Consider the following 72,089-nt stretch of genomic DNA (forward strand, 5'->3'; position numbering starts at 1 on the left):
GACGAGAAATTTGTTTAGCTGAAGTGAAAGTTTGAAAGCGAGGAGGCATCTTCTGACAGAGGTAGGGCATGGTCTTAGCACTCCGTCATCAGCCAAAAATGAGTTTAATATTCTAGTCCTGTGATGCAGAACGTAACAGACAAGAAAAGATATTTTTCTACCTGATTAGAGAATATTTAGAGGAAATATAGCCTATGCCAAGGATTTTTACAACAAGTATCGATAATGTAGCGATGTGAAAACGCGTGTATGGTCCGAGTGCTTTCATTTTCGAAAGTAACTCATATAAATGGGGATATCTACATTTCAAGTGAGAAATTCTAGGTGTATTGACAAATATTTTAAACATAGCTGCACAACAGCAACGGTTCCACGTAATAAAATTATAAACAGCCGACCAGTTGCAATGGATAAAGAATTCTTTACCTAGGTTTCGACAAATATAAATTTGTCTTCTTCAGAAGGTGGCCTAAGGACAATGAACATCATTGCTTACATTAGAAAAGCATGAAACTTAATCCAAGAATAAATTTTAACACAAATTAGAGAACTCTTGCATTACAGAAATATGAGAACGACGACTGGTACTTACAATTTTACATTAGTAAAGACTAATGTACCATCGCCGTTTTTACAAATGTCGGCATAGATCCATTTGTCAAAATGAGGTATAGCCCTAGGATTAGGGGTGTCACGTAAATAGAAATTAGTACATGGATCTTGCAGAGCTCAAACCGACTGAGTGTAATCGGCGAGCGTATTTGCTCTGAGACCAGGGCAGGTGGCGCTCATGGCGAGAACCATGTGCCAATTGGCGTGCAAAGGCAACGTGTAAATTATCAGTATTAATAACGTCCTTAGATAAAGTAACAATAAAAAAGAAGGAAGGCGTTTAACACTCCCGTTATAACAGTATGGGAGCATTGGTACAAATAATGTAGTTATACATAAAAAAAGCTGGTGGCGCTTACGCCGAGAGAATTACGCCCAGTGGCATATACAGCCAAAATATAAAAATTACATTACTATATTAGTGACGCCCACAAACGGTATATATGTCAGAACTTTAAAATTGACAATAATGGCTCTTGTCAAGACAGAATTACGAACACTGGTACATAATCCAGTTAATACACATTCGCAGGGAACCAAAGTTTTAGAGCCAGACGAAATCACATAAGGGCCGATGTAGTGGCAAACATACATCGTGACAAAACCACATTACATAAAGGGTAGTGAGCTTAAAGCATTGAAGGTGCATCATAGCTTCCTGAGGAAATAGACCACCAAGGATACCAGCATTAATGTTATACCATAAACAGTACAGGTTCAAAGCCTTCGAAAAATTGTCTTCAAACAAGGTTCTACTGGTCGTTCAGTATATTACCGTCCTTGAGCTCCAGATGTTTGAAAATTTGTAACTCTTCCCATAGATCTAATCTACGCCTTTTGACTTCTCTGTGTAGGATAATAGTGTCTTCTAAATGTTTAGGCGTATGGCCGGCTATCAGGAGGTGTTCATCAAAAGTAGAGCTGTGTATATTCGCTCCTTTTTTACCTAATAGGTGTTCTTTATATCTTGTTTTCACAGCTCTGCCTGTTTGACCAATATAGTATGAAGGGCAGTTATTACAGGTTAGTTTGTAAACCCCTGAATTGGAAAACCAATCGCCGGCAATCTCTACTGAATGTACAATATTTCTTTTTAAACTGATAACTGTAACATCTCCTTCTCTACAGATAAACTTTTTCATTAGAAGACGTTTTATCCTATACGATATATTACCCAAGAAAGGAATAGAAATAAATTTTTTAGCTTCTTTGCTATCAGTGGGGAGGCTGTTGCTCAAAGTCGAACAGTTTTGGGAAGTTTTCTTACTGAACATTTAATCAATCATATTCTGACTGTATCCATTATTAACCGCAATCGCTTTGATGACATGCAATTCTTTTTGTTGATCGGCAGGTGATAAAGGAGTAGTTACCACACGGTGAATGGCAGAATGAAAAAACGCCAGTTTATGAGCTTTTGGATGAGTTGAGTCAGCAGGTCTAGTGTCAGGTGTACATATTACAGTTTGAATATTGTTGATTAATTCCTTGCTGTTTTTAAACGAAAAATTATTTTCAAATATGAAAGCATTTTTAATTTTAAAATGGAGGCGCCTAGCGAGTGTGTGATATGGACTACCTATTCATTCACTACAGGGCGAATCGTGTGATTTTGATTGTGCAGTTTAAACAGACTTCTGAGCACGGGTGGATTCGGGTTCATATTTATGACCTTTCTTTTGGAAGTTATTGAACAAGCTGACAGAACTAGCTAAAATACGCCGGATTTCTTTTTGCAATTCCGCGGTTGGATCTATGGTAACCTCAGTGATGCCATTTTCCTCAACAACTTTACAGTCTTCTCTATATATTCAGTTTTAAAAAGCCACGACAGCAGTGTTCCCTTTGTCACTCTTAGTGGCTAAGGCGTCGTGTTCTCTCAGTTTACGATTAATGCTTTTTACTATACTATATATAACAAGATATAAAGAACACCTATTAGGTAAAAAAGGAGCGAATATACACAGCTCTACTTTTGATGAACACCTCCTGATAGCCGGCCATACGCCTAAACATTTAGAAGACACTATTATCCTACACAGAGAAGTCAAAAGGCGTAGATTAGATCTATGGGAAGAGTTACAAATTTTCAAACATCTGGAGCTCAAGGACGGTAATATACTGAACGACCAGTAGAACCTTGCTTGAAGACAATTTTTCGAAGGCTTTGAACCTGTACTGTTTATGGTATAACATTAATGCTGGTATCCTTGGTGGTCTATTTCCTCAGGAAGCTATGATGCACCTTCAATGCTTTAAGCTCACTACCCTTTATGTAATGTGGTTTTGTCACGATGTATGTTTGCCACTACATCGGCCCTTATGTGATTTCGTCTGGCTCTAAAACTTTGGTTCCCTGCGAATGTGTATTAACTGGATTATGTACCAGTGTTCGTAATTCTGTCTTGACAAGAGCCATTATTGTCAATTTTAAAGTTCTGACATATATACCGTTTGTGGGCTTCACTAATATAGTAATGTAATTTTTATATTTTGGCTGTATATGCGACTGGGCGTAATTCTCTCGGCGTCAGCGCCACCTGCTTTTTTTATGTATAGCTACATTATTTGTACCAATGCTCCCATACTGTTATAACGGGAGTGAAGAGTTCCCAGATAACAGAACGCAGCATGTCATTCTCATTGGAGAGAAGTCTTCCGAAGCAAGAGTGATTTCAGGTGGGCCGCAGGGGAGTGTCATAGGACCGTTGCTATTCACAATATATATAAATGACCTTGTGGATGAGATCGGAAGTTCACTGAGGCTTTTTGCTGATGATGCTGTGATGTATCGAGAGGTTGTAACAATGGAAAATTGTACTGAAATGCAGGAGGATCTGCAGCGAATTGACGTATGGTGCAGGGAATGGCAATTGAATCTCAATGTAGACAAGTGTAATGTGCTGCGAATACAAAGGAAGATAGATCCCTTATCATTTAGCTACAAAATAGCAGGTCAGCAACTGGAAGCAGTTAATTCCATAAATTATCTGGGAGTACGCATTAGGAGTGATTTAAAATGGAATGATCATATAAAGTTGATCGTCGGTAAAGCGAATGCCAGACTGAGATTCATTGGAAGAATCCTAAGGAAATGCAATCCGAAAACAAAGTAAGTAGGTTACAGTACGCTTGTCCGCCCACTGCTTGACTACTGCTCAGCAGTGTGAGATCCGTACCAGACAGGGTTGATAGAAGAGATAGAGAAGATCCAACGGAGAGCAGCGCGCTTCGTTACAGGATCATTTAGTGATCGCGAAAGCGTTACGGAGATGATAGATAAACTCCAGTGGAAGACTCTGCAGGAGAGACGCTCAGTAGCTAGGTACGGGCTTTTGTTAAAGTTTCGAGAACATACCTTCACCGAAGAGTCGAGCAGTATATTGCTCCCTCCTACGTATATCTCGCGAAGAGACCATGAGGATAAAATCAGAGAGATTAGAGCCCACACAGAAGCATACCGACAATCCTTCTTTCCACGAACAATACGAGACTGGAATAGAAGGGAGAACCGATAGAGGTACTCAGGGTACCCTCCGCCACACACTGTCAGATGGCTTGCGGAGTATGGATGTAGATGTAGTTGTTAAACGCCTTCCTTCTTTTTTATTGTTACTTTATCTAAGGACGTTATTAATACTAATAATTTACACGTTGCCTTTGTACGCCAATTGGCACATGGTTCTCGCCATGAGCACCACCTGCCCTGGTCTCAGAGTAAATACGCTCGCCGATTACACTCAAGTCGGTTTGAGCTCTGCATGATCCATGTATTAATTTCTATTTACGTGACAAACCCTAATCCTAGGGCTACACTTCATTTTGACAAATGGATCTATGCCGACATTTGTAAAAACGGCGATGGTACATTAGTCCTTACTAACGTAAAATTGTAAGTACCAGTCGTCGTTCTCATATTTCTGTAATGCAAGAGCTCTCTAATTTGTGTTAAAATTTATTCTTGGATTAAGTTTCATGCTTTTCTAATGTAAGCTATGATGTTCATTGTCCTTAGGCCAGCTTCTGAAGAAGACAAATTTATATTTGTCGAAACCTAGGCAAATAATTCTTTATCCATTGCAACTGGTCGGCTGTTTATAATTTTATTATATTGACAAAGCAACATCCCTATTTTGGATTTTTTTAAACTGAGGAGTCTGTTTAGGGGAGGGGGCTGCAGATAGTGAGGACTCATTGTACAGTGGCTGGCTGCGGAACTGGTACAGGTGGTAGGACGTAGAAGATTAGCCAGGCCTCTGACAAGCTGTGGTTTACTGGCTGCCCAACAGATCTTCAGGTACACAATACATCTGGTAGATGGCGCTGGACTAGACTGGAGGTCAGTCAGTATTATTTTTCACGTTTAGACACTATGTTCTGGTAAGATAATGGACACTGCATTTGTAAAAAATATCATATCATACGATATGAGTGAGTAAACATGGCGGCGAGTGAGTGACGTGCGTTAGCTTGGCTCGCAAGTTTACGTGAAATCTGGAGGTGTTTTAAGCAGTTAGGCTAGTCTACATATACTAAAGCCGTATATCTACTGCCAAGTGTCGAATTTTACATCACATACGGAGCACCAATTACACGGAATCGCACTTAGAATGGAAAATCGCCGAACAACGGGCAGTGCAGCCAACGGCCTGGCCGGCGACAGCGCAGGCGTGGAGTCCACACCGGGAGCTGCGGCCGCTCCGCCCGGCATCGCTGTCGTCGCCGCCCTCGTGAAGGCTGAGGTGAGGTGAGGTGAGGTGAGTGCCGCGCTGCGGGCCAAGGAGACGCTCGGGCTCGTTGTTCAAACCATCACTGGTGCCGCCACTGCAGCAGTGACGGACAAAATACAGAAAACTCTGGAGGCGAGATCCGTGCACTGGACACATCGTTAAAAGCAAGTGAGGAGAAAGCACGACTGCTCGAACAGAAATTGATCGAGAACACGGACGATCTCGAACAATATCAGAGACGCAATAATCTCAGACTGTTCGGCATTCCAGAGAGCAGCAGGGAGAACACAGATGAGCTTGTGATAAACCTTGTCCAAGAAAAGCTAGGCGTGCAGGTGACTCTGAGTGACATTGACAGAAGTCATAGAGTGAGTCGTAGGGCGCCAGGTTCTACAAAACCAAGACCTATACTAGTGAAATTTGTGACCTATAGGAAAAGATCTGAAATCTTCAGAGCAAAGAAGAATCTCGCGAAGTCGGGTCTGACAGTACACGAGGATCTGACCTCTGACCTCTGAAAGACTAAACATTTTGAAGAGCGCGATTTCGAAATTTGGGCTACAGAACGTATGGACAAATGACGGTAGGATAATGGTTAAGACCGAAAACGGAAAGAGAACAATTTACAGTGTTGATGAACTCGAAAGCCTGTGCTTTAGAAGATAAATCATGTCTAAACGCGCTGCTACTAACCTGTATGTTTATATTGTTTACACTGTCAACCATAACTAATGTATTATCAAACTTTCGTTTCTCTACATAACTATTTTTTATCTCTAATTGTTTTCTCATGTAATTTTGTTGTTATTTGTATTATCAACTTCTCGTTTCTCCACATAACTATTTTCATCTCTAATTGTTTTTCTAGTGTAATTTTGTTAATTATTAGATAATGTAATCTCACTTCCATCTTTAATTAGCAACCCGCCATCATACTTTAGTTGTTACCTTCATAAGTGTAATTAATATCACACTCTACCGCTACGTGCAGATAACTCCCGTTGTGTTGTGAGAAATTCCTTCCCCTGCCAGCCCACGGCTACTTCCAGACCTCGCTGACCTTGGCCGCAGATCCCGTTGCCTCCCCGGGGACGCACCCCCTACCGGCTGGTTTCACTGCACAGAACTGGGAGGACACTCCCCCCCCCCCCCCCCCCCCATCACACCACTCCTCCGTCACACGGCTTCCGCATTCCTCATGCCAGACCCTCTTATCACCGCTAACCACGACCCGCAAACATCTGTCGGCAGTCTCCTCGGGCAATCAACACCCGAACGCACCAAGCTGCATATTGCACATGCAAATGTACAATCTCTGCCAGCTCACTTCGACGAGTTCAAATATATATTTCAGACTACTGATATACACGTAATACTTTTGTCAGAGGCTTGGCTCAAACCAAGTATTCCCACAACTTTCGTAAACCTAGATGGCTATATCTTTCTCAGGCACGACAGATGCAACAGGCGAGGGGGCGGAGTAGGGGCATACATACGCTCTGATTTGTCACCTACTGTACTACATACATCCGACAACAATGCAGATAAACAAGAGGAATATGTGTTCATAGAGATCAAATCCCTCAACAGAAAGTGCTTAATGTGTGTCCTTTACAAACCTCCTAAAGTAGGTGGATTCGCCTGCTTCGAAACTGCCCTCTCTAGTCTCGAATCCTCATATGAACATGTAATTATAGCAGGTAACACTAACATTAATTTTCTGCGCAGTAGTCCATCCACTGGGAAATTTAAGACGCTACTTCAGCTGGCACCTACTCATCTACGTCGCACTTTCATAGATATATTCGCAACGAAATCTCCAAACAGAATAATCCGCACCTCTCATCTGCGCCTGGCATGTCCGCCCATGACATCATTTGCATGACGTATTCACTAGAATGTCCTAGACAAAAACTGTCAACATACCGAGACTTCAAACGCATAAGTTTGCCTGAACTCGAAACTGAGGCACAAGAAATAGTTTGTGGGATGACCTCTGCTCCCCTCATAGACATAAACGACAAACTCCAGGATTTCACTAACAAAATTACTCAACTATATGACAAATATGCTCCAATAAAGACCAGAAAAGTAAAAAGGAAACCTGCACCTTGGCTGACTGATGAACTAAAACAGCTCATGAATCTCAGAGACGCTGCACATCGAGCATACAAAGCACGTCACTTGCAATACTGTCAAGAAAGCCAGTAGATCAGCATCTACTGGACATTATGCCATGACTATCCAGATGGTAAAACTTATTATTGACGAACTACTGCCCTCTATAACAGACATTTTCAACGATTCATTAATCACAAGTGTTTTCCCTGAGGCCTGGAAACTGGGACAAATTAAGTCAATGCCTAAAGAGGACATCGCCACAGCACCCTCTGACTACCGCCCCATCTGCCTTCTTCCTGCACTATCAAAGGCCTTAGAATATATAGTTCATGACCAGCTCACTAACTACCTAACTACTAACAACCTACTAGACGAGTACCAATCAGGTTTGCGTAAACATCGAAGCACAACATCCGCACTAATAAAGGTGACAGATGACTTGAAACTTGCCATGGACAGACAAGAAGCGACTATCATTTGCTTCTTAGATTTCAGCAAAGCATTTGATACTGTCGACTTCGACATCTTACTAGCCAAACTTAGCCGTCTAAATTTCTCACCAAGTGCAGTGCAATGGTTTCGCTCATACATGACGTTTCGCCAGCAACGCGTCCTGTCCGGGAATATAAAATCACAATGGCGGCAGGTAGTGTCAGGCGTTCCCCAAGGCTCAGTATTAGGTCCTACACTCTTCTCTCTGTATATCAATGATGTGTCATCGGTTCTGACCTATTGCAAATATCATATGTATGCTGATGACCTTCAGTTGTATCTAAGTGCGAAACCAAGCAATCTTAAGAAAGCTATTGAAAATTTCAATACTGACCTCGATGCACTATCAAAATGGGCACAGGACATAGGACTAAAACTAAACCCATCTAATACGCAAGCGGTACTTGTTGGTCACTCTAAGCTCATTAACCCAAAACATCGGAAATCCGTACCATCTCTTATCCTAAATGGAACAAATATTAACTTCTCTCCCTCAGCAAAGAGTTTGGGAGTAATAATGGATGAAAATCTAAATTGGACGGAGCACGTAACTGCAGTGTTCAAAAAAGCATCAGCATCCCTTCATGTCCTACAAAAATATAAAAAACTCTTCCCTTTCGATCTGAAAAAGAAATTAGTACAAACGCTTATACTCCCAACCATTGACTACAGCGATATTATCCTACAAGGCCTCTCTCAGGAAAAGCATGGAACTTGTTATGAATGCCTGCGTCCGATATATCTGTGACGTTCGATTTTTTGATCACATTTCACCAGCATATGCAAAATTGTCCTGGCTGCGTGCAGACAAACGCAGAGATTTCCATACACTCTGTCTCATCTACTGCCTTATAAATGTACACTGTCTCTCATATCTTTCCTCGTCCTTAACGCTTATGTCGGAACAACATGACAGAAACACACGTTCCCATCATAATAAAATCCTCTCTGTTCCACTGCATCACTCAGTCACCTTCTCAAAGTTCTTTACAGTAGCGGGAACCCGACTCTGGAATAATCTCCCTCGTTATGTTAGAGAACTTGAAAACATGTCCGGCTTCAAAAAACAGTTAATGACGTATCTACTTAAGCAACAGTAATGCCTGCCTATACTAGTAAACATCTACTTTACACACCAAGATATTAATGTACACCTGCACAAATCTCCATTACTATTGCCAATTTTTCTCATGTTTATCATTATTATTTGATTTTTTTACTGTTATGATTATTGCTTTTATCATAATTTGTATGTATAGCACCTGTTGTAAAAATACTGCCAGCATTTACTTTATTAGGTCTTAGTCATTACTCTTTATTCATATTGTCGCTAGAGTAATCTAATTTTCTTATTTAAACTATTGTCATGATGTAACTCTGATGTGTGAAATGCTGCATGTGTGGAACACTGGTCCGATGTAAGAGAGGGCCTGATGGTCCTAATCTGATCATGTTAAATAAACAAATAAATAAATAAATTTCCCATAGTGGGATGCAACTCGTAAAGAAATATAAGTGAGTTTCGTTCTCAAATGATGATGTTACAAGGAGTCCTGTATACAGGGGCAGGCTGTTACAGGCGCAGTCGGACAATGGGTAGCTGTTCTAATATTATTATTTCCCATCCTTATGTTCTACCCAGCAACAGTTATTCACTTGTAGTTCGGCAGTTCACTGTACTTCAGCGAAAGCCTGTTGTTGTACGAGTATTACCATCATTAACCATCCTCCCCATATAGGACTATTGGGTACATTAGGTGGACTGGCTACAGCAACTCTGTAGTGCGGGACTAATAGGGAAAATGTCCACATCTAGTGGTTACTGACAAAGCTGGATGGAGCTACTGTCTAGAGCTTAATCAATTGCAGCTCAAATTGTTTAAATAAACACTATACTGCACTGTGTACAAAATAATGAAGACTTACATCCGCCATATCTGGCAGCGCAGTACACACTGAGTCCTTTCCCTGCCAATTTCCAGATGGAGGAATGTAGGGGATGTGGGATAGTGGGAGAGGGCTAACAGTGCCCTCTGGTGGTGGTGTTGTGAACTAGCTCAAGGTGGACACACACAATTTGATATTCCCGTCAAAAAATGGAATTTCCCGCCATTTTTTCCCAGACCGCCAACTTGTATTATGTCATGGAAGGGGAAGTTCCCTGAGGGGGACCCACGTGCTGACTGGGGAAAGCCCATAACATCATGACGGGATAGGGTAATTAATTAATCAATTAACTAATTTGCATAATTAGTTTGATATCAAAAGTTGGTCAGAACCCACTTTATCCTACTAGTCTCGCAATTTTACAATTATGGACGCTGTAAATTGGATAGAATTTGTATTTCCATACAATTAACGTCTCTAATTCTCCAGGCCGATATCTTCTCGGCGATCTTCTCGGATCATTGTGGTTACTTCTGTACTTTACACATCCCATATGTACGTCCTGAACACAAAGATACGATCTGGATGTTGAACACTAACATTCTAGATGACGAATCCCTTGTCGAACAAGTGCATTCAACGTGGCAGCAACTGCAACATTGGCGTTTGCAGGCGCGTTATGAATTTGAATGGTGGCTCTACCATGGCAAACTTGCCTCCAGTACCTTTTAATTAATTATAAATGTGGCAAAGCCGATTGGAAAGGACGATGGTTGCATTTTATCAAGAACGTTTAAAAGATCTCAAGTGTAAAGTTATCGAACCTCCAGACCTTCTCCCGGCATTAGAACAAATCAAAACAAAAATTTTGGATAATTTGTGTCGGAAATCGAGAGGCTGAGTTAAACGTAGCAGGCCTTACAACCCTACAATGACTGAATCACTATCAATGTACCATTAAAATGGTAACGAATACGGTGTGAGAAACTCTTTATAAAGGAATGGATTACGAATGCCAGCGCCAAAGCATCAAATCAAAAGGACATTCAAACAGAAATTTACGAACTCTTGACGACGCTTTTTCTACACAGGTCTCTGGATGACAATGCCTTTCAGTCCTTTTTGGGGGAAATTCCACGTGTTTTAAAGATAACTGATAGATTACTTTTAAATGAAATGTTTACAATGGAAATGGAGCCGTTGTGATTAAGAGTAGCGCTTAGGGTAAGGCTGCTCACAACGACGGTATTCCCGTGGGACTCTATGTGGAGGTTTAAAGGTAATGCTTGTTGCGATGGCCAAAGAGCTCCGCAATGGCATCGGAGTTCCAGAAGAGCTTCTGGAGGATCTCGTTAGTCTAAGATCAAAACCAACAGCGTAACCTTGCCGATCACCTTATTAAACGCGGACTGTAAAGATGTTGCTCGCTGTTTTTCCAACCGTTTGAAGTTTACTATGAAGACTGCCATTAGTCCTCATCAGATATGTGCTGTTCCTGGAAGGAATATATACGATGCGGTTCTTGCTTACCGCGAGCTTATGGGTGATGCTACCTACCGTCGCGGATCGTTTCAGTTGAGTTCAGGAGTGCTTTTGGCAGGAGCAGCCATGAGAAATTGCGAAAGGTGATGGTGCATATGAGATATGGCATTAAATTTCCAACTTGATTCAGAATATTTTAAAGGCGGCGACCTCTAGAATACTCTTCAATGAGCATCCGGGAGCTAATGTTAAAATTAACAGATATGTCAGGCAACGGTACCCACTGTCTATGAGCCCCTACGCTGTAGCTCTTGATGCACTATTGCAGAAGATCACCAACGTCTGTCATGGCATTACTACTGGTGCGGCTCACTGACTTGCCAGGCTATGTAGATGATTTAGGCTTTATTATGGAAAGACTGGACGGCACTGATGCCCTGCATTCTATTCTCGAACAGTTATAAAAGACGTCAGGGCCACTGGTGGACTCAGGAAAATCTGTTCTGTTACATCCTACCAATAATATGAGGACTGTTTAACGCAACTGGTATATCATGAAAGACAAACACAAAATGCTGGGCGTTTTAATGACGGCAAACGTCCAACGTATGGAAGCCTTAAATTTGCTTGCAGTGTTTTACTCCATTAGGGCGTTGACTCGAGCAAATGCCAAACGCAATCTGGCTTTAACGGAAAAGGTCTCAGTCGCAAATACACAAATTCTGGCGAAGGCGTGGTTCCTGATACAGGCTTTGCCAGTGCCAGAGGAACTCGAAAGGGCTATTCAATACGCCGTCTGTTGGTACACCTGGCGAGGAGAAATCCTTAACGTCGATTTGCGGACGTGCACACTCCCTCTGGAAGGCGGTGGAATATGACCGACATGTTTGCATCCGAAATGATCCGCGCTTTTTCTGCGCCGAATAAACCGCTTGATGGAAAACGATGCAGTGAGTCCAACATTGATACCGTTTACATCGTATCAACCTGAATACCACCGGAAATCAGTTTCAATCTTGTTCGAAAATACTATCTTCATAGCAGTTATCTAGTGGATGCCGACGCGTGTCAAAAAATGCTAGTGTAATCGCAGGTGCTCTCCGCGGTATTTTACCTAAAAAATAAATGGGACAGCGATTGCCGCACTTTGATTGGCAAGCAGTGTGGAATAACATTTCCAGCTCATTGATAACGCAAGATGTCTAAACTGCGTGGTATAAAGTTTTCAGTCGCGCTATACCAACTAATGCGAAAGTATATGCCATAAATCTTATACCACGGAGCCTATACGATGATTGTGTGGCGGAAGACACCACTGAACATCGCTTTGTGTGTCCATGATTCAGGGACGTTTGTATTACTGCCAGGGTATGCTGCTAGCCCCATGAACAGAACTGATATACAGCAGATACAGCCTCTCCATATTTTGGTAACTCAGTAGCGGCCCTATCTAGTAACATACAGGAATGCAAATCTCTAGATTTCTGCTCAAACTGCAAATGCAACTTTCGGCCGGCCGATGTGGCCGAGCGGTTCTAGGCGCTTCAGTCTGGAAACGCGCGACCGCTACGGTCGCAGGTTCGAATCCTCCTCGGGCATGGATGTGTGTGATGTCCTTAGGTTAGTTAGGTTTAAGTAGTTCTAAGTTCTAGGGGACTGATGACCTCAGATGTTAAGTCCCATAGTGCTCAGAGCCATTTGAACCATTTTTTTCGCCCTTCGCTTAACAGATAACCTGAATTTTTAACCTATGTCTGGGATGCTCACGAACGAAACAGCACCCTAACTATCAGAACCTTTATGCCACATTTCTGCTTATCCCGATACGGAAAGCATTTGACAAACTTGGTGTACAGTTTGGACTTTAGCATACGCCTCCAAATTTGCTTTTACAACAATAACAACAGATATGAAGCACTAAGTCTTTCTCGCGTTATTGCGAAGATGTGAACTCATTTCAAGAAGTGACCATTCGTTTCAACACTGACTGTAAAAATTTGAGTGTAAATTTTGAAACTATTTGTGTGCATAAATGCAGTCATTAAGTGAAGTGTGGAGCTACAGTTACTATTGGACGCAACGTGAGTAAAAGTAAGGCATTATTGGAAACTGCTGACATTAATTACGGAGATGATAGTTTCATTTCCCTGGAGACAGGACTTCTGCGTAATCACGTTGTTGGTTGCAGTTTAGTATTTTATGTTTCTTCGAAGAAGATGATTTGTTGCTCTGATTTTGTTTACAGACTTGTTTACCCCGATGGAAACTTCTTTTATTCTTTTTTTCTATGTTTTCATCATGGTGGAACTTCATTTCGCTTTCTACATCAAGGAGATGAATTTGTGTTATCTATTAATTTAAACTGGACATTTGAACAATTGATATCTGTTGGCGAAAATTTTCCATAACTCAGATTTTTTTCCTCCCATTTCCTTAACTGATATGAGTTTTTTTGCACGTGAAAACGGTGCTGTATTCCGAGAACGCGGAAGTTATTTTTTCTACTGCCAGTTTCGTTTCGAATAAAAAAAGGTGCTGCTGGCTCCTTCAATTTTTTCACCCTTCTTACCGCCACCCCCTCTTTTCATGCTACCGTCCTAATGCTTCCAAAAGCATTAAATTAATTTTGTATCATTCGTTTATTACAGTAATGATCTCAGTTTGAGGAATAATATGCGAAGAAAAACTGCCAAAAATGTTAAGAAAATAACGAAACTGTAGGAATCGACAGATATTTTCTCAAACTGCGCAGAGCCATTTTTTACAGCACTGTGATTTTCCAAGTTTATAAATAAAAGCTAATATTTTGTTGTCAAGGAAGAAAGGTGGATTTGGTTACCTTCTTTTGCGTTTTTCGCTGCTTTTCATGGCTGGCGCCTCTCGCAGAAGTTTCCCGTGCCGCTCCGGCCATATGGGCCAAAACCCGAGCGGCAGTCAGGACGGAAGGTGACGGACACGAAAAGTGTGCAGTTTTTGCAAATTTCTGAGATACCTGCAAGTGAAAGCAGCGGCCCTTGCCAGCACCACAGCCTCACGCCTCTCAGGCAGCGCTTACGCCATACGTCCCGCGGCCGTGTGCGAGCCACGCGCCACACAGCGGGAACAAGGTGTGTCCTCCGCCAGTGTCGGAAGCGAATGACAGGCAGTGCATCGAGCATCCGTGTCAGGCATGCATCTCCGGGCGCTCTTTCTGCTTCCGACACCAAGCCTGCCTATAAAAAATTACGTAAACGTGAATATAACAGAGGTCAGACTTTCGTAGGCAACCCAATGAAATAAAAAGTATGTAAAGAGAATAAAATAATGGCTTTGCATTTACTTTTTGTTGGTAGATTAACTTTTATCATAAGAGGTGCGTAAAGAATTTATACATTTTAAGATTCTTTCGTTCATAGTCAAGGCCAAAGCTGCTGTATCTAACTTGGATCTAAAATACTGTAAATACTGACACTGTAATAAAATAAATTCTTTTCTATGCAAGCTATTATTAAATGAAATGCGTTAAACTGCTTTGCGGCTGCTGCTGTGGGGAAACACATGAAATACTTTATAATAATTAAAATTGTCGCGTAATGGCGGCTGACTGTTGCAAACCACCGAAGCGATGTTCTGTTCCTGGCGGCGTGGCAACAATAAATTGCTAAAATTGTTTAAATGTAGAAAACATTGACACGAGGGGTCGGAAGGTAACTTTCAATAACAACAAGGCTAACATTTCATGCATATATTAATAATTGCAACATACACACCTCCTCAACGTAAATGACTTTCTCCAAGAACAACGGAAACAGAAGTTAGAAGTCGTAGCGGCTGTTAGGACCGCTTATTTTTTATAGAACAGAAAAGGTGATATTATCTGTAATTGCAGTTGTCAGGGTTGGTAGGTATATTGTTCAGACTATGTCTCTGTTGAAAAATAATTATTGTAGACTTCAGACATTTTAGTAACAAATTACAAAAATCACAGTGTTTTTAATGTCCAAATTTGGAGACGTTACATTTGGCCCACGGAATACAAGAAACAGTTTCGGCTTTTGTTTTGTGTTGGCAGTTTATTCAAAACGTATTACTATGGACATAAATGTGGCCACTACGTTTTCAAATTAAAGGGTTTTTGTTATTATATGTTTGCCAAAATTCTTATAGTGAAAGACTAATTTTCTCTATGAGCTTCTGCACACCGGTATATTTAAATATTTTCTTGAAAGCCGTCGTCTTGACGAGTCGCCGTAGTCGTCGTACGTCGCCGTAAGTCTACGCTGACTGGAGTGTCGGTGCGTCGGCTGGAAACCGATGTCGCCGGTGAGGTCTACGCCTGGCCGCAACACGCGGTCAGGTCTGGAAGTCGGAGCCCGCGGACAGCTGCTGCTGCTGCTGCTGCCGCTGGCCTGGAAGATGGCCGGTAGGGGTCGTGTCGGCCCACGCCCTCCGCTTCGGTGCTCAACACGACATATCGATCCGGCACGAAAGGGTTCATGAAAATTAATTTTAACACGGTATAGATTTCTGATTACACGCAGATGTTATTTTGCTGCAGGGTAGCATTTGATTAATCTGCTATTTATTGTTCCGTACAGGCCCAGTTTCTGTCACTGCCTCTTACACTACACTCGCGTGAGCACTTAGTGTCTCAGTTTTCCTAAACAAGGTTGCCTTAATTCGTACGACGTAAGTCAGTTCACAAATTGTTTGTGAAACAGTTTTAATTCGTTTGAGGAAAGCTTATTAAGTGCCTACGTAGTGACGTGCATCATAATTTCACAAACCTAAGTTGACAGTTTGTATCCTACACACAGTTCCACAAACATTTCTATCCCCCGGTCGCCGTCTATTTCTGCTCGAGTCCCCGGCGAAACAGAAATTTACATTGTCGATGCGCTGCAACTCGCGTCCATTCGAAACACATTGATTTCAGTGGTTTGGTTCATCCATATCACCGTTTCTATGTGTCGCGTTTTTTCGTGCATACTGATGTCTTGCCACAGTTTGTACATAGTACGGCTGACATTCAATATTACACTCTCTTGTCTTAGCAAGTTTGGTTGCAATGACTTAGCAACGTTATGTTCCTTTATGCGCCATAGTTCGCGTTTTCAGTGCATCTTGTGCGTGAGCATCCAGGCACATATTTATTTACATTTCCCTGTTATTACTTATAGCACCCCATGTCAACGTTTTGTGAGCAATTGATCATTAAGACTGCTAACAATATTCTGGCCTGACTTAACGATATTTCTAGGTAACTTTCAATCCAAGTTATATTTTTATAATTACATTTATCTTTACACGACTGCAAAGCATGCTCTTGTTTTGTATTCAAGTAGCAAATCGTGCATCCTATCGTGAAGTTAAATGTACCGTCTTAGACAGTAAAACTGACCGCCGGCCGGCGGCCACAGGGACTAAGTCCGAGCCATTCACTTAAGGTGGCCAATAAAACTGACCGCCCCTGACAACTCTAAGTCTGGCAATCTGCACAATCTGGCAACACTGTAAGATGCGGAAGTGTCAGGAGGAAGAGTTATCTACTTCCGAGACGTTGTCGGACTACGTGAGCCCGTGGTCTAGTGGCAAGCGTCGTGCGTTCTAAACTTGTAGTCGCCTGTTTTTTTTTACCGCAGTCGGTCTAAAGTTATGAGTCTGACTGAACATCGAAGATAATTCGCTTAACATTCTACCCACCAGCAATAACAAGTATTCCAGAAACAATTCCGCAGGATAGCTCGTGGCTGCGCCGCGATCATACCAGCTTTCTCTCGAGCGTTTCCTCGCGCTGCAGCGGCTACCGGCCACCGGCCAGACGCCACCCGCCGCCTGATATCCGGCGCCGCCCAGTGAACGCGTCGCGACGCTGTCAGTGTGTGTCTCAACTGTCATTTTCGAATTTGAAGTTCTAGTTATCATCTGGCAGCTAAGCAATGGATTTCGCAAACTTGAAAATCATGAACTACAGTTAAGCATTGTAAAACTGAGTCGCAAGTGGAAATAGGCGTAACATCTGCAACACAACGTTTACTTTTGGTATAACAGAGGGGTGAATGCAGAGGAGGCAGCTAGAAAGATTTGAATTGTGTGTGGAGCGACTGCTTTTGGGAAAAATACGCCAGGAAAAGATATTCTTGTTTCAACAAAGATCGTTCTGGCATGAATCATTTTCCACATTAAGGAAGTCTCGACTACTGATATATGTGATAGATTACCATTTTACCATCATGCGACATTTGCATTCAACAGGCAAAGTTCAGAAGTCTGGTGTAGGAGCACTGCATGCTCTAATTCCAAACAACAAAAATCAACGGAGTGACTATTATTGAACGTCATCAGGTCGCTCATTGAGCATTCCTATGCAGTACTGTTACTGGTGACGTGTTATGATGCCTTTATCGTTAACTTCCTAAGAAGAAATGAAAGGCTGAGCCCCTCCAAAAGATACAAACTCGAGCAAAGAGTAGTATGAACATAATATTTTACATCTGATAGCTCCAAAAGTGTGTTTTGGGCTACGAATTCTGCCCCAAGGTCTGTGTGCAACACAGCTGGAATTTGTTGCCAACAACTGAGACACCTTTCGGTCTTAGCGTAAGAAAATCGAGTAATACAACTACATCACATGTGTTACTGTATGATAACGCACTTCTTGATTTGAAAAACAAAACTATCCATGAGATTGAAATTAAAGTCATCTCTCAAGCACTTGTATTGATAGAGAAGTCCTCTCTCAAGCACTTGTCCCTCTCGTCATATATTCGTAAACATTTACCTTTCCCGCTCTTGATCGATCAACCGTCAACGCAATTCATTTCTAGACGAAAATACTCTTAAAACTACTCTGGTATAATGATATCGTTGGAACCAGAAGGTTTCTACTGACGTAGAATTTGTAAACAACTTTAGCATTGTCAGATCGTTTTAGATATCGTGAAAGAAAATTCTTTTGCCGATTAATTTCTCTTTGATGATTACTGTTGCGTTTAGCAAACTAATGGAAAATCCAATTAAAATATTCACTGTACTAATACAAATTAAATTCAGCTTACTACAGAAACATCACGACGGCAGACTATCTTAATAAAGCATTAAGTATCTGTAAGACGATTGAGCCTATTTTAACACGAATTCGTAGGACATTATCGACTTTTGACTTCGAAAAGATCTACATTTACCTCATTTCCTGTATCATCCGCAATTATTATGAAAATGTGGCATTTCATAGATAAAATTATGTATTCACAACAACAAAAAATATGTCGTCATTATGAATTTGGCAGTACCGTAAGGTTTTCGCTCTGACACTAAGGGTTACTGAAAGTAGCAAGGCGCATTTTGCTCGAGCGTTGTCTTACGATTCCCTTATTGCGTTTTTATCTGTCTGCTTGTAGCTCTGCTACAAAAGAATTAAAACTCTGGCTCTCAGCGAGTCTCGAAGGGCGAACGAAAGCAGCTTGCAACTGGTAGCCAAACATGTTTCTTGGGAACAGGCTACTTCCTAAAGCGGGAAGACATTCTTTTGTGGTTGAATTGTTGGCAAATGTCAGTCAGACGTGTGCCGTTCGTCTAAGCGTTTCAGTGTGTTCAAATTGTACCAATTATTTTTCTACAGGTTTTTTCTGCCCAAATAGAGAGTTGAAGTCTCCCATTAGTATTTTCACGTCATCTTGGAGAATTTTGCTCATAGTATTTTCGAGTGTATATCTTTTATAGGGGCTCTGAATGAGCATAGTCATAAGTCGATTGTTGATGGATGCGATATCTTTGACAGAGTTGATGACAGATCTGTATTCGAGAAATGCAGTGCCGAAGATTGGTACGCCTTTCGCTACCTTTTGTTGTATTTTGCTCTTGAAGATGCCATAGTTTCCGTAATGCAAGTTTTAATTGTCAATTAATCGTGGTTCTTGAAGAGCAATGATGAGAATTTTTTGGCGGACGATTTCTTTTGTGAGATTATTGAGGTTTCTTGTTTGGGTCAATGTATCGATGTTTAGTTTTCAAATGAATGTTTTCTGCTTGTAGGGAAATTTACCAGAGATCTTCGATATTCTCTGCCGTGCTAACCTGGACTCCCCAGAGTGCGAAAATCCAACTGTCGCCTATCGGTGGCCAGGTTGTGTACCACCTGGGGTAAAGTTACCTTTGCTTGCATAGTTCATGTTTTCTTGTGTTTCATTGGTTTGGCCTGGGTGATACCGGGACCAGACAGGACCAGAGGGTGTTGAAGCCTTTGGAAGCAAATATTTTCAGCCAAGCTCATTGAAATAATAGACGGTGACCGGAGTAGCGGTGATTTTCACTCAGATGTGTCTGGATTTAGGGTTCAACGGATTGAGTAGCCGTTCAGGATTGTGTTAGTATTTGGTTCACCCCAAGTATTTGATTTCCTCGGTACCACCCATAGGGAGGACGGTTTCCCCTATCGGCCACAGGGGATTATTATTATTATTGTTATTAATATGTCATCAGCAAATCTGATATGGAGTATCTTCCCACCGCTGAAATAGATGTGTATTGTTCGATTCAATATTTCCATCAGATAAATATGGGTTATAATTACGTTACATTGCTGCTAGTCGACATATTTCTCTCTTTTTCTTAGACAGTTGCTAGCTGTTAGTCCATCATAGAAATTTATGTGCGCAGCATTGTTGCAATACAGACGTTCAAATTATCCGATTTCTGTAATTTCATTTCGATACAAGATCGTCCTAATCGGATTCAGCCAGTCAGTCTTAATGTGGATATCCGATTACGACTCTCATCATGTGATAGACTGGGTGAACCACATTCTTAATCGGACTGATGAATCCAGATCACTTATCTATGACAGGGAATGAATTCTTAAACACTGTGGAAAATAATAAGTTATTTAAATATAAATATATGAGTTAACGAGGTAACAATGTATTTACAGGAGCAGGGACCCATCCATCATAGTAGAGCAGTTCGAGATTGGTTTCAGGGTCAAGAGAGGATAAAGCTGACGCCGTTTGTTCCACGATCACCGAACATCAACCAGATGGAGAACATGTGGGCAGAGGTAATAAGGTCATTGCCATGTGTCCCTACAAATGCAAGCGACCTTTGGACGAATATAGAAAACGTATGGTGGGAAGTAAACCATCACGCTACACTGTCGACGACTTAATGAAATCAATTCCACTACGCCCTCGAGAAATCTTACGTAATGATCGTGGGGGGGGGGGGGGGGGGTTGGTTACTAAAAGTATACTCGTCCACAAAGCCCATGTGGACAATTATCTGATAATCGGTCAAGCTTTGCTTTGTCGCAGCTCTTTAGCATACAACAAGTCCATTTACATTCACTCCCCCCCTTACAATTCTTGCAATGCAAAGTAATTGAAAAATCTCATCCACTCGACGCCAACTGAGGAACTGACTGGTGCATGTATTGTTCAACACACAGTAGTTGTCACCCTCACTGGAATCAATGACTGTGTGTGTGTGTGTGTGTGTGTGTGTTTTCGTGTTAACGCACAATCTGAATCAATACTATTAACATTAGAGAGACAACCAACAATAAATATTGCATCTAATATGACTGTAAAGTATTTTAATGCGATGGGAAGTTACAAACTGAATTTTTACCCATCCCACGTCCTGCGTATTACGTTAAGTAAGATGTATTAACTTCATAGTATCGTTAGCAGAGACAGTGCGCTCTTGTTGTCGAGACTCGCGACAAGTGCAGCGATTAGCAGTGCCCAATGCCGCCGCGATTTGTTTATGTTGGCTGAGCGTGGACACTGCAGCAGACGCTTCGCCCTAAACAGAAAGAAATCACCTTTGCTCTGACTGCAGTGAGCGGATATCACTGCCTGCGTGTTCTTATAGTAACCAACCTGAGACTCTACTCACAGGTGCCATGGAGCAATTGCAACGGGTATCATGTCATTAGTCATCAGAATATTAACCAGTGATGAAATGTCCACTCTATTTGAATCCCAAGAAAATAGGAACCTTCTCACAACGGAATGTGAGGTGATATCAAAATATATCCAACATACCAAAATTAATTGGAGGGCTTTCATGTATGCAGTAATAGCACACAAAGAAATATTATGTCTTGGAAGCGTATATTTCATTTCCTCTTCTCATATTAACGCCCTTGTTTTAATATGAAGTGAGAAAATAAACACGAAAAACTAAAGTTCCTGAGAAGCATATAAGTCATTTCCTCTTCTCATATCACAACTTTTGTTTTAGTATGAAGTAAAAAAATGAACAGGTTAGAGTTCTGAAGCATAATATGACACCAGATTCTTATCGTAGGCGCTACTGGAAACGCCAAAAGCAGGGAGCTGTCCATTCTTTTGTCCAACAGTCTGTTTCCTTTCATGTATTACTCCCGCTAGGAGATTCTTATTTAAGGACTTGTGGGCATCAAGTTCTTCAGCAGAACAAGCCTTATGTTATAGTGCTAAATACGGTATGGAAAAAATGCAACAAAGACGAGTTCCGCTAGAGCAGTGAGGATATTTGCACATGTGTGTATTCAGCAATGACTGCCAGCTGCCACAACACTTCACAGAATCCTTGCGGCAGGCAATACAACTGTGCGTGCACTTCAGACTTCATTCGGTGAGACGTCAGGAGATGGATGAAAACGTCAAATTAACGTCGCTTTCCGAGTCGTATTCAATCCAAAATGAGGTGTTACTAAGGTAGTTGAGCATTCTAGCAATTACACTTTTATGATTCCCATATGAATATTTCGAAAGCCAAAAGAACCCGTTAGTGTGAAACTATCGGGAACTGCATTATATCAAACTGCAAGAACTTGAGACAATACGTGGACACTTCTCTTCCCTGGGTTTCCTATTACTGTTATTTAGCATTCTCTCCGTCCTAGTCGTAATGCAAATGGAACTTCAAAGGCGCTTTCCGCTATTCTTGACAAACATCAGCAACCTGTAATCGCTGAGAGTCACAACTGCGTGATGATAATGGTTCAGGTTGTCAGTAGTTGTGGTGGTGTTATGCTGTCAAACTCCTTACAGTAACGTTAATGGTGGCGCACATAATTTAGCGCTGACTACCTACTTAAGTAAAGATAGTGTTGTGGCGTTATCGCTTGTCTTTATTTGGCCTCAGCTTGAGTAATCCGATTCAACTAACATAGTACTCCAATCGCGGGCTCCTAATACAGTATGACAGCAGAGATTATCGTACGGGTATTACATTAATTGTGCAATGAATGCTTAACAAATCTTACCCTCAGCTATGCAGCTGGAATGGCTCATTACACAGGTACTCCATGTTGCACTTGGTTAAGTGATCCGTTCGCTGAAATCCTGCTTGTACTGTTCGTAAATACTCGTATACCTCAGAAACGGTTCAAATGGCTCTGAGCACTATGTGACTTAACTTCTGAGGTTATCAGTCCGCTAGAACTTAGAACTACTTAAACTTAACTAACCTAAGGACATCAGACACATCCATGTCCGAGACAGGATTCGAACCTGCGACCGTAGCGGTCGCGCGGTTCCCGACTATAGCGCCTGGGACCGCTCGGCCACCCCGGCCTGCATACTTGTATACTGACCATTTGTTATTTGACTAATTATGAACTACAATCTGATTCGCATGTATATGACATTGGTTGGCGCCGGGACAAAGGTTAGACTAAGGGTTGGATGCCGTTGAAGTCCTGTTACATTGATGGCAAGACAAATGTTCGCAAATCACCTCTATTGCCTCAAAAAACAATTGCATCTTAAATGTCGAAGGACCGACGTCCTCACTGTCACAGCGCGTTGAAATACAGCAACGACGGCAGATGAAAATTTGTGATCGACTGGGCTTCGAACCCAGACCTCCTGCTTCCTAGACAGACGTTCTGATGACGGGACCAATATTTTTTTTTAATGTTTGAGAAGACTTTCAGCACCAGGTAGGCGGAGGCAAAGAGGGCAGGGGTCGAAGATCCGAGGCCTCTCCACAATGCCTCTCCCATACCTGCACTGAGCAGCTGCATTATTCCCATGTATTCCATGTTTGCACCCGTATATTCTTTTAAATTGTAGAACAAAACTGAAGTAGTAATTTAGGTAAAATAAATTACAGATTGCCGCCTCCAGTGGAGTGCGTTCCTTGTAGAACATAACTTATAACAATGGAAACGGTGACGGAAAAATCCCTAACAAACATTCATTCAGAAATATATTCACATTTTAATTTATTATGCACTGGATGCATGTGAGGACTGTAAGGAAGCCATATATTTTTCAACAAATAAAAGAAATTTCGGAGCCGGTGGGGTTTGCCAAATTAGAACAGTTCTGATTTTAGATCCAACGTAAAAGAATATTCCAGGAATAAAAAAAGTGAAAGAATAGTATTCCTCTTCTAGTGAATAAAAGTGCCCACCTCTTTGTAGATAAAAATTTAAAACCATTCCTTATATTTGTTATTCTTCTTCAGCTTGAAATTTTCTACTGCAATATAGAACATGTATTCTACTAAGTTTTGTTTGTTATGACGTAAAACACAAACTGTCCCAGAAGCCACGAATAACTGTTATTCTTTGCGGACGGGTAACATTTCCAGTCGGATTGTAAAGCTTCAGTTATCGGTATTTGACTTTCTGCGGTTCTATTGACAGTGCTAACTTCTTCGTAGTCCAGTTGTATTTTCACATGAGAAGATGTGCGCTACAGTTTCTACAAGCCGTCATTTGTCGCCGTATGGAGATGGGCTCAATTTAAATTTACATAATCGTTCCGCTGTGGGTATGGTTTCGTTTACAAAGTCGTACCATACGGCACTTACTCTAGTTGGTACAATTTTATTGTTGATTTTTTTCCAGACGTTCCTCCAGTTTTTTGTAGGTTAAGTTACCGGAATTGGTTTGTGAAGACGATGTCTGGTAATATAATCATATACGGTTCTAGTGTTGGTTTGTGCTCGTGGAAGTCTTATACAGCTCCAAACGCCATAGCACTTTCGGACGTAATCTAGGCTGGCGTGCTACATTAACAGGAGCGTTCCTATTCCCAGGATCTAACGAGAGGAACAGAAGTTTCGTGATGCCTGTCTTAGTGGCGTGTATTAGTTTAAAAGCACGTCTTTAATTCCAAGTCCTCCGTTTTGCCTCTGCAAAGTCACCGTGTCGAAGGATACTTTGATGATACACTCCTGGAAATTGAAATAAGAACACCGTGAATTCATTGTCCCAGAAAGGGGAAACTTTATTGACACATTCCTGGGGTCAGATACATCACATGATCACACTGACAGAACCACAGGCACATAGACACAGGCAACAGAGCATGCACAATGTCGGCACTAGTACAGTATATATCCACCTTTCGCAGCAATGCAGGCTGCTATTCTCCCATGGAGACGATCGTAGAGATGCTGGATGTAGTCCTGTGGAACGGCTTGCCATGCCATTTCCACCTGGCGCCTCAGTTGGACCAGCGTTCGTGCTGGGCGTGCAGACCGCGTGAGACGACGCTTCATCCAGTCCCAAACATGCTCAATGGGGGACAGATCCGGAGATCTTGTTGGCCACGGTAGTTGACTTACACCTTCTAGAGCACGTTGGGTGGCACGGGATACATGCGGACGTGCATTGTCCTGTTGGAACAGCAAGTTCCCTTGCCGGTCTAGGAATGGTAGAACGATGGGTTCGATGACGGTTTGGATGTACCGTGCACTATTCAGTGTCCCCTCGACGATCACCAGTGGTGTACGGCCAATGTAGGAGATCGCTCCCCACACCATGATGCCGGGTGTTGGCCCTGTGTGCCTCGGTCGTATGCAGTCCTGATTGTGGCGCTCACCTGCACGGCGCCAAACACGCATACGACCATCATTGGCACCAAGGCAGAAGCGACTCTCATCGCTGAAGACGACACGTCTCCATTCGTCCCTCCATTCACGCCTGTCGCGACACCACTGGAGGCGGGCTGCACGATGTTGGGGCGTGAGCGGAAGACGGCCTAACGGTGTGCGGGACCGTAGCCCAGCTTCATGGAGACGGTTGCGAATGGTCCTCGCCGATACCCCAGGAGCAACAGTGTCCCTAATTTGCTGGGAAGTGGCGGTGCGGTCCCCTACGGCACTGCGTAGGATCCTACGGTCTTGGCGTGCATCCGTGCGTCGCTGCGGTCCGGTCCCAGGTCGACGGGCACGTGCACCTTCCGCCGACCACTGGCGACAACATCGATGTACTGTGGAGACCTCACGCCCCACGTGTTGAGCAATTCGGCGGTACGTCCACCCGGCCTCCCGCATGCCCACTATACGCCCTCGCTCAAAGTCCGTCAACTGCACATACGGTTCACGTCCACGCTGTCGCGGCATGCTACCAGTGTTAAAGACTGCGATGGAGCTCCGTATGCCACGGCAAACTGGCTGACACTGACGGCGGCGGTGCACAAATGCTGCGCAGCTAGCGCCATTCGACGGCCAACACCGCGGTTCCTGGTGTGTCCGCTGTGCCGTGCGTGTGATCATTGCTTGTACAGCCCTCTCGCAGTGTCCGGAGCAAGTATGGCGGGTCTGACACACCGGTGACAATGTGTTCTTTTTTCCATTTCCAGGAGTGTATTTTGTTTCCACAGATACCAATAGGTTACGGCTTATATTTTTATGTGCAATGACCTGCACTATTGGTACGACTGCTCCGACGCAATATATTTTTCTAAGTATGTATGTATTTATAATCTGAACTTTGTGCAGTCGATCTAACGATCGCATGTCATGGTCCTTGAACAAGGTTCTGATGACATTAAGTTTCCGCTCCCAATTGTTCGTGGCCTTGCGCTTGGGATTCGCCCTTAACTACAATCCGAGTTGGAGTCTCTCTTCAGTTACATCTAACCAGTGTGCACCTATTGCACTATTGTAAGAACCGAGGTGCAGTATTTCGGTATTAAAATTTTGCAAATCCGGGTTCGAATCTGGTCAGGCACAAATTTTCATCTGACGCTGTTGTTCTATTTTAATGCCAAAGACAGCCTGGACATTCGTCCTTCAATCTTTAATTGATTAAGAAGTCTGTCTATTTCGATTCGTAGTGTCTGTTCTTTCGGAAATGTCCTAAGAACAGACATACACGCACACACACACACACACACACACACACACACACACATTTATATCATAAGTGCTATTCGGAAAACGTTTGGCAACTCAGTGAAAGTGCTGGACTGGAGCTGCATCAACCTACTCATTTCACTAGATATTGTTGCAATTTTCTGAACAATTACTGTTTAATAAGTGACAGCGACAGTGTCTCTCATCGTTTACTTTGTCGAAAACCTGCTTCTTTCTGCCCTAGGCTATACTATAGCAATGAGTGATTGCTCACATTCTTGATACCTCACTGGACGTGCTACTGCAACTGTAGTCAAAGATTCAAATCCCACTGGAAAAGTATGTTTCAAGTCAGATGGTTTTGCTCCTCCCCTACTGCCATTGAAAACGATCACAACGAAATTAAGTATAGGTATTCTATGAAACCCTTGAGTTCATACTGCGGTGCTGTGAAGATGAAAAAGTAGTTTTCACAATTATCAGATGACAGATGTTTTGTGGCGGCGTTCGTAGCGACAAGCAATTTGCTGTAGAAACGGCTTACGAAGTCACCGCCACACTTTCAATAGCGGGCCGACCGGTCCGCTGGAACAGTGAACAGAAAGATGACAACCCAAACACTCTGATTAAATAAAAGTCGGTACTTATCTTTATTAACGAAGATACAGAAACAGTAGTGAACTCCGTGTCTACAGAAATCTGTCTAGTTCGAGTCGGAGCGGCTAGGTCAGCGTCGGCTGACGACAAACAACAACTCTGCTGCGATGAACACACAACTGACTAGCAAGTACACAATTTGGTGGCGAGTATACAACTGAGCGGCGAATACAGAACTGTCCTAGCGCTCGCGACTCCAGCGCTTAAGAACCCAGAAGCCAGCGGTGGCGCGCGCAGACTTGCGGCGATTTCCTGTCTCGCTGGCGCTGCTTATGCGGACGGCGTCCGGACTTTGATGCTGCCAACCTTTTGGCAGCGGGCTCGGGTGGCATTACTGGCTAGGATATAACAAGATGGAACTTGTCAGATTCAACTAATTATGACTGCATCATTAACTGTTGGTTCACAGGCGCTTTTCTGCCGCTTATTGTAAGTGTTATTTGTACGTAGGAGCTGGAAGAATAGAAACATCAAATTTTCGCCTTATGAAATGTTCGAATTCACCTTAAGTCTTCACGTTTCGAGCAAAGGCAGAATATCCGTCAGGAAAGCTGACAACAATAAGCCAGGCCATGTCTGTCTTCTGGTGGATGTGCCAATGACAGTGATTGTACAGCAAAGAGGCATTGCCAACTCAACCACTGGAGAAGCTCCAAAATTGTGAATCGCGTCTGGCGAATACGCTTTTAAGGTTTCGATCCGATTAAGACAGTAAAACACAAATAATTGTCGCAGTTATTATTATATGACATCTAGATTGCATTCAGTGCATCGATGTATTACAAGTAATTTCACTCTAGCCTCTAAACCTAGTTACAGAAATGCGAATAAGACTCATAGGCATATAATGAGGATCTAGCGGTCCTTGCCACCCGCAACTTCGAAACGAAGCTATAGCCACTTCCGAGGTCACCCACAGAACACATCAGCTGGTATCCTTCCTGACACTATAACTGAAACTTGGCAACAGCGCAGAATATGTTTGGCAACTCTGTGACCGACGAGTTACTTCCTTGATGGCACAGAACTATCCTGCTAAATTCACTTGATATTATCGTGTCATTTCAATTGAATACTGTAAGTGATTTTCTCTTGAGACGTGACATAAGGATATCAGTTAATGCTTTTGAGTCAACGAAAGTGGTTTCACACGGGAAATACAACTACTCTCGTCTCTTATGTTGCGAATGTGAAATAATCTGGGTTAAGTTAAGTATCAAAGGTGGGTCAGATATGATAGTCGGATGCTTCTATAGACCACCTGCATCAGCAACCGTAGTAGTTGAGCGCCTCAGAGAGAACCTGCAGAACGTCGTGAAGAAGTTTCGTGATCATACTATTGTAATAGGGGGAGACTTCAATCTACCAGGTATAGAATGGGATAGTCACACAATCAGAACTGGAGCCAGGGACAGAGACTCTTGTGACATTATCCTGACTGCCTTGTCCGAGAATTACTTCGAGCAGATAGTTAGAGAACCAACTCGTGAAGCTAACGTTTTAGACCTCATAGCAACAAATAGACCGGAACTTTTCGACTCCGTGAATGTAGAAGAGGGTATCAGTGATCATAAGTCAGTGGTTGCATCAATGACTACAAGTGTAATAAGAAATGCCAAGAAAGGAAGGAAAATATATTTGCTTAACAAGAGTGATAGGGCACAAATCGCAGAATATCTGAGTGACCACCATCAAACGTTCATTTCTGAGGAAGAGGATGTGGAACAAAAATGGAAAAAATTCAGAAACATCGTCCAGTACGCCTTAGATAAGTTCGTACCGACTAATTTCCAAAGCGAGGGGAAAGATCCACCGTGGTATAACAATCATGTACGAAAGGTACTACGGAAACAAAGAAAGCTTCATCATAGGTTTAAGAGTAGTCGAATCATAGCTGATAAGGAAAAGCTGAACGAAGCGAAAAAGAGCGTAAAGAGAGCAATGAGAGAAGCATTCAACGAATTCGAACATAAAACATTGGCAAACAATCTAAACAAGAACCCTAAAAAGTTTTGGTCATATGTAAAATCGGTAAGCGGATCTAAATCCCCTATTCAGTCACTCGTTGACCACGATGGCACCGAAACAGAGGACGACCGAAGAAAGGCAGAAATACTGAATTCAGTGTTCCGAAACTGTTTCACTGCGGAAAATCGTAACACGGTCCCTGACTTCAGCCGTCGCACGGACGCCAAAATGGAAAATATTGAAATAAACGATATCGGAATTGAAAAACAACTGCTATCACTTAGTAGCGGAAAAGCATCCGGACCAGACGAGATACCCTTAAGATTCTACAGTGATTATGCTAAAGAACTTGCCCCCTTTCTATCAGCAATTTATCGTAGATCGCTGGAAGAACGTAAAGTACCTAGCGACTGGAAGAAAGCGCAGGTCGTTCCCATTTTCAAGAAGGGTCATAAATCAGATGCGAATAATTATAGGCCTATTTCGCTTACGTCAATCTGTTGTAGAATAATGGAACATGTTTTGTGTTCTCGTATTATGACGTTCTTAGATAATACAAATCTCCTTCATCATAACCAACATGGATTCCGCAAACAGAGATCATATGAAACTCAGCTCGCCCTATTTGCCCAAGAAATTCACAGTGCCGTAGACACTGGCGAGCAGATTGATGCCGTATTCCTGGACTTCAGGAAGGCATTTGATACGGTTCCGCACTTACGTTTAGTGAAAAAAATACGAGCTTACGGAATATCGGACCAGGTTTGTGATTGGATTCAGGATTTCCTAGAAGAAAGAACACAACATGTCATTCTTAACGGTTCAAAATCTGCAGATGTAGAGGTAATTTCGGGAGTACCGCAGGGAAGCGTGATAGGACCTTTATTGTTTACAATATACATAAATGACTTAGTTGACAACATCGGTAGCTCCGTGAGGCTATTTGCAGATGACACGGTTGTCTACAAGAAAGTAGCAACATCAGAAGACTCGTACGTACTCCAGGAGGACCTGCAGAGGATTAATGCATGGTGCGACAGCTGGCAGCTTTCCCTAAACGTAGATAAATGTAATATAATGCGCATACATAGGGGCAGAAATCCATTCCAGTACGATTATGCCATAGGTGGTAAATCATTGGAAGCGGTAACGACCGTAAAATACTTAGGAGTTACTATCCGGAGCGATCTGAAGTGGAATGATCACATAAAACAAATAGTGGGAAAAGCAGGCGCCAGGTTGAGATTCATAGGAAGAATTCTAAGAAAATGTGACTCATCGACGAAAGAAGTAGCTTACAAAACGCTTGTTCGTCCGATTCTTGAGTATTGCTCATCAGTATGGGACCCTTACCAGGTTGGATTAATAGAAGAGATAGACATGATCCAGCGAAAAGCAGCGCGATTCGTCATGGGGACATTTAGTCAGCGCGAGAGCGTTACGGAGATGCTGAACAAGCTCCAGTGGCGGACACTTCAAGAAAGGCGTTACGCAATACGGAGAGGATTATTATCGAAATTACGAGAGAGCACATTCCGGGAAGAGATGGGCAACATATTACTACCGCCCACATATATCTCGCGTAATGATCACAACGAAAAGATCCGAGAAATTAGAGCAAATACGGAGACTTACAAGCAGTCGTTCTTCCCACGCACAATTCGTGAATGGAACAGGGAAGGGGGGATCAGATAGTGGTACAATAAGTACCCTCCGCCACACACCGTAAGGTGGCTCGCGGAGTATAGATGTAGATGTAGATGTAGATTTATTTGCCATAGCGGCTACTGAGCCAGTAAGTACGTCAAAGACCAGCACCTGTTCGCTAGCTCCTAGGTAACGTGCTTGCCTGTCATGTGCACGCTGCCTTTGTTCGCCTTTCGACACTCGCTGAATGCAAGATTTTTAATTCTTTTGTAGCAGAACTACAAGCAGGCAGATACAAATTCAATGAGGGCATGGTAAGACAACGCTCTAGCAAAATTCGTCTTGCTACTTTTAGTAACCCTTAGTGTCAAAGCGAAAAACCTTACGGTACTGCCAAATTCATAATGCCACTTTTATTTTCTGCCGACATACTTTTTTGTTGTTGTGAATACGTAATTTTATCTATGAACTGCCACATTTTCATAATACTTACGAAGCAAATCATGTGAGGTAACACTTCACCAACTTGTCGGGAAGGTGGAAAAAGCACTACCCTTTCTGGATGCTCTCTGTATCTTCCTGGATGTCGAGGGGGTTCTAGTAATACGACCTTCGAGTAAATGGTTATAGATGAAGAACCTAGTGGTGAATGAACTCATGGATGAGCTGAATGCGAGAGACTACTCTTGAAAAGAATAAGTAGACGATTTATTCACAGTAAGACTTAGAAAATTTGATAGTATTGTTAAACCTATGTGCACTGAACATTGTGAAAAAGTATTTAAAGACTAGCCGCACGAAAATTGGTGTAGTATTATTTATAGGGAAGCATGTCCAGCACATACATTGAAAAATTATATTTCTCGATGAAACTTTAGAGAGGGTTGTAGTGTATCTAGAGGTAGCCTTGGATGGAAAACTATTATGAACACCTCACATAAAGAATATATTCCACTGTGAAAGATAATCTTATAAGCACTAGAAGCTGCTGTATGGTAAACTGGGGTCTAAACCCAGTACGTACTGGATATACACCTCTGCAAAAATACCAATGATAATTTATTGTCATATAATATGAACAAAGTCGAACAGAAGGTGGCTGCTAGGGAGTCTCGCAAAGTGCAGAGACTGGCCTGCTTTCACAAACAGACGGAATTAGCAGGACATCCACTCTTGGGATGGATATTAGGCTAGACATGCCCGCCTTACACCTGTGGCTTAAAATGGAGGACGCAGCAGGGACATAAAGGCTAAAAATTGTAAATAACTGGATATAGTTAGAATATACGGAATCCCAAATCAGTATGGCGATGGCTGGGGAAATGCCGACTAACTATACAATAACTTCTAGCTGTTTCAATAAACCTTGCCATGTAACAGTTGGAAGCAGGGAGCAGTGGAAGAACGAACCACTACACCGTTCAGGAGACATAATACAGTGGTATACTGACAGGTCGAAAACAGATGAAACCAACGGGTCTGGTGTACTGCCTAGAATCTCTTTAGGGAAGATGGCCACAGTATTACATAGTATCTTCTATCAGCATGTGCGCGGAGGAGAATTAGAGTAGACCCTACAAAAATCGTAGCATCTACTTTTATTCAGACAGCCAAGCAGCTCTGAAATCTCTATCAGCCCCTGCGACCGAAGGTCGTTGCAGAATGCCATGTAGCATTTTCTTTCGGACATGTCCGAAAGAACAGACACCACACATATATCCATATACGGAGTGTTTCAGGAGGAATATTAGATATTTTAGTAGGTGGTAGTACAGACGAATTGCATAAAAAATTCCATACATATGCGTCCACTTTTTATTTTGTACAGAGATACAGCTGTTAGTACGTAACCCCAACAAACTCAAAGCAAAGGCAACGAGGACATTCAAAGTTGATTTTCAAAAATATCCCCAACAACTTCAATGCACATTTGACTTCTCTTGATAACACCACGTGTAGGTTGTCTTTGCGTTCTTTTATGAGGGCTGCACTATTCATAATCCGAAAGATCAAATCGGCTCTTGGGTTTACTGTTTCTTTGTAGACTTCGCCTTTAACCATCCCCGCAGGCAAAAATCGAAAGAGATAAGGTCCGGGGACCTTGAAGGCCAAGAAAAGTGCCCATATCCAATGATCCATCTTCCAGGAAATGTTAGGTTTGGATAATGTGTCACCTGACGACTAGAATGTGCAGGAGCCCCGTCATGTTGGAGGAACATACGCATTCTTGTAGCCAAATGAACCTCTTCCAATGACACTGGAAGCTCATTTTCAAGGACGTGTAGACAACTGGGTCCTGTAAGGACCAACATACGAAACGAAAATGCATTGAACCCAGCTATCTGTATGTTCAATAAAAATTGGACGCATGTTATATGTCATTATTTCAACAATTTGTCTATACTACCATCTCCTAGAATATTTACTATTCCTCCTGAAACATCCTGTATAATTATTTGGGTCTCCACGGGTCATCGAAAGTTTTCAGTGCTAGACGCACGACATCGTCCGACCCTCGCGGGAATACAGTGTGGACGCAAGCTAGTGGAACAATGGCCGGGGGGTACCGCGCATGTGGTGTGCGGCAAAAATGGGAATTCGCGTCTGACGAGGAGCGTGTGGAGATAGGTGCTGCAGAGAGGTTGACTGCTGTGTCATCATAGTATCCATCGTCGGAGGTTCGAATCCTCCCTCCGGCATGGGTGTATGTGTTGTCCATAGCGTAAGTTAGATTAAGTAATGTGTAAGCTTAGGTACCGATGACCGAAGCAGCTTGGTCTCATAAGTTCTTACCACAAATTTACAAAATTTTAATACCAAAATACTGCACCTCGTTTCTAACAATAGTGCAATAGATACGCACTGGTTAGATGTAACTGAAGAGAGTCTCCAACTCCGACTGTGGTTAAGGGCGAATAACAAGCGCATGGCCACTAACAACTGGAAGCGGAATGTCATCCGAACCTTGTTCAAGGACCATGACAGGACCGGACCTTCGACCCCTGCCCTCTTTGCCTCCGCCTACCTGGTGCTGAAAGTCTTCTCAAACACTGAAAAAAGAATAATAGTCCAGTCATCAGAACGTCTGTCTAGTAAGCAGGAGGTCTGGGTTCGAAGCCCAGTCGGTCACAAATTTTCATCTGCCGTCTTAGCTGTATTTCAACGCGCTGTGACAGTGTGGTCGTCGGTCCTTCGATATTTAAGATGCAATTCTTTCTGAGGCAATAGAGGTGATTTGCGAACATTTGTCTTGCCATCAATTTAACAGGACTTCAACGGCATCCAACCCTTAGTGATTACTTTGTGCCAACGCTAGCCGATGTCATATATATGCGAATCAGATTGCAGTTCATATTTAGTCAAATAACGAATGGTCAGTATACAAGTATGCAGGCCGGGGTGGCCGAGCGGTTCCAGGCGCTATAGTCGGGAACCGCGCGACCGCTACGGTCGCAGGTTCGAATCCTGTCTCGGACATGGATGTGTCTGATGTCCTTAGGCTAGTTAGGTTTAAGTAGTTCTAAGTTCTAGCGGACTGATAACCTCAGAAGTTAAGTCACATAGTGCTCAGAGCCATTTGAACCATTTCTGAAGTATACGAGTATTTACGAACAGTACAAGCAGGATTGCAGCGAACGGATCACTTAACCAAGTGCAACATGGAGTACCTGTGTAATGAGTCATTCTAGCTGCATAGCTGAGGGTAAGATTTGTTAAGCATTTCATTGCAGAATTAATGTAATATCCGCACGATAATCTCTGCAGTCATACTGTATTAGGAGCCCGCGATTGGAGTACTATGTTCGTTAAATCGGATTACTCAAGCTGAGGCCAAATAAAGACAAGCGACGACACCACAACACTATCTTTACTTAAGTAGGTAGTCAGCGCTAAATTATATGCGCCACCATTAATGTTACTGTAAGCTGGCTGGCTCTGAGCACTATGGGACTTAACAGCTGTGGTCATCAGTCCCCTAGAACTTAGAACTACAGTCCCCTAACTAACCTAAGGACATCACACACATCCATGCCTGAGGCAGGATTCGAACCTGCGACCGTAGCAGTCGCGCGGCTCCGGACTGCGCGCCTAGAACCGCGAGACCATGGCGGCAGGCCTACTGTAAGCAGTTTGACAGTATAACACCACCACGACTACTGACAACCTGAACCATTATCATCACGCAGTTGTGACTCTCAGTGATTACAGGTTGCTGATGTTTGTCAAGATTAGCGGAAAGCGCCTCTGAAGTTCCATTTGCATTACGACTAGGACGGAGAGAATGCTAAATAACAGTAATAGGTCACCCAGGGAAGAGAAGTGTCCACGTATTGTCTCAAGTTCTTGCAGTTTGATATAATGCAGTTCCCGATAGTTTCACACTAACGGGTTCTTTTGGCTTTCGAAATACTCATATGGGAATCATAAAAGTGTAGTTGCTAGAATGCTCAACTACCTTAGTAACACCTCATTTTGGATTGAATACGACTCGGAAAGCGACGTTAATTTGACGTTTTCATCCATCTCCTGACGTCTCACCGAATGAAGTCTGAAGTGCACGCACAGTTGTGTTGCCTGCCGCAAGGATTCTGTGAAGTGTTGTGGCAGCTGGCAGTCATTGCTGAATACACACATGTGCAAATATCCTCACTGCTCTAGCGGAACTCGTCTTTGTTGCATTTTTTCCATACCGTATTTAGCACTATAACATAAGGCTTGTTCTGCTGAAGAACTTGATGCCCACAAGTCCTTAAATAAGAATCTCCTAGCGGGAGTAATACATGAAAGGAAACAGACTGTTGGACAAAAGAATGGACAGCTCCCTGCTTTTGGCGTTTCCGGTAGCGCCTACGATAAGAATCTGGTGTCATATTATGCTTCAGAACTCTAACCTGTTCATTTTTTTACTTCATACTAAAACAAAAGTTGTGATATGAGAAGAGGAAATGACTTATATGCTTCTCAGGAACTTTAGTTTTTCGTGTTTATTTTCTCACTTCATATTAAAACAAGGGCGTTAACATGAGAAGAGGAAATGAAATATACGCTTCCAAGACATAATATTTCTTTGTGTGCTATTACTGCATACATGAAAGCCCTCCAATTAATTTTGGTATGTTGGATATATTTTGATATCACCTCACATTCCTTTGTGAGAAGGTTCCTATTTTCTTGGGATTCAAATAGAGTGGACGTTTCATCACTGGTTAATATTCTGATGACTAATGACATGATACCCGTTGCAATTGCTCCATGGCACCTGTGAGTAGAGTCTCAGGTTGGTTACTATAAGAACACGCAGGCAGTGATATCCGCTCACTGCAGTCAGAGCAAAGGTGATTTCTTTCTGTTTAGGGCGAAGCGTCTGCTGCAGTGTCCACGCTCAGGCAACATAAACAAATCGCGGCGGCATTGGGCACTGCTAATCGCTGCGCTTGTCGCGAGCCTCGACAACAAGGGCGCACTGTCTCTGCTAACGATACTATGAAGTTAATACATCTTACTTACCGCAATACGCAAGACGTGGGATGGGTAAAAATTCAGTTTGTAACTTCCCATCGCATTAATATACTTTACAGTCATATTTGATGCAATATTTATTGTTGGTTGTCTCTCTAATGTTAACAGTATTGATTCAGATTGTGCGTTAACACGAAAACACACACACACACACACACACACACACACACACGCACATACACACACACACACACACACACACACACACACACACACACACACACGCACACACGCACACACAGTCATTGATTCCGGTGAGGAGGACAACTACTGTGTGTTGAACAACACATGCACCAGTCAGTTCCTCAGTTGGCGTCGAGTGGGTGAGATTTTTCAATTACCTTGCATTGCAAGGATTGTAAGAAGGGGACTGAAAGTAAATGGACTTGCTGTATGCTGAAGAGCTGCGACAAAGCAAAGCTTGACCGATTATCAGATTATTGTCCACATGGCTTTTGTGGACGAGTATACTTTTAGTATCCAACCCACCCACGATCATTACGTAAGATTTCTCGAGGGCGTGGGGGAATTGATTTCATTAAGTCGTCGACAGTGTAGCATGAGGGTTTACTTCCCACCATACATTTTCTATATTCGTCCAAAGGTGGCTTGCATTTGTAGGGACACATGGCAATGACCTTGTTACCTCTGCGTTAACACGAAAACACACACACACACACACACACACACACACACACGCACACACACACGCGCACACACGCACACACACACACACGCAAACAATCATTGATTCCAGTGAGGATGACAACTACTGTGTGTTGAACAATACATGCACCAGTCAGTTCCTCAGCTGTTTATCTGGCCCTGAAACCAATCTCACACTGTCCTGCTATGATGGATGGGTCTCTGCTCCTGTAAATAAACTTATCTCATTGGTTCATATATTTATATTTAAATAACGTATTTGTAATAATCACATTGGATTATTATTTTCCACAGTGTTTAAGAATTCAGGCCCTGTCATAGATAAGTGATCTGGATTCAACAGTCCGATTAAGAATGTGGTTCACCCAGTCTATCATATGATGAGAGTCGTAATCGGATATCCACATTAAGACTGACTGGCTGAATCCGATTAGGACGATCTTGTATCGAAATGAAATTACAGAAATCGGATAATTTGAACGTCTGTATTGCAACAATGCTGCGCACATAAATTTCTATGATGGACTAACAGCTAGCAACTGTCTAAGAAAAAGAGAGAAATATGTCGACTAGCAGCAATGTAACGTAATTATAACCCATATTTATCTGATGGAAATATTGAATCGAACAATACACATCTATTTCAGCGGTGGGAAGATACTCCATATCAGATTTGCTGATGACATATTAATAACAATAATAATAATAATCCCCTGTGGCCGATAGGGGAAACCGTCCTCCCTATGGGTGGTACCGAGGAAATCAAATACTTGGGGTGAACCAAATACTAACACAATCCTGAACGGCTACTCAATCCGTTGAACCCTAAATCCAGACACATCTGAGTGAAAATCACCGCTACTCCGGTCACCGTCTATTATTTCAATGAGCTTGGCTGAAAATATTTGCTTCCAAAGGCTTCAACACCCTCTGGTCCTGTCTGGTCCCGGTATCACCCAGGCCAAACCAATGAAACACAAGAAAACATGAACTATGCAAGCAAAGGTAACTTTACCCCAGGTGGTACACAACCTGGCCACCGATAGGCGACAGTTGGATTTTCGCACTCTGGGGAGTCCAGGTTAGCACGGCAGAGAATATCGAAGATCTCTGGTAAATTTCCCTACAAGCAGAAAACATTCATTTGAAAACTAAACATCGATACATTGACCCAAACAAGAAACCTCAATAATCTCACAAAAGAAATCGTCCGCCAAAAAATTCTCATCATTGCTCTTCAAGAACCACGATTAATTGACAATTAAAACTTGCATTACGGAAACTATGGCATCTTCAAGAGCAAAATACAACAAAAGGTAGCGAAAGGCGTACCAATCTTCGGCACTGCATTTCTCGAACACAGATCTGTCATCAACTCTGTCAAAGATATCGCATCCATCAACAATCGACTTATGACTATGCTCATTCAGAGCCCCTATAAAAGATATACACTCGAAAATACTATGAGCAAAATTCTCCAAGATGACGTGAAAATACTAATGGGAGACTTCAACTCTCTATTTGGGCAGAAAAAACCTGTAGAAAAATAATTGGTACAATTTGAACACACTGAAACGCTTAGACGAACGGCACACGTCTGACTGACATTTGCCAACAATTCAACCACAAAAGAATGTCTTCCCGCTTTAGGAAGTAGCCTGTTCCCAAGAAACATGTTTGGCTACCAGTTGCAAGCTGCTTTCGTTCGCCCTTCGAGACTCGCTGAGAGCCAGAGTTTTAATTCTTTTGTAGCAGAGCTACAAGCAGGCAGATACAAACGCAATAAGGGAATCGTAAGACAACGCTCGAGCAAAATGCGCCTTGCTACTTTCAGTAACCCTTAGTGTCAGAGCGAAAACCTTACGGTACTGCCAAATTCATAATGACGACATATTTTTTGTTGTTGTGAATACATAATTTTATCTATGAAATGCCACATTTTCATAATAATTGCGGATGATACAGGAAATGAGGTAAATGTAGATCTTTTCGAAGTCAAAAGTCGATAATGTCCTACGAATTCGTGTTAAAATAGGCTCAATCGTCTTACAGATACTTAATGCTTTATTAAGATAGTCTGCCGTCGTGATGTTTCTGTAGTAAGCTGAATTTAATTTGTATTAGTACAGTGAATATTTTAATTGGATTTTCCATTAGTTTACTAAACGCAACAGTAATCATCAAAGAGAAATTAATCAGCAAAAGAATTTTCTTTCACGATATCTAAAACGATCTGACAATGCTAAAGTTGTTTACAAATTCTACGTCAGTAGAAACCTTCTGGTTCCAACGATATCATTATACCAGAGTAGTTTTAAGAGTATTTTCGTCTAGAAATGAATTGCGTTGACGGTTGATCGATCAAGAGCGGGAAAGGTAAATGTTTACGAATATATGACGAGAGGGACAAGTGCTTGAGAGAGGACTTCTCTATCAATACAAGTGCTTGAGAGATGACTTTAATTTCAATCTCATGGATAGTTTTGTTTTTCAAATCAAGAAGTGCGTTATCATACAGTAACACATGTGATGTAGTTGTATTACTCGATTTTCTTACGCTAAGACCGAAAGGTGTCTCAGTTGTTGGCAACAAATTCCAGCTGTGTTGCACACAGACCTTGGGGCAGAATTCGTAGCCCAAAACACACTTTTGGAGCTATCAGATATAAAATATTATGTTCATACTACTCTTTGCTCGAGTTTGTATCTTTTGGAGGGGCTCAGCCTTTCATTTCTTCTTAGGAAGTTAACGATAAAGGCATCATAACACGTCACCAGTAACAGTATTGCATACGAATGCTCAATGAGCGACCTGATGACGTTCAATAATAGTCACTCCGTTGATTTTTGTTGTTTGGAATTAGAGCATGCAGTGCTCCTACACCAGACTTCTGAACTTTGCCTGTTGAATGCAAATGTCGCATGATGGTAAAATGGTAATCTATCACATATATCAGTAGTCGAGACTTCCTTAATGTGGAAAATGATTCATGCCAGAACGATCTTTGTTGAAACAAGAATATCTTTTCCTGGCGTATTTTTCCCAAAAGCAGTCGCTCCACACACAATTCAAATCTTTCTAGCTGCCTCCTCTGCATTCACCCCTCTGTTATACCAAAAGTAAACGTTGTGTTGCAGATGTTACGCCTATTTCCACTTGCGACTCAGTTTTACAATGCTTAACTGTAGTTCATGATTTTCAAGTTTGCGAAATCCATTGCTTAGCTGCCAGATGATAACTAGAACTTCAAATTCGAAAATGACAGTTGAGACACACACTGACAGCGTCGCGACGCGTTCACTGGGCGGCGCCGGATATCAGGCGGCGGGTGGCGTCTGGCCGGTGGCCGGTAGCCGCTGCAGCGCGAGGAAACGCTCGAGAGAAAGCTGGTATGATCGCGGCGCAGCCACGAGCTATCCTGCGGAATTGTTTCTGGAATACTTGTTATTGCTGGTGGGTAGAATGTTAAGCGAATTATCTTCGATGTTCAGTCAGACTCATAACTTTAGACCGACTGCGGTAAAAAAAAACAGGCGACTACAAGTTTAGAACGCACGACGCTTGCCACTAGACCACGGGCTCACGTAGTCCGACAACGTCTCGGAAGTAGATAACTCTTCCTCCTGACACTTCCGCATCTTACAGTGTTGCCAGATTGTGCAGATTGCCAGACTTAGAGTCGTCAGGGGCGGTCAGTTTTATTGGCCACCTTAAGTGAATGGCTCGGACTTAGTCCCTGTGGCCGCCGGCCGGCGGTCAGTTTTATTGTCTGAGACTGTACATTAAATGGCCAAAACTTAGCAAACACCGTGAATACTTTATGACGTTATGATAGTAAAATACGTAGGATCATCCTTTTTAGTTGTGTCATACCATTTGAGCACATGTATTTGCTATTTCCATTGCGTTACACACATGATCATTTCTTCACTGATCTCATTAACGCCTCTATGTTGCAATCATGCTAATGAAAACATTACAACTACGAGTAATGAAAATCTGACACAGCTTCTATATCTCCTGTTTCAAAGAACTAGAACTACATTTGAAATGGAAATAATAAGCAAAGAAATTTCAGAACAAACATAAGTTCCCTTTTAGTCATCGACTTCTTAATCCTCAATAGTAACTACTACTTTCCAAGATGATATGCGATTACGTCTCTAAAAATCATTAGAGCTTATGCCCACCTGTCTGTTGCAAACTCACTTGCAGAAATACACGATACAACTGGCTAAAAACAATTAATGAATAATTAATGAGAACTTACAACTACAGTCAAATGATGAAGATTTATTGAATACGTATCTACAAAATTCATTGTACATACATTTTAAGATCCTTATATGGATACAAGCTCTCCACATTTGCTTGCACATAGCTACAGTTGTGTGATATATGACGATTTTGTAAGGTCCTGCATACAGCATTTGCCACTTCTTATTTCTCTTATTCGTTAAGGACGACTTAGGATGATTTCTAACAAGGGAACCTCCCTATCGCACCCCACTCAGATTTGGTTATAACTTGGCACAGTGGATAGACCTTGAAAAACTGAACACAGATCAATCGAGAAAACAGGAAGAAGTTGTGTGGAACTATGAAAAAAATAAGCAAAATATACATCCTGAGTAGTCCATGGCAAAATACCCAACTTTAACGACAGTATGAGCTCGGGAGTGCCGTGGTCCCGTGGTTAGCGTGAGCAGCTGCAAAGCGAGAGGTCCTTGCTTCAAGTCTTCCCTCGAAAGAAAAGTTTAATTTTTTATTTTCAGACAATTATTATCTGACAATCACTCCCAAAAAGTGATGAAAACATAAGAGTTTATCACATACACAAGAAAACCTAAATCAGGCAAGGTAGAAGAATCTTTTTACCCATTCGCCAAGTGTGCAAGCTAGCTGGGTCGACAACCTATTCCTGTCATGTGATGCACATGCCGTCACCAGTGTCGTATAGAATATATCAGACGTGTTTTCCTGTGGAGGAATCGGTTGACCTATGACCTTAGGATCAAATGTTTTCGGTTCCCATTGGAGAGGCACGTCCTTTCGTCTACTAATCGCACGGTTTTGCGGTGCGGTCGCAAAACACAGACACTAAACTTATTACAGTGAACAGAGACGTCAATGAACGAACGGACAGATCATAACTTCGCGAAAATAAAAAAATTAAAATTTCCACTTGAGGGAAGACTTGAACCAAGGACCTCTCATTCTGCAGCTACTCACTCTAACCACGGGACCACGGCGCTCCTGTGCTAAGATGGTCCTAAATTTTGCCTATCTTGCCCATGGACTACTCAGTTTGTATATTTTGCATATTTTTTTCATAGTTCTACACAACTTCTTCCTGTTTTCTCGATTGATCTGTGTTCAGTTTTTCAAGGCCTATCCACTGTGCCAACTTATAACTAAATCTGAGGGGGGTGCGATGGGGAGGTTCCCTTGTAAGTAAGATTAAGTCGCCTACTCGGTAGTTAATAGTATTTTTCGCAGTCTTATCATACTCTGCTTGCCTCTGTTGAGCACAACAAGTCAAACTGACTAGAGCTGCTCTCACTTTTTCATATCTCGAGCTATTTGGTCTTGGTAATTATGACAATGACGTTAACCACTCATCTGGTTGAATTACATGAAACATAAGCAAATTGGGAGTGTAACTGGTTGCTGGGTATCGTAAGTTATTTTATATGCTTTCGAATACAGGCATCAATTCAGACCACCCGGTGTGCTGTTTAGAAGCATAAGTGTGTACAGAGCGACTGAACTCGCGGAATATTCGTTCCACTGGGCTTACTTCTGGGTGGAATCTGGCAATCAGAATGTGCTTCATGCCTTGCTCTTCAAGGAAAGACTTCCATTTGAAGCCAATAAAATGTCTGGCTGTACAGGATGGGCGTATGGGCAGGCAGTGGGCGTTATGGAATGAATAGGGTAATTTTTAGATAAAGGCCATATTGGCGAAAGCATGTTAAAAAGGGGTTACATAGGCATAGGTAGGTGAGGGTGAGCCAGAGCCTAGAATTTGGCGAAACATAGTTCGCGAAGCTAACGAAAGTTGTTGTCTGCCAAAACTTAGTCCACAGTGCCGCAGCACCGGGAGAAGCGGGGGATGTTCAACGCTACAGGGCGCGCATCCGACTCGCGGGTGAGCAAGAATACAAGAGAGCAGGCCCGGCGACGGGCGGCCGGGTATATTCGACGCACCACGCGGCTTCCTCCCCCCTGATTGGTCAGGACCGAGAAAACCGTGCTGGCGGCGGCGGCCTGGACTTTCCAGACGGTCGCGTGCTAAGCGACGCCTGGGGCGGCGTTACTTGGTAAGAGGCTCGTGGCCTGGGGGCCCTTCCTCGGTGCTGACTTCCTGTTGCTAAGCCGTGGGACGAAAGAATTTACAGGCAGCTAACACTGCCGGCCACGGCTTGGCCGTAATGGAAAACTGTAGTTATCGTTTGAAAGCTCATATAATAAAATAAAATCCTCTACTGTCCTGTTCATCCTTTACATGGCATTGTCACATAAAATGAGGGTTACCCACTTTTGGGATATAATCTCTTATGATTCTGTTAATTATTGGTTTCCACGGTACAAAGTTTGAGGTAGTTGGTGAAAGTATCACAGATAGCCAATGAATATTTGGCTCCACCCATCGCTGTGGGTAGGTGTCCCACGACCTCCACGGATGTTCACTGGTGTGAATAAGCCAGAACAATGTCATGGATCTCAGTTTTGCACGATCTATTGATTGATTTTGCCTTTTTGCAGACTGTAAAAGTTCTTACAATTTTATGTACGATATGTTTAAGATTTGGAATACAGCAATAGCTTTGAATGATGGCTACACACTCTCCAGTTCCTATGTGATCCCACATGTTGTATATATAACATTTTCTGTGCACTCGTTTGGGATGCACACACACCAGATTTCACAATTCGTGCCCTCCTATAAAATAGCACACCGTTTTCTACCTCGTAATGTGGACTTCAGTTATTACTTTGGTTGTGTTTAACAGACTTGTTTGGTTTTCCACACGACGGAGTATGAGTCCTGTGATTGAACTATGTTTTTGCATAGGTGTAAATGTTCACATCCGTGTGACTGGCCCGTTATTAATAATACCTTACATTCTGACGATCGCTCTACTAGTTCCACTAAGTCTGGCGTGCCCTGTGGCAGTCTAGACAGGTCGTCCGCTGTAACATTGTCCTTTTCGTTTATGCAAATTATCTGGGAATTATATTTCTGCAGAGCTAAAGCCCATGTAATAGTTTGCATGTTAAAAGGCTGACGATCACAAAATAACTTTATTTGTTTGCCATAAACATAATAATCAAATTTTCTTAATGCCCATACGTCACTCAAAGCTTCTAACTCCGTAACAGAACACAATCTCTCTCAGCTTATCCTAACTTACTGGCGAAACATATGACTCTAATTTCTTTGTTCTTAGTCCCTTCTTCTGCTCGAAACAAATGCGCCCGCAAACCATAGGAAGACAGATCCTTCTCCTTATTAGGGGGGTACATTATGCCTGAATTTATCAGTGCCTCTTTAATACACTTAAGAACTTTCTGGCATTTGTCCGACCAAAACCATGTTGAATTTTTACATGTTTAGTAAAGCATCGCTGTCAAGTAACTAGTCTGGCACAAATCTTGTAAAAAATGATGCCCGTACGACACTCAAAGCTTCTAACTCCGTAACAGAGCACAATCTCTCTCAGCTTATCAAAACTTTACTGGCGATAGCTATGACTCTAATTTCTTTGTTGTTAATCCCTTCTTCTGCTCGAAACAAATGCACCCGCAAACCATAGGAAGACAGATCCTTCTCCTTATTAGGGGGGTACATTATGTCTGAATTTATCAGTGCCTCTCTAATACACTTAAGAACTTTCTGGCATTTGTCCAACCAAAACCATGTTGAATTTTTACATGTTTAGTAAAGCATCACTGTCAAGTAACTAGTCTGGCACGAATCTTGTAAAAAATGATACAAGACTGACAAAACGCCTGTATCTTGAATGAAATTTTCACTCTGCAGCGGAGTGTGCGCTGATATGAAACTTCCTGCCAGATTAAAACTGTGTACTGGACCGAGACTCGAACTCGGGACCTTTGAATATTCTGGGCAAGTGCTCTACAGACTGAGGTACCCAAGCACGACTCATGACCCGTCCTCACAGCTTTATTTCTGCCAGTACCTCCTCTCCTACCTTCCAAACTTTACAGAAGCTCTCCTGCGAACCTTGCAGAACTAGCACTCCTGAAAGAAAGGATATCGCGGAGACATGGCTTAGCCACAGCCTGGGGGATGTTTCTAGAATGAATTTCTAGAATTTCCTACAAATTACAAGCTGAGCTTTATCAATCCTATTCGCTCTGGTGCCTGTGTAATTTTCAAGACACTCTCAAACATAGCTTTGTGAGTCGTCGATTTTGTCACGTTTGCGAATCTGCGAGGGACATTGTCCGCTTGATTAACAGTGTGGATACAAGTTCTCTTACTGCGACTGATGCTTTAATACCCCAGTGCCACGGATACCCGTCAACTAAAAAGAACGCCACAGTGTGGATATTTTGACATTCAATCTTCGCCATGATTTCACTTCAACTGACTACCACCCTGGACTTTTGTCTCGTTCACTTTACAAATAGGGTAAGAGTCAAACTCAGCGAAGATATAGAGAGACTTTTGAAAACCTTTTGCACGTTGCTCTTGTTCATGCATTTACGAAGGTGACTGTTTATCATTAGCACCGTTAGTCACATTTTGTTAATTCTACTGTGATTGTCAACGTAAATGCTATGTTACTACTTGGAACGGAAAAATTAAAGAAAAGAAACAAATTCAAATGGTTGCCAAGAAGTATGGTCCGTGTTGGAGTTCATAGGTGTAACTTTCAGTTTCAATGAAGAAGAGTTACATGAAGGATTTAAGTCATATTATACTAGGGTGAGTCAAATGAAAACCTTAAATTTGTAATAACAAATCGAAATTTCGCCCCCTTATCCTGTAAGTTGGTAAGCGTGCTTCGAACAGCGTGCAGAATGGCCTGTAGGTGGCAGCATAGTGCAGATGCACACATACCGTCGCACGCCAGAGAAGAACAGCGATCTGTTATTCTGTTTTTGCGCAGTGGAGGTGAGAAACCTACTGAAATTCATCGATGAATGAAGGTTCAGTACGGTGATGCATGTTTGTCACAGCAGCAAGTCTACGAATGGAGTACGAAGTTCGCAAATTATGTGACTTCAGTGGAAGATGCTCCTCGTCCAGGTCAGTCACGACGAGTGACACTGAATGATATTGCAGCATGTTTACAGATTAGTCATGAGTCAGCACACCACACTGTGCATTAAGTGCTCCAGTTTCACAAAGTGTCTGCAAGATGGGTGACACGGCAGCTGGCTCCTGAAATGAGAGAACGACGTGTCGATGCTTCTGAAGAACTTCTTCGGGGCTTTGAACGAGAAGGTGAAGGCTTCCTTGCAAGAATCGTTACTGGGGACGAAACCTGGGTTCACTCCCACCAACCGGAAACGAAGAGAGCGAGCAAGGAATGGCGCCATTCCTCATCACCAAAACCAAAGAAGTTTCGAACAGAACCATCAGCAGGGAACGTTATGCTGACTCTCTTTTGGAGCGTTACATGCCTAGAGGGACCACTGTCACCAGTGCATCATACACAGATCTAAAAAAAACATCTGCGACCTGCCATCAAATCAAAGCGACGAGGATTGCTGTCAGCACGTGTCCTTTTGCAACATGACAATGCTAGGCCCCACACTGCCCGTACAACAGTTGCAACAGTCACAGACCTGCATTTTGAGTCTCTTCCTCATCCACCACACTCACCAGACCCTGCACCAAGTGGTTTCCACATGTTTGGACCGCTCAGAGACGAAATGGGAGGAAAGAAGTTCCGTTCTGATGAAGAGGTACGACACGCGGCTCATGACTCGTTGCGCGGACTCCCAAAGAATTTTTTTTCGAAAGGGTTTTATGCACTTTGTAAGCGCTGGAGGACTTGCATTGAGCGTGGGGGAGATTATGTTGAAAAGTGATACAGCTTTGTGCCACTTCTGCACAATAAATAATGTTTAAAAAAATGTTTAAGGTTTTCATTTGACTCACCGTCGTATTTTGATCTATCGGCATGGTTTTTATTTTGTTTTCGTAGTGATTATTATTACCGGTCGTTTTCTGGCGCCGAGCTTCAATAGTGATGCAGCTACATCGGGCGGCGATGTTTAAATTACTTTTGCATTTGCTTACTATTAGAAGATTGAATCGTCTTCTGGTCAAAGGACACTCATTTACCTCCGTGGCGTCGAGAGATATTCATTAATTAATCAACATCGGATGACGTTCATTTAGTCGTCGTGGGACATTAGATCACCTGTTTTTATTACAGCTAGAACTCGGCAAATGACTGCATGCATGGAGAGCGCAAAGTCGGGCTATAAGCTCCCTTGATTTTTTCCCCCTCTTCCCGCCTCCCCCTCCTTTCATGCCACCTTCATGACGCTTCCATAAGCATTAATTTAATGCAATAAACGTACGATGCAAAATTAATGACCTCAATTTGAGAGATAATATACGAAGGAAAACTGCAAAAAATGCCAGGAAAATAACTAAACTATAAAATTCCACAGAGAGTGTCGCAAATAGCGCAGAGCCCATTTTTTTACTGCACTCTGATTATCCAAATTTGTAAGTAAAAGTTTATATGTTTATATTCTGTTGTTAAAAAAGAAAGGTGCATTTTGTTATCTTCCTTTCCGCTTTCCCCAGCTCATCACGGCTGGCGCCTCTCGCTGCTGTTTTCGGTGCCTCTCATGTCATATGGGCAAAAATCCGAGCAACAGGGAACGCAGCCTAATCGCGCGTACGCGACAGCCGCACCCCCCCCCCCCCCCTCCCCCACGCAACCTACATCGGAAGAACTGCCAACAAACACGAGCCACATCCCGTATAAGATTTGCCACGTAAAACAATACTACACAGACAAGAGCTACGCAATGACAACCGTGGCAAATCCCAGTCACAGGACAGCGAAGAAAATATACAAGGCGCTGAGGGGCAGGCCTGTCAGAAACAAAATCGAAAACAAGTTTCCAAATCACAACTGGCCACAAATATGGAAGAACATCACGGAAAGCACGCTACCAAAGCATGTGAAAACGAGGTGGTACCGAATAGTAAACAGGACGGTACCAACAAACCAAAAATTAGCCCAGTTAAAACTGACAGAATCGGACAAATGCGAAGCATGCAACTGTGTTGACACATTAGATCACCGCTTCACATGCAAAAACGGGGTCAGCGCATGGGAAACGTGGCAGAAAATGGTGGCAAAAATAGAACGGACCAGCAGGCTATAACAACCACAGCCATCACTGCGCCCGACATCAAACCATTTCCCAGGCCGAAAAGACTAACAACCCTGTGGATCCTCGGCATGACAGGCCACGCCATCGTGACGAAGCGGCAGACGGGCCACGTCAACTTCCTGATAGACCTCTGGGAGGAACATACGGAAGCCCAGCAGAACAGGCGGAACTACGAGAACTTCCTCCGGACACCCCTGCAGGTAGCCATCGACGACAACTTCCCCGGCATCACGTGACCACCAGCGAGCCTTGCCACAGCATCGCAGCAACCTCCAAAGTGCAGTGCAGTGATCAATGTGATAATAGTATAAAGCCAAAAAGAAAGTGAAAACAAAAGTGCACCAAAAGTGTTTCAAGCGATGCAGCAAGAGGAAAAGGAAAGTGTTTTGTCTATGTATACACCCTAGGGTTTAGTGTTCAGTGCTACAGCCTCCCACATACCACGGAAATAACAGGTACAGATTAAAGTGTTCTTTTTTTTCCCTAAGTGCCACAAAGTTATAATATGTTCTAATAAACCCTTTCATTCATCTCTACTTTCACCTATCGTCCTTCAACTGTCAAATCTTCTTCCATGTAAATAGTATGTGATTTCTGCTTAAAGGTCGAACTTAAGCTTTACCTCCTTTTGGTTGTACCATGTTTTCATACCTTAAATGCAAATATGTAACTGTAATAGATATGATTTAATGTGATCAATATATAAATAACTAGGCTCATTTTTAGTATATAACATTGCAAGTGAACTAAAACTATGACATCAGAGAAATGCCAGTTCTGTCATTATTTGCCACAACAAACTTGGACAAAACTAAATAGCAATGAAAACGGAACGCAAGGACTACGCTCAGTAACGAATAAAGGAAAAATATATCGATATGCTTAAAAACTAAAAGAATGAAAGGAAACTTAGCAAATGGACAGCGTGTCCTACCTACTTAAAAATAAATAAGAGAAACAAATACCATAAGCAGAATAACCGAAAGTAATACGAAAACTTCTAATTCACAACCATATAGATGATTTTATTTCTTTTTTTCTCAAATAAATATTTGGTTAAAAAAAACACAGGAGAGAAGTCAACAGACCGCCTAAGGAGATCCACCGCCGCGTGCTGGAATGGAGAGCACAAGCCTGGGAAGATAGAATGAGCACACTGCAACTTAAGAATAGGGACGATTGGAAATTAATCGAAAATATCAGAGGGACCAGACCACATAAACCGGCCTCGCTGCAAGACAGCCGCCTAGTCTTTGATGCGCTGCGCCAGGTGGAACTGTTTGCCACAACGTACGAACAACAAATCAGAATCGAGGCAGAAGAATCACCCAAACAAGACGATACCCAATTCCAACGTCATGTTATGGCCGTAGCCCGAAATATAAGGGAAACATCGCCTAGCGACCAACCAGAAGTAACCACACCAGCAGTAATAAAAATAATTATAAGCAGACTTGGTACAAACTCAGCACCCGGACCGGACCTAATAACTAACACCCAACTACAACACCTGCCGAGAAAACCCATAGAACTTCCTACCAGAATCCTTAACGCCTGCATCTCACAACACTACTTTCCAAAATTGTTCCAATGCCAAAAACAGGAAAAGACCTAAAGAAACCAGAAAACCATCGACCTCACAAAGGTGTCGATAAGAAGTGAGCACTCGCTTCTGTATGAATGTCTGTTTGCCTTCAGCCGTGCCTGTATAAGCTTTCCTTTTTTCTAAATATTAATAGCTTTTCCTTCTCGTAAATTTTCCTTGCTCGTCCGTGGGGAACCAACCACGTGGTTGAACATTACAGTTTGTTGGGCTACCGTCATCACTAACTGTCCGATCTCATGTTTGTTTTAAAGAATGTTAACTGTTCATGATTGTGTGATGTGATATTGTTGCAACTTGGCCACGACACCTAGAATTTGCGTCTCCACAAACCACGTGGGCACACGGGTGTACTGCGAAACGTGTACCGTTTCACCAGTTATTGCGATCAGTTATCAGGACAGCAGTTGTATGAATGATTCACACCAATGATTTTAGGTGTTCATTATAACGGTGAATGAATCGATGCTTTTCTTTGATGTTTTAGGAGTGGTTCAAGTGGCTCTGAGCACTATGGGACTCAACCGCTGAGGTCATTAGTCCCCTAGAACTTAGAACTAGTTAAACCTAACTAACCTAAGGACATCACAAACATCCATGCCCGAGGCAGGATTCGAACCTGCGACCGTAGCGGTCTTGCGGTTCCAGACTGCAGCGCCTTTAACCGCACGGCCACTTCGGCCGGCTAATGTTTTAGGAATTAGTGTTATCAGGAATTGTATACATGCCTCACATCCATATCTTAGGAATGAATGATTTTATCCACAATTTTCTCTTGTATTCCCAGGTTACGTTTTTGCACCTAAGCCACTCACCTCGTAGCTTTCCCGTTAGCACATCCAACGCGTTTCCTTACGCACAGGTCCAGTGATTAATTTCCCCTTTTATTTTAAAACAAATGCTTTAGATTCTTATTTTCAGGTGTGTTGCTCGGAGCTGATCTTATGCACAGTGGTTCAAATGGCTCTGAGCACTATGGGACTTAACATCTATGGTCATCAGTCCCCTATAACTTAGAACTACTTAAACCTAACTAACCTAAGGACATCACACAACATATGCACAGTGTTCATGCACTTTCTATTTTACTTTAGATGTTTGATTCTCGTGAACAGTGCACGGGCAATACTATTAGTTACATCGCATTCCCTACAAGCGACATCACAATGTATGCACTGTCATGAGTTTTTGGTCTGCGATCAAATTAATTTATTTTCCGACTCGGCAAACCTTTGATTAGTTGTATAGTTAGACTCGGTGGCGACCCTACCAATCTAAACTTCACATGTACTAGGCCACCATACAACCCATGATGTTTGGCTGCTCATCATGGGGAGTTACAAGCAAGTCCAACAAAAGACCGCTACTAGTGCTCCAGAACAGATGCCTCAAACTTGCATTAAATGCACCACGTGGACAAACATGGTCCAAATTCATGCAGAACTTGCCATGCCCACAGTCGAAACTCAAATCATCCAGGCAACAAGAGATATTTTGAAAAGGTAGATAGGCTCGGACCTACTCGCAACCAAGAATAAGGATACGAGCAAGTTAGGACTTTTAAAATATCAAGAATAAGAGAAATCTGTTAAGTATACCAGGAATGAGTGCCTCAAGCGCCAATATTAGTGCCTCAAGGGCCCTCATAAGTCCGAAATGATGCCCCATGTTATGCAAATAAATGGAATCCCCAATAAGTAACCCTACCACCTGCGCTTGAGGGACCAACCTCCTCCAGAGGCAGAGCCCTGGCCACCGCCCCCGGCGCCCGCACCGCACCAGCCGCAGCCGCCCACCGCCACCGCCAGCCACCAACGATTTGGGGACCAAACAGTCATCACGATTACGTACGGCCACTCAAATACCCACGGTGCAACTCCCGTTCGATAGTGAATACGTACGACCGACTGCATTCGAAATCGAACAGAGGACGTTCCACGAGCTTAGGCTAGAGGAGGACAAAATCGGACGGCTGATACTGGACTTGACGCTCTACAGGCTCCTCATGAAATTCAAGGCACCGATACATTGCGAAATTTTGGTCACCGCCCACGGTGGAATACGAAAATTTAAGCAAAGGGACGATGCAGTAAGAGACGTCGAGATCTCGTTTGCCGGTTGCAGAGTGAGGCAAACGGTGGTCTACAATCTGCCCATCGAGATGCCGGACGCCGAAGTGGCACGAGTGATGAGAACCCTCCAGAAGAAAACGCAGTTGTTATCTTTCTGAGCACATATCGTCGAAGCAACACGAGATATGGAAATTATAACAAAGACGTTGAAACGTAGTTGCTACTGTACTTTACAACTGTGCAATGACATCTTTAAAAGTTTTGATATATTTCAAAACCCTGTGAATGCACTGTGAAATTGCAAAGAACAGTTTCGTCACGTATGACAAGCGTCATACGGCGGCGGAGCGCGTGTATAGCGGTAGATAGGGATTCTTCCAACTTTTGCGTGGAAACATCAGTCCAGCTTCCAAAGTGACAGCACCCCCTTACTAAGTTTTCTCTTCTTCCACAGGATGACCACAGCATTTACGAAAAGACTGTGTAATATCAGTATGGCCTTATTTTAAAGTTGTTTTTGTAATGCCATTTAGCCTGAAGACGAGGTTTACCTCGAAACATGTCGCTAAATAAGTAATACAGTAGTTGACAAAGTTTGTAACTGGTAGCGGTAATTTACAAAAACCTTTGCAGTTGTAAAGTACAGTAGCAACTACGTTTCAACGTCTTTGTTATAATTTCCATATCTCGTGCTGCTTCGACGATATGTGCTCAGAAAGATCACAACTGCGTTTTCTTCAAGAAGGTTTTCACCACTTCAACGTCCGTTGCGCACGTGTAAAAAAATTCGAGTCTCAATAGGCTAAAACACATTCGAACTGTATCGGAATTGGCGAGTGGAAGTTGGGCAGTGTCACTTGTCAGGCGTCAGGTATGTGACAGTAGTCTTGAAAGAGCACGTGCCGTCATTCGTAATGATAGAAGGACACAGGGGGTCGTGCAGTACAACGGACATCCTCAGACGTGCTCAATAACCAGCTCCACTGAGCACAAGTTCACGGGGAGCCAACGACTTGCGCAATTGCCGCGAACGGAAAACGTGAATACTCAGCAACAGAACGGCACTGCCAGCTTAGCTACGCCGGAGCCGTTGCGAAGCGCCACGTGCAAACGAGACGGCCACAGCAAAAGCACCGATAGCCGCGGCCATGGAGACCCAGCCGGCTGCCCCGCTAGGGCCGCCTCAGAGAAACGTCAGCTGAGCTCCGACGCGGAGGGCGAGGAGAGTACAATGGACCCCCCCCCCCCCCCCCCCCCCCCCCACAGCAACCCAATCCAACGCAAAAGCCGGCGGCAGAGGATCGCGGTGTCGTGGGGTTTCCTACGAGCAGTGGCACACTAAACCTGTCAGAGGCCCGGGCCGGCAAAACAAATTGAGGCTCCCCTTGCCGCCCTCTCCAACCCTCCTCACCAAACAGGAGTTCTCCGAGAGTTTCAAACGCAAACGGAAGAAAGTCCCATATAGCTTATCATCTTCATTTTGTGTCGTGATAATTTATAAGGTATAACGTTATTTTCGGTAACACTGAAATTGACTGCTCTCGTAATCTCGTTGCTATTATTTAATAGCTGTGTTGCCCCTCATACGACAGAAATCATTACATGACTTCTGTTGTTCGAATCTATTGTTTATGTTTCGCAACTAAGTCGGCATAGAGCGAGCGGTGTGTATAAAACTGAATCCCTGTTTCCCAAACCAAGAGGAAGCTCACTGTATACATAAAACTTCGTTCAGTGCATGGTGGAGGGTACTTTACTTACAGATTTCAACAACAGTTACAGTGTTGCTCCGGTCATGAAAAAAAAAAAAAATTTACATTTGATTTTCAAAACAAGGGGAACCTCACCGTCTACGTGAAATTTCATACGGTGTATGGCGGAGGGTACCTTACAACAGAATTACACACCGTTTGATTGATCAGCTTGGGAGTTGCCTCATATACGTATGTTTTCGTAGTGAAGGCATTTATACAAGCAAACGTGTGCTGGATGGCGGAGGGTTGGCCTACCTTTAAATAAATTCAACATCGTTTCGTCAATCAGCGTGAAAGTTGGCAGATATACGTATTCTTTCATAGACGGGGAAAGAGGAGATGGCATGACGGAGGTGGAGGAGGAGATATACGGAGAGAGGAAAACGTGATGGCGGCGGGGAGGGGGGAAGAGGTGCATCCAGAGAAGTGAGACAAACAGATTAAACGAGAGACGGAGCAGCAGGTAAACAGAGAAAGGGGGAAGGTGGTGAATGACTAATAGAACACTGTAATAAATACGTAAATTAGGTGTGTTATTGTGAATTTGATGTACTATTAGAAAAAGCGGAGGAGGAGGTAGGAAGAGACGGGAAAATGGATGGAGAAGGAGAAGAGGATGGAGAGCAGGAAGTGTTGTGAGAGAGGGGGGGGGGGCAGGTGGAGGAGACGGAAAGAGAGACAGATGGGCGGAAGTGGGAGGTGGGAGAGACGAGATAGGACTAAATGGACAAGAGAGATGAGGGAAGAGGGGATGAACTGACATAAAACTGGGATGAATAAATATCCAGGCAACGTCGGGTTTACTGTTAGTAATTACAAAAAGATTTACGGGACAATGGGCGTGTTCATCTCAAAGAAATTACAAAATATTTTCCTATGGTTAGATGCGGCGTAGAAAGTCTCGATAACTAGAGTGTTGTTCTTGATGTCTACAGTTGATAAAATTCGTTGCTCAATATAGATGACTCCACCAAAGGTCATCTAGTTGGAACTTAATCTTTATAAAACGGACTACATAATAATCAGCTGAAAAATGCTCCTATTGGAGCACAATAAAGGCAAATACGATTTTGTTTAAAAGACTCTGACAGAAAAATAGGCAATTAGCTGTCTGAGTCCTCACTCCGCCTTCCTCATCAAAAATTCTAGAAGCTTCACAGGAGGAGTGGCCATGTTATGAAAGAAATTTACCAAGAAAAATTTCAATTTTGTTGAGTTAAAAATTCAATAAATAGCAGGTTTTGTATTAGAACTTTAGAAATACCATTAAAAGCGTACTTTTGTGAATAAGATCCGCCAAATACAAATAATTAATTTCGTATGACGTATGAAACTTCAGAATCGGAAAGTTAACTTTGCGAGATTATTGACGCTGGTAAAATGTGTGCTGTATTTACACATACCGTTTTGAAACAACAATATTTTCAAGGCCCACACCAAATCCCAGAATTTTTCGCACAGAACATCACAGTAAATTTTTTTTCATCCAACTTTTCGAATCTCTAGACCCACTTCGTGGTGACGCTCGTGTTTCCGACTGCAAATGAATATCGTAACCCTGAACTTTCCGTCTGACATGAACATAAGAACATCCCTTCACATTTTATCCAGGCTTAGGACTGGCTATGCACGTAGTACATAGGCATGTTTAAATGTTTTTTTCATTTTTTTCATTTTATTTATTTTTTGTTTTTGTTCAACATTACAGTAGCAAATTGATAACCTTTTTTTTCTCATCAATCGTAATTTCTTATTCAATTTTTTGTAAAAAGGCTAGAGATTTTAAACACCTTTTTTAAGCCTCCAGAGTCTTCATATGTTTTCATAATGTCTTTTAATCTATTGTCAAGATGTATGTACCTTTTTTTTCTTTTTAGAAGAGGTAGGACAATGGAACCTTTGTTAATTTCAAGAATAGTATTCACTGCCTCCTCCTTCAGCTTTTGAATTAGAAAGTTTCCGCTTCAATGTTTCTGATTTATTGAGGAGCTCAGTTTTCTATGCCAAACTTTGACAGCATTCGTCGCTCTGTGTCGTTGGTTAAAAACATTCCACATTTCAGTAGGTAAATTAGGATTTTCCATCCACCGATCAGCCATATAGTCTGTAAATGCTGTGATCTTCTCTCCACTGGGCATGTATTCCATTATTAAAATCCACGCTTCATCGACAATGTTAAGTGGAAGATGTGCCACTGCAGCACACATGCCACAAAACAATCGCGCTTCCTCCCTATCCCTGTAGTCTTCCGTTAGTCCCAGTTCCTGTATCTTCTTCCACAGGCACTGGTTAAAGTGAAAATTACAACCGAAAAGTTGTGTTTCAGGGAACACTGAATTCATTGCTTTAATTGTAGCCATTTCAAAATCTAGCAATGCAGTTTTTGGTGACCACCCAGGCATCTTAGATTTCAATCCAGAAAAGAGTCTTTCATATGAATTTTGACTTTTGTCTGGCAGAAAAGCAAATAAAACAGGCAATATCTTAGTTGCCTCTTCTGTACTTCCGATGTCGACATGGACTGTGTATAATTGTTTGAACTGTTTCGAACAGCTGTCAAATGTCCTATCCATAAGCACAGTTCCATTGTCACAAAGGAATTTCTCTTCTTCTTCACAAGCAAATGCTAAAGGTCTCTTGGCTGGAACAGAGCCATCATCAATCTTCAAAAAGCTATTACCTTACGTTAATTTCAAAAGGTCTTCGCTAAGGTGAATTTCCGAAGTAGAGCCAGGGTTCTGGGTTGTCCCAATAGCTCCTCTTCTCGCCTTATAAATTGAGTCTTGGAGCAGTCATAATTCGGAATATATGCCACGAATTCTAATCCTTTATCTTTCAAATCTTGAAATTCCTGCTTAAAAATTTGGGCTACAGGCACTGTCTTTTCCTGACGAACTCTTTTTCTGCAATTATGTAGTCTTTTCTTTATCTCCACATCTGTTTTTGTCAGGTGGACAAGAATGTTGCTGTTGAGCAACGATTTCACCATTTGCAATTTTTAAACGGCCTTTGCACCTACTCCGTTCATAATTGACGCATATTCAGTTCGTATATTCTTCATTTTTCCTTTAAATACGGTAGCGATGACTATCCTTGATAAGACACGGCCTCCCTTTCGTTGTTGTTATCACTTCCATCGTGTACACTGCATAGAACAAAAGTCGTATAGGAAAACGCACGGAACGAAAGCTATCGACGATGACACTGTCTGAGAAACGATGACAACACCTGCACTGAGGGTGAGCGACTGGGGTAGACAAGCAGTGGGGGAGGCTCAGTTCGCAAACACATCGTTAGGGAACCGGTTGCTCGGGACAGCTTCGCTACCTGCTGCACCCTAGTAGGAAACCCCACGACAGGAAACCCCACGTAGACAGGATCGAGGAGGTCGGCGCTCCCGGCAAGCCGTCACTCGTGCCTGTCAACAGCCCGACGAAATGACCATCAAGAAACAACTAACGAAAGTTGCGCGGTTTCTCAAAGAATCAGACGGAGAGCCAAAGAAAAACAACGACGAAGTCCCAAAGTCGGGAAAAACGAAAACGAGTCGGTACAAGCAACGAAGCCAGAGTCGCGAGAAAGAAGAGGACAGGATGGACGTACCTGATGCAAAGGCGTCAGACACAGCATCCGCCAAAACGTCGCTCAGCACCAAAGCGGACGCCTCTTCCTCTGTCCAAAACGGCCACAACACGGTAAAAACCCGCCTCCACAAAGCACACAATGCAACCAGGCTCAGGATACGTCATCACAAGCAACGTGAACAGAATGAGCGCCGCACCAAAGTCAAACACCCTTGTCAACTTCCTGCAGCACAAAGTCGCAGAGCCAGCCGGTGCGGCCGTGAGGTTAAAGGCGCTTCAGTCTGGAACCGCGTGACCGCTACGGTCGCAGGTTCGAATCCTGCCTCGGGCATGGATGTGTGTGATGTCCTTAGGTTAGTTAGGTTTAATTAGTTCTAAGTTCTAGGCGACTGATGACCTCAGAAGTTAAGTCGCATAGTGCTCAGAGCCATTTTGAACCAAAGTCGCAGACGTAGCAATGTTACAGAAGGTAGTCACGACAGCAATTGAACAGGTACCGGGATAGGAAGTCATCTGCCATATCGACGCAGAAACACGTAGCGGAAATGCGACTTCCGTTCAGAAATGTTCAAATGTGTGTGAAATGTTATGGGACTTAACTGCTAAGGTCATCAGTCCCTAAGCGTACATACTACTTAACCTAAATTATCCTAAGGACAAACACACACACCCATGCCCGAGGGAGGACTCGAACCTCCGCCGGGATCAGCCGCACAGTCCATGAGTGCGGCGCCTAAGACCGCTCGGCTATTTCCGCGCGGCGCGACTTCGGTCAAACACGGTCTCAAAACTGGAGACGTAGAATTAAAGCCCGACGGACGAGGAATAGCAGTGAAAATAGAAAATACGCGGTTTGTAAAGATATACGTACTGTCGGGAACTGAAAACAAACGTGCTAGAATCAAGTTCTACAATGAGGACATCTGCGAGCTTCTACTTCGCAACAACAACATCGTGCTGGCAGGTGACTTCGAGTGTGTAATTGCATTCGGAGACACATCTCGGTACCTAACCTGTGCGCCGAACTGCAGGAGTTAGTAAGGCGCCTAAAATTAGAAGAAAGTTGTCAGCAGGAAGAGGGACCTGGAAACTTCATTTATCGTCGTTGAGGTGACTTGCGATTAAACTCCAAATTTCTGGAATACTTCTTGAATGCAGAGAGAGGCGAGGCGAGTACAACTCTACCACTGAGTGGTGAGTGGAACTCACCAAACCACAAATAAGAAAACTTAAGAGAGTCCAGCGCTGAGAAGACCATCTGGAGACGAAACACGGCAGACTTTCACGGAGGTTGCCTACGAGACGCAATGGGTACCTCTACGGACAACGAACAGCCTCTGCCGCGGATTAAAGAACTGATAGCGCGTATACCGAGCACGAAAAGGGGGCAGATGAAAGGCGTCATCGCCCGCTGTCAAAACAACAACCTGCCACGCTGCACCACCTGCACAGGGGGAGACAGAGGGCAAACAGCAAACAAGTACTGGAACAGGCTATCGTCAAAAAGACACGTCATGGATCACGTCGAACATCATTTCGACAACCTGTTCCGAGGAAAAGATACCGACGACGCGGAAATGGCTAGGATCCCCTAAGAAATCTGCCGGATCCTTATCAGCGCAAACTGGGCACTTTTAACTCAGAATGTGACAGAAGACGATGTCAGATAGCCGTCCTCGAATACAGCAGACATGGAAGAGCTCCAGGCGCAGACGGAATCCCAAAGGAATTTTACACTCTGCTTTGGGGTACAGTCGGAAGCATTCTTACAGAAATTGTGAATGAAGTTCTAAACGGGACTGAAATGCCACCAATATTTTTACAAGGGACGGTGATTCTGCTCCCTAAAAAGCAGGCAGCCAAGAAAATAGACTCTCGGCCGATAACGCTACTAAATTCAGACTACAAGATAGCAGCAATGAAGAGACATGTGCAGTGCTTGGCAGGAACTTCTTCGACGCCGTCTGCACTTATAGGGACATCATAGCCCACGCCGCAACAACCAGAACATCAAAAGCGATCATTTCTGTCGGCTTCCACAAAGCTTCCGACAGGTCTGTCACCGGTGCCCACTGAAAACAATCACACACCTCGGATTTCGACCCAATATCACAAAAATCATTACGAACATAGTTACAAATGCCACCTCCACAATATCGATAAACGGATGGATATCCAAGTCCATACCAATAGGGAAATCCGTCAGAGAAGGCTGTCCATTATAAATGGGACTGTTTACAAAGTCCTGGTCCCGTTACTACATAAAGTGGCAGTCAATATGAGAGGCTACACTCCTGGAACCTTAACTATAACATGCATTGCCTACGCCGATGATATGGGCCTATTCATACAGAGTGAAGAAGAAATCGACAAAATTCAACCAATCGTGGAATACATAAATGACCTGGTGGATGACATCGGAAGTTCACTGAGGCTTTTTGCAGATGATGCTGTGGTGTATCGAGAGGTTGTAACAATGGAAAATTGTACTGAAATGCAGGAGGATCTGCAGCGAATTGACGCATGGTGCAGGGAATGGCAATTGAATCTCAATGTAGACAAGTGTAATGTGCTGCGAATACACAGAAAGATAGATCCTTTATCATTTAGCTACAAAATAGCAGGTCAGCAACTGGAAGCAGTTAATACCATAAATTATCTGGGAGTACGCATTAGGAGTGATTTAAAATGGAATGATCATATAATGTTGATCGTCGGTAAAGCAGATGCCAGACTGAGATTCATTGGAAGCATCCTAAGGAAATGCAATCCGAAAACAAAGGAAATAGGTTACAGTACGCTTGTTCACCCACTGCTTGAATACTGCTCAGCAGTGTGGGATCCGTACCAGATAGGGTTGATAGAAGAGATAGAGAAGATCCAACGGAGAGCAGCGCGCTTCATTACAGGATCATTTAGTAATCGCGAAAGCGTTACGGAGATGATAGATAAATTCCAGTGGAAGACTCTGCAGGAGAGACGCTCAGTAGCTCGTACGGGCTTTTGTCAAAGATTCGAGAACATACCTTCACCGAAGAGTCAAGCAGTATATTGCTCCCTCCTACGTATATCTCGCGAAGAGACCATGAGGATAAAATCAGAGAGATTAGAGCCCACACAGAGGCATACCGACAATCCTTCTTTCCACGAACAATACGAGACTGGAATAGAAGGAAGAACCGATAGAGGTACTGAAGGTACCCTCCGCCACACACCGTCAGGTGGCTTGCGGAGTATGGATGTAGATGTAGAATGTTTTGAGAGAGAGAGAGAGAGAGAGAGAGAGAGAGAGTGAGAGAGAGAGAGAGAGAGAGAGTCAGGCGCAAAACGAAATCTGAGGACAACAGTACTACTGCTAATAGGTAATGGCAGACTAAGACCGGCCAAACAGTGCTACCGAGTGACAGATAAGCACAGAGCATTCAGAGAAGAAATTCAACAGTGCCCAATCAAAATGGCAGCACAAAACTGGCGCAGCGTTTTAAGTACAACCAGATCTAACACCCAAATCCCAAAGTACGAAAGGAAGCACAGAAAAGAATGATCCTTTAACCAACGAACTGCTGTTAGTTCCCGGATTGAGCTGGTTCATTGAGAAGCGCCAGAACAGGTACTTCCAACTTGATTTTACACAATATACCGAGTTGGTTGAAGCCAACCAAGTTAGGCGGATCCTGGAGTGAGGAAGTACCTACCATATTGTGCTTATCAGTATTACCGCGTAATTCTCCTTTGAAAAAGACTATACAACGTGTTGTCAGCTAGAGGAGTTCACACCCTTGATAGCGTGGAGCTGGAGTCATTACTCAGGACGTGAATCTCTACCTAATGGGCGTCGGCGATCTAGTCGACTCGAACTCGCGAGAGTCCCTGCTACAGTTACAGGCTGAACTGCGCCTAGATGAGTTGCAGTTCGGTGCTGCAGGAAGTTTCGGGCGAGTATCCGCCCAGACACACGTATGTTATGAGACGCTACCATCACCACTAATATCATTGTTGAAGATCCAAACGGATTTGAGGTTTACCTTTGCGTGCAGGAACCCAGCATAAAAAAAGAGGTACTCAAGGTACCCTCCGCCACACACCGTCAGGTAGCTTGCGGAGTATGGATGTAGATGTAGATGAAGATGTAGATGTAGGGCTCGTGAGCGCCCACACGAGCAGAAACCTGATGCTGAGCCAAAGAATTCAGCTTATAAACGAAACGATCCTGTCGAAAGTCTGGTACATGGCTCAGATTCTATGTGCACCGGTAGAAATTGCGCGAGGCATAGCAGGTGCGGCCAATTACCTGCTGTGGAGGCGCGAAATCTTCGGTCTCCCAGGCCATGTGCTTCCTGTCGAGGGAAGAAGGCGGACCCGGACTGCCCGACGTCAAGACAAAACGCGCAGCACTGTTGCTCCACCGAGCGCTGAAAACTGAAAACTAGAACGCGAACGGCATTACGTCCAGCCTGCTCAACGCCTACAAGCGAAGAGGCACCAGTCGTTACCTGCCACATCCCACTCGTTGTGTCACCTAAAACAGCTTACGATTGAGAAGATCTACGCCATCGCTGTTGTGGCCAACCCAGAACAGGGAACGGCACGGAAGGTCTATGGCGCCCTAAGGGGGAAGACACACAAAACCAAACTAGAGATGAAACTTCCAGACAACGACTGGCCACATGTCTGGAAGAGGATCTCTGAACGGATTTTACCAGTGCACGCTAGGGATTCCTGGTGCAAAATCGAACACCAGACAGTGCCGACTAACGAGAAATTGGCGCACATTAATATGCTGGAATCGCCAAACTGCGAACTCCGCAATCACACTGACGCCATAGAACACCGGTTTCAATGCGGAGGGAGCAGGGAAGTATGGGTGATAGGAAGAAAACCGGCTGCCCACATCAAAATAAGCGACGAAAGATGACGAGGACGATAATTTGGTTTGTAGGGCGCTCAAAAGCGCAATTATCAGCGCCCGTATAAATTCCCCCACTATCCAGTCTCGCCGTTTCCTGGATGATGATGAAAAGGTGAGGGCAACACAAATCCAGTCTCCGGGCGGAGAAAATCCCCAACCTGGCTGGGAACCGAACCTGGGGCCCTGTGACCCAGGGGCAGCAATGCTAGCCACTAGACAACGAGCTGCGTACAGCGACGAAAGGTAAACCGTCAGTCACCGTCCCTGAGGCAAAACCGTTCGCCAAGCCAAAGCGCTTGACCACGATGTCGGTCCTTGCTGTGACAGCATACGCCATCGTCAACAAACGGCGGACGGAAAAGGCGGAGCTCCTCACAGACCCGTGTGAGGAACACAAGACGGCCAAACAAGGCGCCAAGTACGGCGAGTCCATCCAGAGCTCCCTGCAGGTCCCGCTGAACGCCGCCTTCAGAGACATCTTCCACAACCCAGGCGGTCGCCCTCCCACGATACACGCGTCCCCGACGCAGACGACATCGTCCTCCTATCCTACCCAAACGTCAAGAACAGTGCAGTGTGCCAAAACGTGTGTTCAAAGTATACGAAAGTGCAAGGTGAAAGTGTTCAAGTGTCTTGCCCCAAAGTGTTTCCATATGAGCAACTAGCTCTCCAGTGTCTCTTTCCTCATCGGCACAATCATGAATAAGGCAACAAAATGTCAGCCTTACGGTTCTAGGCGCTCAGTCCGGAACCGCGCGACTGCTACAGTCGCATGTTCGAATCCTGCCTCGGGCATGGATGTGTGTGATGTCTTTAGGTTAGTTAGGTTTAACTAGTTCTAAGTTCTGGGGGACTGATGACCACAGATGTTAAGTCCCATAGTGCTCCGAGCCATCTGAACCATTTTGTCTGCCATAATTCGGTGCAAAAGTGTAAATAACAAGTGTTTTCAATGTAACACTGGAGACTAAGAAGTGTCTTTCGGTCTCTCTCTCTCTCATATCCCCCTCCCCCTGGTCCCCAGCCCCTATCATTAACATTCTACACTCACACTTTCGTTTTCTCCTCTCACTTTCTCAGTTTCATATACCTCCACATCCCTAATAAATAAAATAATATATCATAAAACAATTACGTATTTAGATCTAGTGATATATATAAGTGTGTATATATTTCTGATCATCATGTGTCAAAATATAGTAGATTTCGTAGTCCTTTTAGTAACTGAATGTATATTTCAGGCTATATATCCTTACTCTCATCAATATGTGTGTAAAATTGATTTATATACCAAAATGTAGCATAGTACTTGTGGTGTCACCGCCAGACACCACACTTGCTAGGTGGTAGATTAAATCGGCCGCGGTCCATTTAGTACATGTTGGACCCGCGTGTCGCCACTGTGTAATCGCAGACCTAGCGCCACCACAAGGCAGGTCTCGTGATACGAACAAGCACTCGCCCCAGTTGTACGGACGACCTAGCTAGCGACTAGATGTACGAAGCCTTTCTCTCTCATTAGCCGAGAGACAGAATAGCCTTCAGCTAAGTTAATGGCTACGAACTAGCAAGGCGCCATTAGCCTTACAGTAATTGTAATTAAAGTCTCCTGTGTATAGTCAAGAGCGATGTACCACAATGATTGATTAAAGATAAGTATTAATCCAGCTACGTACTTTTCTTCATACTATTAATTACGTAGCCTGTTCCAGACTTGACGCCCGTCGGCGTGTGTGCACGCGTGCCTTTCCTTCGGCTACCTCCAGTGGCGTAACAGTCTTGTTACGTCACTACAGTACTATCCTTCACATTATTACTCACACGTATGCTTCTCCCTTTGCCACGTATCGCGAATAGGGCTCTGTATGTGCGGATGTATGCGATCCAGCGGCATCTATGTGAAACCTAAATGTATTACATTCAAACAACAAATCAAAGCAATGAAGCTGTTTAACGAAATGCATGACTACGTTATGTAAAAATCATCCGAAGGGCAATCAAGGAATAATATTCTGCAATTTTAACAAAAGACAATACAACAAAACTAACAAAAGGACAACGAGATAACGCCTGTCTCCACATTTAATGTGTGTATCTTAAAAACTATACGTTACAAAAAAGAAAGTCCTGTTGGCTCTCTTGATCTTTTTCTCCATTATTCTCGCCATCCCCTCTTTTCATGCTACCATCCTGATGCTTCCACAAGCATTAAATTGCTGTATTACACGTATGATACACAATTTATTATCTCAGTTTGAGGAATAATATAGAAGGAAAAGTGTGCCATTTCAGAAAATATCTGTGAAATCGTAGTTTCGTTATTTTCTTGTGACTTTTGGCAGAGCCCATTTCTTGTACCAATGTCATTTTAGAAATTTGTTTTTTAACATCAATATATAAACTTTTATATACAAAGGTGCACTTGGTTACCTTCTTCTCAGTTTTCCCCAGTCGGAACGGAAGGGGATAGACGCGAATGCAGTGTGAAGTTCTCGCAAATTATTGGCTCTGAGCACTATGGGACTTAACATCTGTGGTCATCAGTCCCCTAGAACTTAGAACTACTTAAACCTAACTAACCTAAGGACATCACACACACCCATGCCCGAGGCAGGATTCAAACCTGCGACTGTAGCAGTCGCGCGGTTCCGGACTGAGCGCCTAGAACCGCATGGCCACCGCGGCTGGCTCGCAAATTATTCAAATATCTGCAACTGAAAGCAGTGGCGCTTCCCAGCACCACAATGCCACGTTCCTCAGGCAGCGCTTAGGCCATCCTCTGCCCGGCCCCGCGTAACCCTCACAGCAAGACCAAGGTGCGCCCTTCGCCAGTATAGGAAGTGAATGACAGCCGAGCCGCTGTTACGAGCATTGTCTCACGCATGTGTGTGTGTGTGGGGGGGGGGGGGGGGGCGGGGGCTACTGATTCGGTAATCTCTTCTGGGATGACGCCAGGCATACGGTGCCCCTCGTGGACACACAGTCGGACACTAAAGTCTACATCACCCCCCATTTTGTAGCATGTTGCGTACAGCCTGGATGCACAGAGGTAGACGTGCAACTCTGTGCTGGCGTCCACGTCCACAACAACATAAACCAACGTCTTCAGACCGTTACCGCGCACTGCAAGAGTGACAGATGCAGCAGTGTTTGTTTACTGCGATACAGAAGTCAACACACACTTCCAGTCTGTCTGTCGTAAGTTGCAACAGAGGCGTTGCAGTGAACACAGTGCAAGGTGTGTGGTTGGTTGATATAATAGACGTGAGTTGCAGTACATAAGTCGACTGCGTAACATGGATTGAAAAAGGACCGAAATACTAGTGGAGGTGAGGAAAAATGTTATTCAGCTCAGTAAAAAGAGCCTTTCACTGCGGAAAATTGGGGAAATTGTTAGAAGGAGCCCTGCAAGCGTCCAAACCGTAATAAGAAATTACATGGATCGAGGAAGTGTAGAAAATAAAGCTAGATGTGGACGACCACCAAAATTATGTAACAGGGAGCGCCGACACATCATTAGAAAAGTGAATGCGATCCCAGAATTACAGCTACGGAGTTGACATTAGATGTCGCAAATACTAGTGGAAATAATGTTCATCCCATAACAGTACGAAGACTGCTGCACAATCGTGGATTTGAAAGTGGAACAGCAAGGAAGAAACCGTTCATAAGCAGGGTAAACGAACAGAAGCGCCCAGAATTTGCAACTCTGCGCCGAAATAAAGATTCCATACTTTAGAATACAGTACTTTTCACGGATGAGACTAAGACTAACATCCTCTAGTGTGATGGACAGCAAAAGGTTTGGCGAAAAAGGAATGAAAGTTGGAAGAAGAGAAATCTTGTCCCGTCAGTGAAGTATGGTGGTGGAAATACTCTTGTGTGGGGTTGCATGTCTGGAGCTGGAGTTGGGAATTTAGTATTTATTGAAGAGGTGAGAAATTCTCATCCAAATGCCATCCTCAGCTCCACGTGGTGCACCTTGCTATAAACTGACGAGGCTCTGGTGACCGAGTGACTCCCAAGATAAGGAGTCCCCCTATTCCATTACAACGGCCTCCTTGGATGGCGGATAGAGATTAGGGCATTAAGATAGCCTATGTCCTTGGGTTGAGAAATCATCCCTAAAAGTGGAAGATCCAATGACGGACAACGGCATAGGACACCATGGGTAGGTGCGATTCTTTGAGCCGTGGTGAACACAACTCTCCTAGGAGAAAGCTTCTCTGATCACAAACTGGGTGGCTCAGAACCATGGATGGCAGACCCAGCACTGAGCTCGGAAGGCGGATAACCTACCAGCCCTAAAGTATGAGATCAGAGAGAAAGGCAAAAGAAAGTACCGGACTGATCAAAATGTTGACGACAGTGGAATGATCAATGGAATGCTTGGTTTGCGAATTGGAACTTGGAACATTAGAGCAAGCATGACAGGAGGAATGAAGCAACTGGACATAGTAGTACGCAACTGTAAGTGCCTCGTAGCAGCTATACAAGAAACAAGAATCCCCCAAGGAATCATGAAGGTCGGAGATCACTACACACTATTCAACAGCAATGAGGAACGGCCGCATTGGACCTCTGGAGTGGGATTTGCTGTTCACAACAAGATGTTCTCAGCAGTTAGTAAATGGATCCCAATAAATGATCGGATTTGAGCGATGATGAGATAAAGAACAACTTTTATGCTGATTTGGAGGACACTATTGACAAACTACCGCGCCATTTGATCCGTTTAGTCCTGGGTGACCTCAATGCACATATTTGAAAAGAAAATGAATATCGTCCCACAATTGGGTCGAAAAGTCTACACGAAGTGACCAACGATAATGGTGTTAGTTCTTCTAAGATTAGCAAAATTTATCAACCTGTCATTAGTAGTACCTACTTCCCACGGAAAGAGATTTATAAAAACAGAGGCCCCAGGTAATGTAGAAGGCATATGAACGCAACTGAAGGAAGTGGTTATACAGAGTACAAAGGAAGAACAAGGACGACAACCTAAACCCAAAAACAAGCCATGGTTTGATGACGAATGCCAAACGGTTGTTAAAGATAGAATGGAGGAGAGATTTTAGTGGTTAAATTAGCCGTCAGAAGACACACAAGCAAGTGAGAAGACTGACAGGCAGGCTCATTAGGAGGAAGAAGAGAGAATATGGGAAGAAACTCTTGGTGGCAGTTGAAAAAGGAGTGCGGTGTTTTCTTCGATTCCTCAAGTTGACAGGTTTTGCTCGAGGCAGTCATAAACAGCAAACTTTAATCCTAACAGATGAAGGAGGGGATGTGGTACCTCCTCTGGAGCAAGGAGATCAGTTTGGAAAGCATTTCAGAAAACTGCTAATGTAGAAGCTCCAGAAGGAAGAATAGACCACGACTGGGAGTTAAATACAGAGGAAGAGGAAGCACCTGAACCTGCAATGGAAGAGATTAGAACAACTGTGGAGTCACTCAAAAACAATAAAGAGCCAGGTGGTAGTGCTATTAGTGCAGAACAGGTTAGAAACGAAGGGGAAGTTTTATTGGATGCGCTGAGACAGCTTATTGTCGGAATCTGGAAATCAGAGGAGATCCCGGTCGAATGGAAGAGAGCAATTGTATGCCCCATTTTTAAAACAGGAATTGCACCTCATATTTATAGATTTCCGACAGCATTAATCGGACGGTATTATGGAGGATAATGCAGGAGTTGGGCATCACAAGAAAATACATCAAAGTGGTTGAAGCATGTTATTTTGTTTCCAAACCATACCTGGCAGCTTGTATCTGTATGTTAGAGCCTTTCACTGTTCAACACGGTTTGAGACAAGGAAATCCTTTGTTCCCAGTGCTGTTCAACATTGCATTGGGAAAGCTACGACGTGAAATTGGTACTGACAAGGAGATGTGTATGACTGGAACTGACACAATCTTGGACTTTGCTAATTATGTGGTGATTATGGGAGACTCACTCAGATAGTGTCTGACACCACTAGGTTCAGGAAAGTAGCAAGCAAAGTGCGATTAGCTGTTAACGACGAGAAAACCAAATATATGATCATCTCACGCCAACAGGATTTCCCTACCACTGTCGCTGTGGATGGACACAATTTTGAACGAGTAGAGAAATTTAAGTACCTGGAATCGATTCTATCTAATAAAAATGAGGTTGAGAAAGAGATTCAACAGAGAATAATTAATCCTGATCGTGCCTTCTTTAGTCACTATAACGTATTATTCTTGTTGTATTTTGGAGCGCGGAGCAACTATCCTTATGATGGAGACGCGTAGCTGTTTAGGAAGCCGCAATCGGAAAAACCAGCCAGACAATAACCCTGAACAAGGATGAGATCAAAACGTCGAGTCCGACCAGGAACGATACGCGGAAAACGCAAGTACAAGTGTTTTCCATCCTGAGCCCGCTGTTGTGATTTCGAATCAGGCGATAGATGCAAATTCATTACAGACTATGCTACGAAAATTACTACACAGTTATATTAGACATATAGAGGAAGCGAATAAAAAACAAGTAGAAGAAAATAGGAGTGATGTCGAGGAAGCAAATAGAAGATTGAGTAGTGGAATAGTACAGGGTGTTGGGGAAAAACTGGCGATCATTAGCTGCCCCTCTTCTAAAGCGTAGATGGGTTGGTCAGTCATTAGTAAGCGGGTGATGGAGCAAGAAGATGGGTTCGCTGGAAATCCACGTATGCTAGCAGAACAATACCGGAGTGAACACGCGGCTCTTGTGTCCCGAATAGAAGACACGGCGGCTAAGTGCCCGGTCCACCTTGGCGCGCAGGTGGAAACCCTCAGCCAGGCGATATTAGCCGTCGAGTGAGAGCAAGGGCTTATGCAAACACCACAAGACACGGCCCACCGAGAGATGCGAGAAGAAATATCCAGGATCTCAGACGCAGTAGCGCGTAAGTCTGACAATTATAAGGAAACGATTACCATGTCATCATCGGATGCGGACGAAATACGGTCGATAACCAAATGTCCGCGCGGACGGTGTGACATAAACATAGAACAAACAGGGGCTACCGAGGGACTATGTGAGCGCATGACCCGTTTAGAACTCCACCTAAAAGGGTTATTGGCCCATAAAGTTGAAAGAAATGAACGAAAAGGCCATTACTCCGACGATGATTCCGAGAACGATGGCGAATTTGATCATCGTCACGATCACGGATCTCGTACCAGCTGGGAACGGCGCGGTTCCCCTCAGGAACGTTTGTCAGGGAAAACTCACGAATTTGACTTTAAACATTTTCTGACGGTGAGGAAGTTTGAAGTCTTCCGTAACTCGGCTACGGGGATTCACCCGCGGGCCTGGTTACAGCAGTTCGAGTTCTCCCTCCCTCCTACGTGGTCCAGTGCGCACAAAGTAGAGTATATGTGCGGCTACCTCGAAGGTGAGCCAGCGGCGCGGATGAGGTCAATTGCACGCAATTGCTACAGTGTCGGGGAGTTTCGGAAACACTTCCTGTCGATCTATTGGTCAGTGGCAGCGCAGAGTCGTGTAAAACACGGACTCATGATGCTACTAGACTTTAACCGGTCGAAATTCTCCAGCCCTGTGCAGATGTTCGAGCACATGCTGCAGGCGAATGAACATCTTGACAATCCTTATGGACCTGCGGAAATTATTCGTATTTGCCTGGTAAAGTTTCCAATGCAGTTGCGGCACGTTATCCCTGCAGGACGATGTAAGGATGACGTAGAGCTTGAGTGGGATGCGAATGGCACCACGCAGAATTACGGTCAGAGCGCCTACGAGCAGCGGCCGCGCGAGCGAAGCCGCAGCCGTAGAGACAGGTGGCACTCCAGACGTAACGGGTCGCCTGGGAGTTACAGAGCGCGCGAGGGTTGGCAGCGTCGCGACTCCTAACAGAACGCGGGCAGAACAAACGATGCCAATGGTTATCATTCGCCGAGAGGAAATCAAAGACACCCCGGGGAGTTTAGAAGATATGCTAATGAGCAGATATTTAGGCGCAATTATAGCGGACCTAGGAACGGTAGTCGTGACCGACTACAGAATAATTATCGAACAAGCAACAACAGGGGTGCCATGTACAGTACGGGTGGTCCGCCAGTGGGTGTTGAGATTCGTTCCGCAAACCCGCGGCACAATCCACCAGATGCCCCTAATCAAAGGGATCAATGACTATTGGCTGACTCGGTTGGCATCAACTTAATGAGGACCGGTGCTATTGAAGACATTGATGTGCATTTGATAGAGGAAGACGATATTAGGAAAGATTTGTTGAGGGAGGGCCTCAGTATTGGTGTGCCCGCGGTAAACCCAGTCGTGTCTGTTTACCTTCGGGGAGTCAGTCTTAGATGTGTACTCGATACAGGCAGCCCCTTGTCGCTTATTAATGAAGCGGCGTTTCGGAAGTCTGAGGAAACGGGGAGTTGCCCGACTTTCCAGGTTATAGGAACCACAGTCAGGAGCGCGATATATAGAAAAAGTGTTAAAATTCAAGTACCGACTCGAGTAAACTTCGTCTGTCAAGGTCATGAGTTCGAATTCAATTTTTTTGTGATGCCGCTAATGAGCGTGGCAATGATATTGGGGACTGACTTTATGAATGCACATCGCGTCGTAATTGACGTGGCTGGCGGTGTTATGACTATCGTTGACGGGAGCAACCCTGTCAGTCTAATTTTTGAGGAATGTGTTTTGCTCAAGAAGTGTGAGGTGAGCTGTCTGAAATTTCACGTAAGGACTGAGTCGCGACCTGGGCAGGAGGTTTTTTGGTCAATTTGATTAGTGACCTAGATTCACAACCCAATGAGCATGATAGGAACGATGTTTTCACGAGCGCTGTGGAAAAGTGTATTGGTGGTGCGGGAGCCACGGAAGCGAACCGTGTGGAACTGTGTCGCGTTGTGAGAAGCCACGCCCGAGTATTTTCGGATTCGCCGGGGGCAACTGATGGATTTCTGTACCGCTATACGGTGTGCGACGCGACCACGTTCAATTCTTTGTTAAGCCCTACCTCACCCCATTGGTGTACAAGAGCAGTGTGGAAGCCGAAATGAGTAGGATGCTGGAGCAGGGTATAATAGAGCGAGCTAGGAGTTCCTATAACTCACCATTACTCGTAGTGCCAAAGCGGAACAAGTCAGTGTGTTTGGTGTTGGACTCGCGGCAAATAAATACGGTCATCATGTCCGAGACAGAAAGGCCAGAAGGACTTGAGGAACTGCTGCAAAGGTTTTACTTTAGTAAATTTGCTTCGGCGTATACGTAAAGTAATTAGGGTATGCAAGCCCTGTCAGCAAGCCAAGCCGCCCACTCTGTCGTTTGCCGCACCAAGACACCCGATCGTTCCCAGTAAACTCAGAGATCTCGCAGCAGTACATATATTCGGTCCGCTAGTGCGTTCTAGGAACGTATTTGTGTACATTTTTGTTGCAGTAGAACTTACGTCAAAATTCGTCTGCCTCATCCCGCTGCGAAGGGAAACCGGGAAGGCAAGTAGCTGCCGCGTTCGCAAATCACTTCTTACGGGAGGTTTGCACTGTGAAGCGTGTGATTTCGGACAACGGGCCACAATTCAGGTCACGTCACTGGGAGTATATGCTTCGGAGAAACCGATCTTTATCCCCTTTTCTGCCCTTCAGCATATTCCTGTGAAAGGTTGATGAAGGAGATTGGAAAATTGTGTCGGTTATACCGTCACCGTGACCACCGGACGTGGGACACGAAAGTATCCGGTTTCCAGAACGTATTAAATGGATTGCCAAATGCGTCTACGATGTTGCCACTGATTCTGGTCCTGAAAAACAAGGAGCCTCTGAGTAAAATAAAAGAGGTGGTTCTCTGGACAGCAGAATCCAGGTTACGGAGATCTGCAATTGTGGAGTACCGCCGAGGCTCAGGTAAGAGCCTACAAAAGAAGGTGCGGAACATAACTTTTCGCGTAGGCC

Source organism: Schistocerca americana, chromosome 8, assembly GCF_021461395.2.
Source record: "Schistocerca americana isolate TAMUIC-IGC-003095 chromosome 8, iqSchAmer2.1, whole genome shotgun sequence".
Classification (NCBI taxonomy): Eukaryota; Metazoa; Arthropoda; class Insecta; order Orthoptera; family Acrididae; genus Schistocerca; species Schistocerca americana.